This window comes from Calonectris borealis, chromosome 17 (assembly GCF_964195595.1).
Source record: "Calonectris borealis chromosome 17, bCalBor7.hap1.2, whole genome shotgun sequence".
NCBI lineage: Eukaryota > Metazoa > Chordata > Aves > Procellariiformes > Procellariidae > Calonectris > Calonectris borealis.
The window spans coordinates 15,221,175-15,293,263 of record NC_134328.1 but is presented as its reverse complement, the minus strand read 5'-3'; positions in this window follow the sequence as shown (position 1 = coordinate 15,293,263).

The window sequence follows — 72,089 nt, the reverse complement described above, 5'->3', positions numbered from 1 at the left end:
GACTGTCCGATGTGATGTGACTGCCTTGGTGGGAGCCCAGGGGGCAAAACTGGCCCAGTGGCGCTTCAAAACTGCGGTGTAATTAGTTCCACTTCCCTGCAGCAGAAAGGGGGGACTGCAGCCGCCTTTGAAACCTTCTTACCAGAAAGTGGGATGTGCAGTTTGCTGATGTGCTAATTTTCAGAGAAATCAGTCCCATGATGAGGGATTTTGTTTGGGGGCTTGGGAAAAAAAAAAAGTGCTGTTGGAGTTGAGGCGGGCTGAGACCAGAGATGCTCTGTAGCTGCTTGTGCTTGCTTTGGGTGGTCAGCAAACCTGCCTGTAGCTTTTAACCTTTTCACCTGGAGACACAAATGTTTTTCCTCCAGCCTCTGCATGGGAGTGACTTTGGGGGTTTTGCCCCTGCTCCCAAGGTGGTGCTGAATACAATTTGCAGCAGCCTGCAAGAAGCAGGGTGCCTTGGTGGATAGGTGTGAGCAGCATTGGTGCTGGCGGTCAACCCCCTGTTTATTACCTTGTATTAAAGCTAAGTGCGATTCAAGATGAAGAACCTAACATTGAAGGCATCTATCTGCTCACAGGATGTGTTTAAAAAGATGATGATTTTTAGCTAGTATTAATTACTATGGCACTACTAGAATAAATGAAGCTTTGGTGCTTTGCATCAGCCAGAGATTGTCCCTTTGGGGTGGTCACCCTTGAGTCTCGCTGTCTGCTGAAGGCAATGCTCCCTGTGCTTGGGTTGAAGTAGGTGGATAAGCCATGGTAGATTTTGAAGCAGGAACAGCACTTTAAATAATTTATCTGTTTGAGTTGTTCTGGGCAGTTCTGGCTGATGAGGGAGAAAAGACTGCAAATGAAAGGATTGTGGTGGCACAGGAGTTACAACCCAGATCGAAAGCATCACTGAGCCTACAGAAAAGCTACTGTTCCTTTGGAGGGACTTTGGATCAGGCTGACTCCTGTCTCCAAGACAATGTGGCCGCAATTGCATGCTGCTTTTCACTTTAAAGATGCTGGAGCGATGGTGGCCAGTGCACAAGCAGGTGCTCACCTGAGCAAGTACATGTTTTGGTATTTTTTTTTTGCAAGTGCTCTGAGCTGCCTGGACAAAGCCAGTTCTGGACCATCAGCTGCATTTGTACAGCTCGGTGCAGAAGCTGATGTGCTCAGCTGATACATCCTCTGCTGCAGCTCTCAGCAGGGTTCTTTGGCTCCAGCCCAGCACCATGCTAAGGTGGCCAGAGAGCTGCTGGAGGACAGCGGGCACCCATCCAGCCAGCCTGGCACGGGGCAGAGCACAGGTCCTGAATGGCTCTGCCCTTTGTCTTCAGCAGTGTGTGTTGTGGATGGGTGTCTGAGGGTGCAGGATTTTGCCCCACAATGCTTCTCTATCTGGAAGAAGAAATTGGGTAAGTTTGGAAGAGGTTGTTTCAGGGCGGGTAGAAGACCTAAAATGATGGTGCAACTATTCAGCAAGTGTGATGCTGTTCTGCCCCAGTCCTGGAAACCTAACAGTTACTGTTTTGGTACAAACGTGCAGGGTTTGTACTGATTTTCAATGCAGGGCTTGGGAATGACAGCTTGCGAGGGGTCTGGTCCCTGAAAGCAGGTTCTAGAGAAATAACCCAAACCCTCTCCATCGCACTCCAGCTGTGACCAGCTGAGTCCTGAGCCTGGTCCCAAGGGAGCAGCTAGTGAAAGGCATTTAAAACTATGAGGCTGATCAGCTTCCCTAGTGACACCTGGATGGAGTGCCCTCTGCAAGTGTTCATGAATCATGTTAATCATGAAGTGTGCCCCAAAGACCTCATGCTCAAAAAAAAAAAAAAAAAAAATCACGAAGACCCAAGGGGAAGGGAACCGAGTGTGCTGCTTTCTTTTGCCTTTTCCAGAGTTTGTTTTTAACCTTTGGAGAATTCCAGTTCACACTGCAAAATTTCTTGGGAACAGAGAGAAGAGCATCATGGAAACAAAACCAGATTATTAACTTCCCTCTGCAAACCCAAATCTGTCTTCCAGGAGGGGAAGGTGTTTTGGTGGAGTCTTGGTCCCTGGGAAATGGATTTACATCTTTCATCTCTGCTACCCCCATGGAGAAGAAGGAGGGTGGGGGGAAAAAAACCCACAACACAACTCTCAAATATTTTATCTTGTTCTGCAGGACCCTAGCAGATCTCTCCCCAGGGACCATAAATTCTTTCCTGACTGTCACCACTGCTCCCGAACTCTGGTGCAGCACATTGGGAGAGTGAGCTTTGTTCCTCCACAGAGCAGAGGACGTGCCACAAATAATTTAAGGGACCATTTTTCTTTTTATATGACGTTAAATATTCTTTACTTAAAAAAAAAAAAATCATCCACACCACTTGGCGTAAAGTAATATATCCAGAAGAAGGGCAGATGCTGTTTAATAAAAGACACAGCGCTTGCCTCTGCTCTGCGTCTAACCTCCTGAATCTTCTCCCCGGTGGCGGCAGAGAGCCAGCCCGCTCGCACCTCTGCTGCGAGGTGACGAGGCAGGACAAGAACGAGCTCAGTGCTGGGCCAAAACTCTTTAAGGACATCGTTTGTACCTGCAATTCGACTGCAGGAAAAAGGAAGTTGTGATTTCATTGAAGCTGGCTGGAATGATGATTTTTTTTTTTTTTTGCCTGACCTCTTCGAGCATCTTCCAGTCTTCAGTATAAATCATGAATTCAGATCTCGGGCTGGAGCTGGTGCTGCGGGAGGCTGGGCTGCACCCTTCGAAGGGTGCGTCCTCCGGGGCTTGCTCCAGTTTCTATTCGGAGGGTACGATTAAGTCTGGAGAGGGGTTTTTAATAGGAGTGGAGAGCTGGTGGCTGGGAGAAAACTCCTCTTGCTTTTAAAGTAAGCAGATTTGACCAAGAAAGCAGTAAAGGCGCACATGTAGAGAGCTGTGCTGGTATATTGTATTGGGTCTCTTTTCAGTGGAGAAATGTGTAATAAATTGTCCACAAATAGTGATCACAGCAGTGAAAAGCAGAACGTGTAAAGGGAAAAATCTGATTTCTGACTCTCTCACCTCTGATTTGGGGGGAATGGTGGGAGTTTGCTACCCACTCTATTTCTTCCCTTTGTTTTCCCTGCTACAGAAACAAAATTGGAAAAAATAATATATAGGGAAATGGCAACCAGCAAAATGTTATGGGAAGGAAAGGAGCGAGTCAGAAATGGAGTAACACCAATCCAATTGTTCCTCAAAAACCCTAAAAATATTGTTGTTATTCAAGCAACTGAAACTTGAGGACACCTTGGACCTGGAGAAAAGCAGGTTATTTTCCAGTCCCTCATACTGTCATACCCCAAGCAAACTCTCTTGAAAACCTATTTCTCTAACCTTTCTGTTTCTTTAATGGAAAGTTTGCCACCTGCTTGTCTCATTCCTTTTTTGAGCCTGTGAAAGGCACCTTCATATGTTTCTAAAACTTTCTTCCAGTGCTAAGATATTACATACGTTTTACCGTGTGAGTAGAGATTATTGGAAATGAGACTCAACTGGACAAACTTTGTGATTTCTAGGTAAAACAGGAAATATTTTCTTACAAATTTAACTACTGTGTTGAGACTTTTGATGTTTGGGGGTTTTTCCCCTTTGTAATATATTCTGATTTTCTTAATCTTTGTTTGTTTGTTTTTGCTAACAACTTATAATTTCCAAGCAATTCAATTTGGGTATCTGAACTCATGCATTTGTGATGCAGGACTGGATGAAGATGACTTGTAGATTCCAGGTTTTGTTTGGCAACTTCTTATTCCGTGTAACAATTTCACTTCAAACAGCCAGGAAGCCAATTTTAGAGCAGCACAGAAAGAATTTCATACGTAGCATGAACACAGTCAATGCAAAACCATCTATGCCCCTGTAATGCAAACACTGAAGCATGCCCATAAATTTAACTGACTATTCCAAAGAGGCGCTGGTGGTGTTAGCAGGGCTAGGGCCTCAAAATTGTCAAACTGCTGCTTTTTTCTCTTTTTTTCCCCATTTGCGTATGAATTTTCATGAATGACATAATATGTGTGTGTTTTTATACTTATGTCGTAGTGTGTTTGATCTGGGTATATTAGGCATCTGCCTTGCGTAGTTCCCGTCTATACCATGTTAATTATATTGCTCTGGTGACATAATAAACACTGAGTGAGTTGTGAATAGATTATTTACGATGCCACCTGAACTCTAAGTAATTATAGCTGTGTAATTTAGCTTCCCCCTATTTCATTTTATATATAATGCAATATATCAAAATATTCCAGTGCACATCTATCTTTAGCTCTGTGTTTGAATGAATAAATTGCGATTCTCTTTCAAAGGTAATATATCAGCAATGCCCTTAAGGGAGGGCGCTGTAGCTCTGTCAAGAACAATCCATAAACTAATTCGCACATAAACGGAGACAATGGATACTTATAACGAGCGCACACCTTCATTCACAGAAAATAATACTGTACTTACCTGTCTCGGTGTATTTAAGTCTAATGTTCTACTGTCACAGCACTAAAGGAAGGTATACAATACGTCTCTGCCTAATGGTTTTTAATACAGGACTTTTCCTGTAATTTAAGCTGTTGGGACAAAATTAGTATTGGGCAACAAATATCTTGCCGTAAATGGAATGAAAGTATTAATGTTTGCAGCTGGAGAAGTAAAATTACTTCCGTTGGAGTGTTGAGGCTGATCGTTGGTATTTGTTTATGGAATGCAAAGGTTCAACTTCAATACCTACTGCAGCAGCCTGGTACCTGGGAAACTGGACCTTTGCATTATTTAGCAGTTATTCGAGGAGGCAGAGTTAGTGCTGCTGGAGCGCGAGAGGCCCCAGCAAACCTGGTGTGAGCAGGGATGCTCGGCAGCTCTGGGCACATCGCGGGGGCAATTAGCAGTGCTTGGGCACTGCCAGCCGTACTGCGAGGGTGCTGGTCCCTTTTTACCACTCCTGGCTCTGACCGGTTGGTGCAGGCACGTGCTGGGGTGTCTCAGCTCCGTTCCTTGCTCTGGCACTCGACTTTTGAACAAATGGCCCCAACCTCCTTTTGCCTCAGTTGCCTCAGCTGTAGATCCTGCAAAATAACACTTGCTTTCTAAATTGGGGAGGTTACATTATTCAGTATTCGACCTGGGACAGGTTGCTTCTCTAAAAGGTGCTGAACAAGAAGTTACAGACTTAAATGATGCTTTCATGCTGAATTAGGAGTCAGAAAACTGGCCTTAAATGTTTGCATTTTTATTTTGCAAAGTGCTTTGAGATCCTTGTATCAAAGGCAATGTAAATGCCGTGTATTATCTTGTTACACCCTTGAAAACCCATCCAATATGATTTTGCCCTCTTTTTATTTCCTTAGAGCCTTGTGGGCTCATTCTTCTACTTCCTTAACACAAAGCCATGGTTAATGACGGTGGCCTTGAATGAGTGAGTAATGCCGCTGGCCTCCATTCTGCAAGAGTCATCGCACCCAGGGCTCCTGCAGTACCAAAGATGTGCACACATTTATGTCAATTAAAAGGTACTTAAGAGAGTCAGAATCTTTTTTTTTTTTAATTAAAAATGTCAGGATTCAAACTTTACATGGGATTTGTGATGGCTCCAATTCCCGGTTGGCATGTGTGAGGCAGCACCCAGGAGATTCGAGGTTTCCATGACATCATACGGTAACTGTGAGCCTATCAGTTAATTAAATACTATATCCATGTATTCTAGTTAATTGATGCTTCCTTTACATGGTTTATTGTGCTGCAAACTGGTATTGCTTCTGTCTCACTGAGCAAACACAGAGAGGGAGAGAGAGAAGGAGACGGTGGGATGCTCCAGCTCGCGGCTGGGGGAGAGGGAGCTGTTGGCATGCCGCACGGCGCCCGTGGGCATCCTCGCGGAGAGCCCAGCGTCACCTACGCACCAGGGGTTTGAGGTGGCTCTGCGGGTCGGATGGAGATCTTTTATGAATGAGCTGAGCCGGGCCTTGAGAATGAATTGCAGGCACAAGCAACCTGTGCCTTTTTGCAAGTCCAGCTTTGTCTCGAGCTTCTGTGGTCCTGTCTACACAGATGAGAGTGTGCAGAGGAGGGTGCTCCATTGTATTTATGCAGTGCACAAATGTTGGCATCACCTCTGCAGGAATGTAACTGCCCGAGCCAGGCGCTGGGATGTAGCTGGACCTCCTGCACACTGGCCTTAACAGAGGGGGAAAAACATCATCTTCGTATTTTTAGCATATAAAAATATTTTAAGTCAGGAAATCCAGCTCGATTGGGAGTTGGTAACATAATGTGATCTGGCAGCAGGGTCTGACCACTGACCTCCAGCAGCACACCTCAGCCTCCTGCAGCTTTCCTAAAGGGTGTTAAATCCCTCAAGTAAAGGCAAGCCCAGGTTGGCTGCAGAAAAGGGCAGGGCATGTCACCAGACTTGCCTAGAGAGATGAGCACGGTGTTAAATGATGTGCCCAGAGTGAGCGTGACCTTGTCCACTGACAACACAACCGTGTTAGAGTGGAAAGACGATAAAATCCATAGTCCCCACAAAAATGCTACCTGATATCTGCCCCTTTCCCCTGTCCCAGTCAGCTCATGGTGGCAAAAGTCCAGAGCTGCCTTATCCTGCTTGTGTACATCGGGGCACATTCACCTGCTTCTTCTCCTCAAGCTTGAGATTCAACTACTGCTGCAAGGAGGAAAGAAAATATTTTTGTTTAAAGGATTTCAATCCAGAATGTAATTTCAGCAGCTTTTTACTAGGAGTTCATTTGGCTTGTAGTCTAGGACTGACAGATTTTCTGGTCTCCTGTTCTGACCTTCTGCTGTACTGGGGTGCTTTGTGTGCCTGTGTGTGGGAAGGAAAAGGGGATTTGTTCAACACTGAAGCAGGACTGAGAGCACTTAATTTGCAGAAGATGAAGCAAAACCCAATTTTAGCTCAGACTCCAGATGTGAAACTCTAAGACACATCTGTACACTGCTGTGTCCATGCTGATACTAGAGATCCTAAAACGTGAGACACTGTCAAGCTGGCAGCAGGAGCACTTCTTCACTTAAACTCCCAAGGAAAAGCTATTCCAGAGGTTTCAAATGAGAACATTTAAAGAAAAAAGTGTCATACCCTATATGCAAACCAAACACTGGCTACCTTCTCTTCCTCCTTCTTTGTCCTCTTCCCTTCTCTTACCTCTTCTTTCTTGCCAAATGTATAATTTCTCCTCTTCTAAAAGAAGCTGAGATACTGCAAGTGTGATGAGAAACATTTCTAAGGATTACCTTGTAAAGTTTCCATGTTTACTTTCTCTTGGCAACTTCCAGGCTGAGTTTTTTCAAGCTTACTGTTCTTGTCCACTTGCAGCTCCATGCTTCTGGAGAGGGGAAGAAACACCACGAGAGCTGCCTTCCCCAAAATGTGTGCTTGCCGGTGGTGGCCTGGCCTCCTTCCAAAAGGCAAAGTGGCCCCAACCCTGTAAACAGACACTGTAGATGAAGCCAGGTTCAGATGGGGGTGAAATGCAACAAATTTACATACCATTTCAGTAATACCCCTCCAAATTACCACCTCTCTGATCCTACCACCATGCTAAGTGCTGCAATGGTGGTGCACTTTGGGAAATGGTGCTGTCTTCTATTAAAGGCAGGTATTTTTTTCTGTAATTCTCTTTAGTGTTGCCTTTAGAGGCCCCTCTATGTGGCTCCTTTCACTTCTAATTACTGCACTAGGAGATTACAGTGTGGTGCTGGCGACAGAGAGAGAGAGAGAGAGGAAGGGGGAGGAATGGGATGGTGGAGAGGGAAAGATTTCTGCGGTAATTTGCATTTAAAGCTGGCACTCAGCATTATATCTCCCTGTTCACCCATTGTCTATAAACATTTTAGCTCTTCCTTCTGCCTCATCAGAATGAATTAAGCATTTTCATTGCACCACCAGCCTAATTAGAGTCATTTACTATGTTGACACAAAGGGTTTTTTTATGAGCATCTCAGCTTTAATACACTACAGCAACATTGGAAACCTCCGATCAAAAGGTAAATGTTTGGGGGTCAGGGATATTTTTCAACATTCTCCCAAGAATACAAACAAGTTCCTGGAGAGGTGATGTGCGTGCTCGTGGCTCTGCTGGGGCCGCGGCGAGCTTGCACCGGTGCACTCGCGTGCTGCTTCTGCCTCCCAGTTGCACTTGTTGAAAGGGGTTGGCTCAGAGCAGGGGTGGCTTCATGTTCTGCAAGTGCCAAGCAGCACAAAGCATTTGTTGGATGAGTGGGTGAACTCAAAGAGCAGATACCTGGCATGGGTGGAGGGGGCACAGTGATGGGCTATTCTGATTCTGAAAAGTCTGTGCAAGTTGAGCATATTTGACTTACGGTGCATCTCAGGGCTTCCTTGGAGCTGGGGTCTCCACGTGGGCAACCTATGCACTGAGGCATGGAGGTTTTAGATGGGTCTTGGTGTCTTATTGGCTGCAGTACCGAGTGAGACAATGCACAGCCTCTTGCACCCACTGTCAAGACAAGATAGCAGGACATGAAGTCTTCTGGTTTTTGGGTGCCCACATGCACATCAGGAGCTAAAAAGAAGATTGTGTCCTTACTTAAAGCCGGAGGCACTGCTTTTGACTCTCCCTAGCCTGATTTTCAAATGTGTTTGTATTAGCACAGGAAAGTTGTGTCACTCACAACCGAACCAAAGGAGTAGGAATTGGTTTCAAGTTGATTTCAAAGAGTTCCTCTTTCTGTCCTTTCCCAGTACATGTTTTCCCAGTGTCACTTCTCTTATGCAGGAAAATTTTTTGGTTTTGCCTGTTTTAAGGGATTTGGAAACCCCTGCTCAGGATCTCCTGGAGTGGGGATTTTTCAGACAGGTTTGAGGAAAGTACTCTTCTCACTGTCTCTTGGCAGACTGCTCTTAGTACCTGACCGTGTGCATGCAGAAGTTGTACAGACTTGCAAGATAAAACTGATTCAGCAGTACAGTATATCATCATTTTGGAACGTAGTCATCAATCACAAGAACAGAGATGTGCGAGGGCATGATATATGCAGGACAACCAAGAAAATCCTTCCGTTCTTGCATTTTCGCTAGTCTCCAACTTGACAGCAACATGTCCAGCAGACTTCTGGAGTCAAAGCTGACCTCAGGTCTGCTCATGTATGAAGTTTCCATTCACCCTGTGTTAGAGAAATATCATCCACCACACAATCATAGATCCAGATGACTACAAAATTTATTGCTGAGAATCCTGTAGGGTGCAGATACCAGTAAAATGTTGTGGGACACTGACTATTTATTTCAAGTTAGAAGTGAAGACTTTGGTTGTCAGATTAACATGGACTTTGTGCTCCTGCAGGGGTGCAAAAGGTCTGAAACAACCAAATGGGATGTGCAAAGTATCAGGATTACCAAAGAGGTATGGTGAGGGTTTGGCTGGTGCAGCACCCTCCGTCCAACACTGGAGTGGCCTCCTGACAAATACAGCTATCCTTTTTCTGTATCTCAGAAAAAACCACTCCACTTTCTGTATCTCAGAAAAAACCACTGACATGGTTTTATTATTCTGTCATCAGGTATAGCAAGATCTTTTAGAACTAAGTAACAACTGTTTTTTTAGAAGGGATGGTTCTCAAATAACTGCTGCAGACTTTGTCATCCTGCTGTTTGTGACCTTTTCCAGGTCTCTTGAGCAAGATGAGCCCCAAGATGCTTGGAACAATCTACTGGTAACTTCACCCACTGTGAAAGCTTTTTCTCCCTGTCTTTGGCTTCCCATGTTGCAACCAGTTATGAATCTAGAAGGGGATGTTCCCTCTTATATCATGATAGTTCAGTTTCTTTAAGAGCTTTTGGAGAGGGAAGTGCCAGAAGTTTCTCAGAGATGCAAGTGTTGCATCACAACGGTGTCACCTTTGTGTTAGGTGAATTAGTCATACCTCACAAATCTACTACAGATCTTAGGAATTTGTGTGTGTATACATAATTGCAAATATATTTTGCTAGCTATGCAAGTCATATTTACAAGTCTGAAGTCCTTGGGTTCAGCTTTTAAAAATTGCTGTGACATTTCATGCCTTTATCATGGCTGATTTCTTCTTCAATTCCTTCTATAAAGATGTACTTGCCCAAGGCAAGGAGGCCATCCTGTTGGTAAAGAAGCCGGAAATCTTTGCTGTAGGCTTGATCCTCAAAGTTTTGAAAAGGAGATGTTCCCAGGTGATCAGGTTGTTCAGGTTTCTTGCAGTCATCAGAGCCACTATTGCGAGGAAATCTGAATAGCTGTCTTACCAGAAATTTTGCAGATTGAGAAAGCTGTTTGTTGCTTTTGTAATAAAGAAATGGTTTATAAAGCCATATTGGAAAAGTCTGCATCAAAATGTTTGTTTGAAATTTCATAATGGTGTTTTTTTTTTTTTTTTTTAAAAAAAAGCAAATTTCATAGAATAACAGAATGGCTGAGGTTTGAAGGCACCTCTGGAGGTAATGTGGTCCGACCACCCTGGTCAAGCAGGGCCACCTAGAACCAGTTGTCCGGGATCGTGTCCAGACATTTTTTTAGTATCTCCAAGGATGGAGACTCCACAACCTCTCTGGGCAACCTGTGCCAGTGCTTAGTCACCCTTGCAGTAAAAAAGCGTTTCCTGATGCTCAGACAGACCCTCCTGTGTTTCAGTTTGTGCCCATTGCCTCTTGTCCTGTCACTGGGCACCGCTGAAAAGAGCCTGGCTCTGTCTTCCTTGCACCCTCCCTTCAGGTATTTATGTACATTGATAAGATTCCCACAAGCCTGCTCTTCTCCAGGCTAGACAATCCCAGCTCTCTCAGCCTTTCCTCATATGTGAGATGCTCCAGTCCATTAATCATCCTTGTGCTCCTCCGTCGAACTCTCTCCAGTATGTCCATGTCTCTCTTGTACTGGGGAGCCTGATCTGCAGGTGCTGAAGTGATGTTCCAAGCGGGGGAACAGCCTTAATAGCTGAGGTTCCTCCAGTAATCATCGTCACAACCATGGTCCACACCAGGAAATTTCTGGATAACATCTCTTTTAGAGCAGCTCCTTGTTCTCTCGTGCGCAGGTCTGTCTCTGAAAGCTGCGAGTCCCTCCCTGACTCTTGCTGCGTAATACAGGCATCGTGTTGCAACGGTCCGTGATATCAGCTACCTGTGTTTTACTCTGTCTAAATGTAATGTAGCAGATGTGAATTTAGATTGGGGACAAGGACTTAACTCTCAGCTTTCTGGGCTTTTAAGGAGCTTTGGGGCTTTTCCCCTATTTAAAACTGTTCTTAAATGCAGTGTTTGCTTGTTCTGCGGGAATGGCATCAGTTTCTTACTGTTTTTAATGCTTTCTGTACATGGCAGTGTTTGTTTTCCTAGCTGTAGGTGCTTTTATCTTTTGGAAAGGGGAGCAGAACAACATAATCCTCTAGGATCCTCATGACACTAGATCCTAGATCAGTCCTTGCTCTGCATCTCCTCATTCCATGCAGGGACTCGATGCTGCTGCCATGCCCACCACTCCACAGAGTCAGTGCAGTTCTCGTCCCCATGAGCTGTTGTCCTGGTTTCGGCTGGGATAGAGTTAAATTTCTTCCTAGGCGCTGTGTTTTGGATTTAGTATGAGAAGAATGTTGATAACACACTGATGTTTTTAGTTGTTGCTAAGTACCCTGCTAGTCAAGGACTTTCAGCTTCCATGCTCTGCCTCATGCACAAGAGGCTGGGAGGGAGCATAGCCAGGACAGCTGCCCCAGCTGGCCAACAGGGTATTCCATACCATGTGACGTCATGCTCGGTATATGAATGGTAGGTGTGTTCCGGGAAGTAGTGATTGCTACTTGGTTATCAGTCAGCACGAGTGATGAGCAATGGCATTGTGCATCACTCATTTTGTATATTCTATCATTATTATTACTATTATTATTTTCCCTTCCTTTTCAGTTCTATTAAACTGTCTTTATCTCAACCCACGAGTTTTCTCACTCTTACTCTTCCGATTCTCTCCATGTCCCATTGAGGGGGGGGAGTGAGCAAGCAGCTGTGTGGTGTTTGGCTGCCTGCTGGGTTAAACCACGACAGCTGGGCAGGATGGCAGGAAGCAAGGGGCACCCACAAGATAGACCTATAAGTTGAGTGTGAATTTATATATCTTTCTCCTTTCTTCGTGAGAGCTGTTATTATCTTACACGCTGTGTAAAACCCATTTCTCCCCCTTCTTGAGTGCCGTGGTGGAGCTTTCGGTGTGTTCCCATGTGTGCATATATGTGTCCATGTGTAGGCACACACAAGCTGGCCGCAAGCTTGTTCTCATCTGGGAAATTAAATACTTATTTCCGTAATCCTGCCAGGCCTAGATAAAGCCTGATGCTTCCCCTGAACTCCTTAAACCGGTTGCTCCGCTTAGATGTGGTTGTGTCCTGCGCTTCCCAAGTTCGGGCCAAATTGCAGCTGGAGTGAATAGTTCTACAATGCAGAAGAGCAGCAGGATGGTCTGGAGGAAAAGCCAGATCTTATATCCCTGGGATCACCGAAGCCTCAGGCATCTCTAGCTACATCTGCATCTAGTAATTATTCTACAGACTACAAGGAACAGTGAAGTGTTGCTTCAATTTACGCATTTTCTGGCCTCTCTGCATTTGTTTCTTAGTCAGAGACTAATGGGTAGAGCACTGGACTGGAACCCAGGAGACCTAATTTATTTCAGGCTATGCTACCAGTCTGCTGGGGAGCTCTGACCGAGCCTTTTTCCTCCCTCAGCTGTTTCTTCCCCTCTGTAAAGCGGAGATAGCGATAGTGAACTTGTTTGTAAAGTTTCTGATAAAATAGCACCAAGTAAGATTGAGTATTAATAATGTAATCCATCACTATGAAAATTTGATTTTAGGCACCAAATTATTAGAGGAGCTAATTAGTTACCGCGTTATTTAAGTGCTAGTAGTAGGGGGAGAAATTTTTCCTATCCCTTTTTTTTTTTTTTTTTTAACCAGTCTCCTAACTGCTTTGAATGTCCACGGACCAGAAACTCGGTGCTGGGGCTAACGTGGCCGATAACAGAGCCTGGAGGAGGGGGGAGATGGAGGGAGCAAGGATGGGGGCTGAAGAGGAGGGGAAGGTGTTAGAGGGGGAATATTGGATGGGAAAATAGAGCAGAGTGGGCAGATTGGAGAGCGACAGATTGTGAAAGCGGGGGAGAGAGAGAGAGGGGAGAAGAGATCCTATTAGAAATACCATGTGTGTGCATGCATAGAGGGGTAGGCATGCAGGGAGGAAGGGATGCGGCGTCTACTGTAATATTATTCAAGCAATCACATGTATCGCGTATTAGATAACTCTTCTGGTTGGTTAGCATTGTGAGGTCTGTAAACGTGTTTTGCTTTAATCCCAGGCACATCACATTTTTAATCTCAAACGCATCAGGCTTTTCCTGAAGGGTTTTGAGGGTTTGTTTTCCAAGAGCAGATAGATGCAAAAGTTCAGGATCTCTGCAGCTTTGGGGTGCTCCTGCTTTTGGCGATTTGGAGGGGGTTGATCAGCCATCAGGTTGCTAGAAGTGAACAACAAGGAATTTATTCTGCCTGGGAAAATGGCTACTGCTTTGACACAACGTGCACAGGACGACTTGGGGGGGAGTTAGGTGGGAAATAGCCTCCTGGAAAATACAACATTTCAAAAGCGGATTAGAAAGCCCCGAGCCCTCCTCCTAAATTGTTGAAAAATCAAACTTAAAGGGTCTGAATTAAACAGACGAAATGTAAGAAATGTTGAAATAAGGCTCAAAACTCCGTATTGACACCATCAGCCTTAATTTACCCCAGAGTGCAGGAATAAAAATTCATAGAGACATGATGAAAGGCTGAGAGTATCAGACAGAAATCCAGAGACTTAACCCTGAATTTACTGCTCCTGCAATGGGTTTGCGGTCAGAATATTTTCCATTGTGCAGATGTAGATTCTGGGTTTGTATTTTTGTGATTTTTTTTTTTTAATAGTTTGTAGAATTTGCCTTGTATCTTATAACCAGGATAGATGCTGTTTACTGTCATTTATCTGCATGTGTGTGTATGCATGCGCACACATGCACATGTCTTTGAGCATTTTTTTTATCTCGGTATCATTCACAATATAAGCACAATAATGGTGTAGTTCTTACTCTTGTGTAGATTTTGAGATAAAATGCTTTTCACAGCTCAGGGATGCAAATTTTACCCAGAATAACATTATTTTTTAAAAAAATCCTCCTCCAAGTACAAAAGAGAATTTGATTCATATGGAAGGGAGATGAAGAGAATTGGCAAATTGTGGGCAGGTGCTGGGCAAGCTTCCTCCATATGAATTTGTTAATGCGTCTTAATCCTGACCTGCAACACCCTGCCTGGCTAATGCTGTGGCCTCTCATGGTCAGGAATTGCAGTCTGCTGAGTTGCATGGCACTGGGGTGGGTTTTTGTCTTTTTTTCTTTTTTTTTTCCCTGTGCTGTAGGTTGCTGACTGCGTTTCACTTGTGACCCAGTTAAAATTTGAATCCAATTCTCTACATTTTTTGTGAGAATGGAATTATTCTACTTTTCTTTGTGTGTGTACATCTATGTTTGCATAATGCTCCCTGTGAAGAGATCTCCAGTGCACATAGATGAAAATGTATTATTTTGAAAAAGAGCCCCCAATATATATTTCTTTTGATTGAACGTGGTAGCTTCCTTTTCCTTTGTTGTTCTTTTAATTTGTAAATAGGTAATTATTTGTTGCGGTTTACTTCAGATTTGGGTAAATGAAATGTGTTACCCCACGGAGCTCAGTGTTGCTATGCAGATTTCTGATTTTGATGGCAGAAACGTAAAGCCCTGAAAAGAAGGGCGGCATCTCTGCAATCCGGGAACGCGCACACCAAATCGTGCCTGCGATTTCATCCTTCCAGCAGTGTTAGCCCACGCAGGGTGAAACCCGAACGACTCAGAGAGTCCAAACAGGTGCTATATGTTTGGTTGCAAATGAAAGCATTAAAAGTTGGGATAACGGCCTTAATAGAGGGATGATGTACGCACAGCGAGTTTGCAGAGAAATTGCTTGTAGTGCTCCCAGAATACAACTTGCATAGGAAAGCTTTGCAATTCCCTGTTTTCCACATTTTAGTGGCATGCTGGAAAAGCAACTATCTGTTTTTATGACTATATATGTATAAAAACACATAAATATATGCATTATCCAGCAAAATAATAGAGAAACCTGTATGTACATGGAGTTTATATAAGGGAAATTAATTATTTTTTTAGTTTGCAGTTAAAAATAATGCAAACTTTCCCCATTCAGTTGTGTTCTGTCTCGCTTCATTCCTCTTCTACTGCTTTTTCCCTTTTTTTTTTGCTTGCAAGTAGCTGAATTGCACGTAAGTCAGTGTTGTCCCCGCTGTAGACTCTGCCTTTTTCTGCACCTTTTTACTTCAATTGCTGACAAAGGCACGAGCCCAAATACTGGGTGATTATGTTCGGGTTTTCCACTCTACCCATCAGATATATTACTTACAACTGTTAATAACTCCCCTCCAGGAGAGTCATAACTATCATGTAAATGCATCTTTCCCTGAAACAGTTCTGTATACATAATACAAGAACCTGAAAGAGAGTTTTCAAAACAAGCCAAAGAACATGATGAAAATGAATGTATTTTCCCAGGTTAGGTTGTAAGGGCTGAATTCACAAATGTGGATTTTTTTGGCCAACAATTTTTCATTTATTTTTAATTTAATCACATGTTTTAGTTTGCAGGCACATTCTGAAAAATGATCTTTATAAAATATGCAGTCCTCTTCGCAGTCTTATTACATCACTACTGCACTGGGAGAAAGACATCTCTCTAAATTGAAAACCATTTTTAATGAATTGTTGTTTTATTTTAGGATCCCTTTAGGTTTCCTAGAACATTCGGTCTGAGTCGCCCATCTGAAGGAATCCTGATCTTGCAAATCAGAATAAAAAAATATTCCACAGCCCTTGACCTGGCTCACAGCAACTCTCTGTGTTGTAAAACAAAGGGCTGTGGTGATGGGGGGGGAATCCCACTGTGAAATAGAAAATCAGCATTATTGCTTAGCCATGGATTTGGAATTAAATTGCATGTGAGATTTAAAAACTTGATGGAAATCTGTGACCTTCTGGCTTACCTACAACTGTAGGAAGACAGTGACCCTAGAAGAACATGATTTACTGGTGAAGTAAAGTGAGCCGTAAAATCTGAGTAGGATGGGTTATTGTCAGTAAAAAGCATAAAGACAAGAAAAAAAAAACCTAAACCCTAATTGCCAGTGTAAGGAAATATAGAGGAGGAAAGAGGGAGATGAAGGGGAGAACAAGAGCATCCCCAGTGGCAAAATGGTTAAAAGAGATTACTAAAATCCAGCAAAAAATCAAGCAGTCAAGTAGTTAATTGACTTTGCTTTAATCAGCCCAATGAATATTCATTAGTGTGCTGGTCCTAATCATGGGGGCCATGTTGTCCGCATTTAGCAAGCGCACGCTCAGCATCATGCATGCCTCAACAGCTTCCCTTCCTCTCCGCACTGACATTAAATTTAGAGGCTTTGCGCCTTCCCAGCTCGCAGGGAGCGGGGATTGGCCCAGCTGCTCGGCTCCAAGATGCCATAGCAACCCCTGGCTCGTTGCCTTGGCAACATTTTTTTTTTTTTTTTTTTTGTAAGGGCCTGAGCCAGTAATCCATAGGCTTAACGTAGAAAATATGCCTTTGTGGGGCATGTGTATATAGATATATAGATGTAAGGGAGAGATTGAATGGGCGGAAGGCGTGTGTGTCTTCTATTGTGCGACTTTAACAACGGGAGTGGGTTGCGGGATCTCCTCCTTGTCGTCTCGAGCTGTGTTTTGGGTTATGGGCTTTACATCTTTTTTTCTTTATCTTTTTTTTTTTTTGGAAAAAAAAAAATTGCAAAATGTGCCAGCTCTGGCTGTGCAGTTCATTTCCAGACCCATCCAAAGGGAGGAGAAACATTCCTCTTCGCCATAATTCTGCGCCTCCCTCACCCTGGAAAGAAGCAGCGACTGCTTTAAGAGATATAGGACCCTATTATTCACATCGAGTTGAAGTTCCTCCTCCTGAAGGAGGTGGGTCTGGAAATGAGCTGCCCCATAAATCAATGGAGAAGTGCAGGCATGAAACTGGAGTCACGCAGCGGTGAGTGCGTCTGCTGCTCCTCACGTTCGCGCCTGCTTTTCCCTTCTTGCGAGGTGGGGGAGGCTCCTGCCGGAGATTGGTTCAGCCAACGCAACTCCAATCCCGCTCCAGTCTGTTAATATTCCAGATGTTGCTGGGGAAAAGATGATGTCCCGATCCCAGTGTTTTAGGAGTAGCTTGCGTTTCTGCCTTCCTGAAAGCAAAATATGAAAAAGCAGCAAAGTCCCCAGCTGTGTCAGACCCAGCATTCCTTGCTTTAAAAATAGAATTTAAAAGAAAAAACCTAATATATTCAGAATGCCTGCAAGGAATTTTGGAGCTGGGAAATCCAAATGGTTAATGTTGTCTTGTAAATAAAGCTCATCCCTTAAACCAAAGAAAAAAAAAAGTCCTGACCTAGTGAGGCATCATCTCCAACGGAACAAAACAGCTGCAGGGGAAAATGCGCAAAACCAACCCATCCTCTCTGGAGTCGGGCTATGAGTGCGCGAGGTGTCCTGTAAAGCACTCAGGGTAAAGATGAAAGCTGCACAGGAATCCAGAAATAGTTCTGCAGAAGATTAAGCAATAGGTGCTTTCAAAAAAGCATTAGTAATTTCCTAATATTCCCTTCTATCATGCTTTTTTTTATAGCGCTTAAGATAGAGCAGAAGTGGCTACAAGTGAAAAACTAATTCAGAAGCCGCGAGAGGAATCGGGTTTGGTCTCTATGAGAGTTTTTTTAATGTTTCTATTATCGTTATCTTAAATTATTCAAAAGTGTCATTTTGAGCTCACGGTGCAGGCACATGGTTTAATAAAAGCACATGAAGAAGGATCTTCCTTATTTCAAAAAAGAAAAAGGGCAGAGTTGTCCTCACTCCCCTCTGTACCAGCAAAGGTCCTGCTGGCCCAGCATCACACCCCGGGGGGAGCGTGGCACGGGAGAGGGGGCTGATTTTTTGGCCCATCAGGAAAATGTTTTGCAACGATGCTAAAAATTTAGATCCCTAACTTCAGGGCTGGTTTCCAGAGCAGTTGTAGGGCAGCATAGGAGGGAGGAAACTTTATTTTCCCCTGATTCTCACGTACTGAATGGCACCAAAACCCCATTAGAGGGCTGTGCAGCATATGGAGGGTTTAGGGCTCAGGATGGCGTGTTGTACGTTGGCTAATGGTCCAAAGACCGGTTCTGACCAACGTGGGTGGGAAATTGTTTCTCAACATCTGCATCTGCACATAACAAGATAAGGTTAATCAGCCTCCGATTCTCCGTCAAACAGAACTACTGTGGTTTTCAACATTTTTAAGTGTGAAAGGAAGAAATCTGCCACCCACGACCAAATGTCAAAATTGAAGGCTGGTGGCTTGATCTCCGAGGTCTTCAGCAGCTCCCATCTGGCTCGGGCAGCCCCGCTGCCACCCTGAGCACAGATCACTGGGGTCATTTCTGGCAGGGAGAGATGGAGATTGTGGGGGGAGAGGGGTTTAGGATGCCTTTTAGGTTCTTTTGGTTTGTGGGGGGTTTTTTGCTTGGTTGTTTTTTGGGGTTTTTGGTTGTTTTTTCGTTTTTAATAAAATGAAATCCACCAGTAATTATAGCTGCAAGAGCAGAGAGGAGAGAGAGGAATTGTGAAATGCATGAAGCGAGAAAGACCGCTTTAAATCAGCTCTATTGGAGTCTCTGGTAAAGATCATTTTATCCCACGAAGCACCGAGGCAGAAGGAATCATAGGATCCGAGAGTGGCAGAGCACTGATGTGAGACAATGAGCTCCTGGGGAGGGAGCGAGGAAGAAAAGTAGGTTAAAAAAATATTTACAGTGAATTTCCAGGGGAAATTTTTAATCTTGATAAATCCATCTTTCTAAAAAAAGCTGGTTTGGGAAACCTCTCAAATGTATTTAAGAAGTCCAGATGAAAGTACTCTAGAGAAAATCATTTATGTAGCCCTACTGAGTAGTATTCCTTAAAAAAAAAAAAATCATAATGGGAATAATTTTATTTTTGTGATCATATTTTGTTGATTCAAATCTCTGAATGGAGTCTCTCTGCTTCCATGTGGTTAAACTTTGAGAGCTGTAGGTGGTCCATTGAAAAGACATGATCAATTAATTTTATATGGGGAATGTACAGTCGAACACTGAGCACTGTGACGCTGTCCCTTAGGCTGGCAGCACCACGGGCTCGATGTCCCCTCTCGGTGCTTTCCTTCAGTTTGAACATAGTTTGTGCTGGTACAAACGACTACAGGATGCGTGGAGGTGAAGGACAGGATCCTTCAGCTTGGAAATCAGCACGGAGGAGAAATAAAAGTCAGCGAGCACCCACTCACCAGGGAAAGCAGCACGTGCTGCTCAGAGGACCCCTCTGCTCCTTCACTCTGCGTTTGGAAATGGTCTGGTTTGCCATGGTGTTGGTGGAACTGGAGGAGATTGCCCTGATTTGTGTCCTGAAAGTTGTGCTGATGGTATCTGGAAATTCATCTCTTGTTAACCTTCTGTGGTTTTTATTGTCTAGTTGGGGAGCAGAAAAATATACTGAGTTTGATGATAAACTACCCAGGTGAATATAATGAGATGTCCCAGAGCCGTTCTGGGACCAGCCTCAGGTTCAAATGTGGCAAATGGCGAGGAAGGAAGGAAGGGCCTGGGAGGAGAGGAACAACACTTCAAGTGAATAAAGATCAGAGCACTAATGTCTTCCAACAAAAATGAGAATATTCTGATGATGAATATTTTTTTGCAAAGTTTAATCTGATCAGCTATAATACTAAGCAAAAATCAAAATGAACTGTAAAATGAGTAGAGCTTTTTAAAAATGGCATACTGATGTAATTTCTTCTTTTCATTTGTTCTTACAATATTTTTTCTTTTTTTTTCTTTAGCTACAAGAAGCCTGGTGAAGCAGTCCCTGTTGGGGAAAAAGAAACCCCCGAGCCGAACCAGCCAAAATCCAAGGTAAGCATCGATTAATTTTTTTTTTTTTTCATTCTTAAGTTGTCAGTAACTCAGGTTTCTTTAAATGGATTCTAACCTTGGAGTATGACAGCCACAGAGCTACTGTATGCACAGAAACATACTTTTTTATTAGTGATGCAAAACCAGGGAAATATTCCTCCCCAGGTACGCCTGTTAAAGGTAAGCACACCACGTAGGGTGCAGATTTGATACAACTACTCCTTCCGCACAAAGGCTGCTTAGAAAAGCGCAGAGCATCATCGCTGGTATCATTTCACGCCCGGTGCCTTCAATAAAGCTGAAGGCAGAGCAGGCAGGGAGCTGGAGGTCAAGGGGCAGGCTCGGCTCGATGCATCACACAGCCTCCCTCCAAATCTTACCTGCCTAACCTGCGATGCTTTTGCAGTGAGGCAGCGTGCAAACCAATCCCCCTCTGCGATTAAAGATGGAAAAATCCCTTTTTTTATGCAGTTGTGTCTTTTCTCATCTCTATTTTTGTCATTGGCTGACAGGGTGGGAAGAGAGAGAAAGAAAGGATGGGGAGGGAGGCACCAGGGAGAGGAAAATTGCCACCAGATCAGGCAATTGAAGTGAGAAGGGAGGGAGAAAGAAAAAACCAAGCTAATTCCTGAAGTGCAGGAGTTCAGGCTCCTTTACAGGTGCTTGAGCTTGGTGAGTCCATGTCAGGATCATAAACTTGAGCAGGTTTCTCTTCCAAGGAGGGCTCATCCCCTGACTTGATTCAGCAACGTCAAGAAATGTGCTTCTGAAAACGCAACACGGCCACAGTGGGGGGTGCGAGGCCATCGCACTGCTGGATGTTTTATCCTAAACTCCTCTGGGGGCACCAGCCAGATGGGCAGTGGCTACTGTGCCTCCCGGAGTGATGCTGGTATCAGTTGCAAACCGAGTTCAGACTGGGAATAAGGAATGGGTTAGCCTGTGCCCAGCAGCCTTCCCCCGGCCGTGGCGTGCTCCGAGCAGAGAGGCAAAACCAAGGGTGTTATCTTCTGCTTGCAAACCGTGGCAGTGCTGCAGATCTTGTTCGGTGGCTTCCTGCTGAAATTGGACGGAGGCCCAGTGCTTGTCTTAGATTTACTGATTTATGAAGTTCTCTAGAGGTTGAGATTTCAGAGAAGTTTGGGTTTTGGCTTGGAAGGGTTGGCTTTTTCAGTGAGTACGCAGCTAGCTGCAAAGTCTTGAATCAGGAAGAATAGGTTTTGTTAAATTGTTCTGCAGAACAATGATTTTGGAAAACAAAACGGCAGCAACCAGAAAGAAAACCCCAACAAACAAAATAATATTTATTTTTGCCATGGCAGCTCTGTGAACTGAAAATGGGATGTTTTGTTTTGCTGGGCTTGTATGCAGAACGTGATTGTATCCAGTTGCAGACAAAAAATATGTCTGGGCCTTGGAAGGGGGAAGAGGAGGGTGGGAAGATCTATGTCTGCAGAATCACTGATGCAGGAAGATGCAAGTGCTGTGTTGTGTCTAGTTGCATCATGTGTGAATCCATCAGCGACTTAAAGAAACAGCAAACTCGGTGCAACCTCTTACCGTGGCTTTTCCATCTGCTCCCTGATCCGCTGGTGATGAATGTTCAGCTTTGCCATCTCCTAGCCTCGAGAAGTCCTTTGTGGGAGCTCCTGGTGATTTTTCTTAGCTGAAAAAATACCCAGGAATCTCTGCAAACTTTTGTGAAAAAACCTTTGTCAAATTGTTACAGTGGCACGCTGCACTGTTATATCAATGAAAAGAAACATTTGTTGATGACTTTTAGTAGGGTGTCTTTTAAAAGTTTTGCTGTATCCTGACTTTACACAGTAAGATAAGAACTATGGGTGGAAAAGTAACTGCTTCAGCTTCTAGTTTGGACTTTGGGTGCAGGTGTGGGACTTGATCTGTAATGTGCTGATTGCGAAGTCAAAGCTACTCTGTGAAACTGCTGATTGAGGTTAGTCTTAGGAAGAACTGTCCTAAACTGTCTCCTAAACCCTTGTGCATGGCTTAGCGTTTTACTCTAAACCAAATCCTTCTCTTTTACATTGCTCATTGAATCTCGGGAGAGCTGTCTGCCTCCACGAGGAATCTGTCAGCCTGTTACCAACAAGCTCATATCCACGTCTTGACCTGCTCAGGGACTGACCGTTTTCATTTTTAGCCTAGTTTTTTCTCTGGAAAGCAGTTCTCTGACATCCCAAGCAGCGTGTAGGTGTCTCTGTCTATCAGTTTCCATAATATTTTTCAAGCCTGTTGGCTAATTTCTACCAGTTTTGACAGAGGCAGAAGTCTCAATGATATTTAATTCCTACGAGTTTTCCAGCCTGGGTGGTGGGGGAGAGGGGAGACCCCATCACTGCCCCCCCGAAGGGAAGGAAACTGCACATTTCCACCTCTCTTAGACATCAGAGACCCCACCTGGGGTTGTCTATCTCAGCAGTAGGTATTTTGAAAAATCAAACAGAAACACCACCGGTTCATTTATTTGCTATTTGAAGGATTTGGTTTTTTCAAATGAGCCATGGAGTGATGACCACCAACACGATGTTTCTGGGGAGCTTTGGCTCTGTTGTGTACTGGGCAGGTCTCAGCACGTGGGGGTTTGCGAGTGTGTGGTAGGAGCTGGGTCAGAAACTGGGTGCTTGTCTTTCTACCTGTCTCAGGACCTCTTTCCCAGGCAATACGACATCTTCATTTGTAATGATTACAAGCCTTTTTTAATTGATATCTGAAATACAGCCTTAATTACTGTGGGTGGTTTCGGTGTTAGTCGCGTTGGTACCACGTTGATTTTGGTCATTGTACAGGAACACCTATGATTTCACTGACCCGTAATGAGAGCATGGATAGTGCTTGACACAGCAGAACCCCCCAAAATGTTTTGCAATGACAACTGGGGCCGTCCTGCCTTTGCTCTGTAGCAATCGCAGGAATAGTACATTAACATAAGATGATGGGATTGCACTGGTGTTAGGCATGCTTTGCACCGCTGAACTTTACACTAATGCCTGCACGGAGAATGACTCGGGTAAGACAAAAAAGAAGCTGAAAAACAGAGATCCTATAGCAGTTAGACATCCACTCCATTGTGCTATCATTTGTGCACACGAGTATATTACTATAGAAGGACTGCTGTATTAGCAAAGGCTACCCTCAATGGTGGTAATTTGGTTTTGTCATGGTAATACAATGCCGATACACTGCAGACACAAAAGTGAGTTCTGCATGGCTTGGCAAAGAGATTTTCACATAGCTGCTGGGTGAGTCCATTGGTTTCTCAATGTTCCTAAACAGGAATGGGTCAATGGTAATTTTTAGGAAGGCAGATGCCCCTTGCTGAGCTTGTCTGGCTATAAAGTGCTACACAAGACATGCAACGTACATAGCATCCTCAGCCCCTCTGTGTAACTTGCAGACTGTTAAAACTGCACAGCAGGAATGAGGACTCTTTTAATCCACTGAATTTGCTGTTTAGCATGACCTGAATAATCCGGTAGGGCTAACGTGATCTTCAGCACTAGCACTCAACTGCCTGTTATCCTCCTTGAAGCTGCAGGGTATCAAAAATATCTGACTGGTTTGGACCGAAGAAAGTTGCTTGGCTAGTGTCTGTGTGTAATTTGTTTTTCAGTGACATTTTTCCAGGCTATGCTATTCTCGATGCCCATAAGTCTCTGTTTCTGTGTGAACCTTTAGATAGGAGCTCTCTCGATCATGCTACTTCTTCTGTTGACCACAGCTGCCTGTTCATCATTACTTCCTTTGTTTTCTCTTTGTTGGGAAATGAAAAGCAGAGGAGGGCAGAGCCAGTGTAGGAAAGTTAAAAATGTGTCAGTAACTGCCTAGCAGGAGGCAGATTCTTTCCTCCAGATTGCCGGATACATGAAGGGAGAGCCTTGATTGGTGTAAATTGCTGTAGATGAGAAACTATTCTTATTCATTCAAATTTATAGCAGCTATATGGATGTTTAAATTCGTCCCCCAGTTCAGCAGCACAGAACTGGTGGGATGATGGAAATGAAGAATAGGACCAAAACATCTTTTCCCACAGCTGGTGATCTTGGTGGTCAATGTTTGGTTACATCTTTCCGCACACAGCAACTGGCTGAGCATGTGTATTCTTCCTCTCCCATCTGCCTTAAAGAAATAATCACGTGGGAAGGGGAGGTATATTTTTGGAAAAGTCTCCTGTTACTCCAGAGCTCTACGGCTCTGTCTGACTTGTAATCTACCTAGTCCTTTCTATCACTAATGTTAAGAGCTTGTCTGGGGTTATGAGAAAAGGATGTTGGTAAGGCAAACTTTCAAACCTAGCATCCTTAAGAGGGCATCCAAATGCTGCACTGTACAAAGGAACTGAAATTAGCTCTAAATGCAGTTGGCTTCACCTGCTTTATGGAAGAGAAATATATTTTTAAAAGGATATATTTCGTGTAATCATGCTGGGTTTATCAAGTGCAGAAAGATGTCTCCTAACAATACCCAGGAAGATTACAATTGTCAATCAGAGCAGAGGTCCTGTTCTTGCCTCGTTGCCTCCCTCCCCTGCAGCTCTGCTTTTCCTGGGCATAGCAGCACTGAACAAGGCAAAGAGTGTAAAGAACTATTTAACCATCGAAAGACAGTGCCAGCCAAGCATGGCACCGACGTTCAGCTCCTGAACATGCCAATAATGAAGTTTTTAAAGGGAGAAACGTGCACAAAAGCAAGAGTGGAAGCCATCCTGTGTGGTCCCATGAATGGTACACGCTCTTCTTCTGGGGATTCTCAATAGCACAAGGGCTACTGCAAAGTGGGCAAAGCCCTTCTTGAAGCTTGAAGGGCTCCTGGAGCTGTTCACCTCATTGCAGGATCCTCAGAAACCCTCAGCATCCTCCTCCTCTTGGCACGGCAGGGTTGATAAAATCAGATCAAGGCTTAGCATTTCTAAACAAAAGGGAGTGGTTAAATGGGCTTTTAAACACTGGAACCTGTCCAGCTTGTTGGGAGGCAAAGCCTCGGAGAGGCGGGGGTGAGGAGAAAGCGCAAGGTGCCAAACTCGGAGTAGAGTGGCACTTGTGAGCAAAGTTGTTGGAAAGTCATTTCGTTGCTTGTGTTGTGCGGTGTGTGTGCGCAGAACAGATTGGCAGACGCCTGTGCCCACGAAGGCGGGCTGGGGGCCGGGGGGAGCTGCTTTGGAAAGGTGCCAGTTGTTCCATGGGCTTTCTGCCATCAGGATTCTTTTTTTCTTTTTTTTTTTTTTTCCTTCCCTTCCTCCCCATCCCAGCCCCCAAACGCACACGAACAGGCTGGCAGGAAGAGCATGCTGAAAAGGATCTGACAGTTTGAACAACACTCGATGACTTAGTTTGTTTTCCCTGACTTTGCGCCAGCAAGCAGGTCTGTGGATGAAAGACTTTATTAGGCTTTTAAAGCCACTGACGCAGGTCTTTCTTTGACCTGAGGTACTTGAGAAGAAATGAAAACAACGTGTAACTTTCATGGAGTTGAAAGACTGCCCAAATCGAAGAATACGGTTTACAAGGGATCCAAAGTATCACAAAACGCTTCCCAGGGTGAAGCGCGGCAGAGCGGAGCGGGGGGAGAGCCCGTCCTGGGCAGAGGGAGAAGATGTTCAGTCGCTGCTCATGATGAGCAGAAAAGCTGATCTGGCTAATTAGGATATTATGAGATGATCGCATCCAGCGGAAGGTGCCGTAACTAGTCATCAGCTTTCTGGGTGTCTGATGTAGGGAACTGATGGAAATTAGCACTTATTACCAGGAGCCTGTAACCACGCAGGCAGTCCCAGCGCTGCCCGGGTACCGGCACGGGGCTGTGTGCTCAGCACTGCAGCTTCTGCTCCACCTGGCTCTGCTTAGACCTGTCGGGAGAGCCGTGGAAGAAAAGCCATGCACTGTTAGCAGTGGTAGCATCCATAAGGAAAATGTAGGACAGTTGGATCCTCCTCCTCCCGCAGCGATGCCGGAGAGTCTTAAAAAGGTCAGAGCTGGTTCCGAATATTACCTAAATTATCCCCTCTTCAATCCTCAGGGGTAGAGAGAGAATTTCTCATTAACTTTCTGTATGCCTACTTTACTCCTCAAGGAGCTTGGTTGAGGGATTTTAACAAGAAAACCAAGAATTAGGCTTTGCTTATAAAAAAATAAAAATAAACAAAGCCTCTCGGTGAGGAAAGAGAAAGCATCAAAGAAACTGCAGGTGCCAAAGAAGGAATGGTGCAATGGATGCTAGAAGCAAGTAACTCTGTGAAGGAGCCCCCCACTTGGAAAAGTAATAAAAAAAAGGTGATTCATCCTTTTTTCTTTCTAAAGCCTCATAGAAGGAAAAAGATGGCAGGCCAGGTTTGTAGAACTGAAATAGTTTCTCAAAACTGGAGACCAGATGACTGCGAAACAAGTAATAAGGATGCTGGCTTATCAGTCTTGGAAAAGAATCACAGAAACTGAAACTGCATCTATTTAAGCCTCAGTAGGCTGGGGAAGGAGTTTTCATGGTTACAAGCCATGACTGAGAAATTTTTCTGGAGCTCACTACAGGCCTGATCCTTCCTCAGACTGAAAATAAAATGCTGCAGTCAGCAGAGACCGTGACTCCGTCAGCTCTGGGATGGGCCAGAGTTGTCACACGAGGACATCTTCTAGGAAGACTCCAGGGAACAGCCATGTTTTCCTTGCAGAGCTAATAACACCCTCTGCTCTCTTAAAACCTTGCTCTGTTGATAGCACAGAGGGATGAGGACTTTGACGAGGCCCTGCTCAGCTGTCACCGAGGTGGATGTGACAACAGCCACCTTTGCACAGAGCCACCGCTACCTTCAGTCACTTGAGCACAGTTTGCTCTCTCCAGCAGAATTGCTCTCCAGTTTGCTTATAGGCAGGATTTCCAACAGGCTGACATGGAGCTGCGGCTCTGTGAAGTGATAGGTGGTACCTACTGATCAGCAGTGCAGATCTGCAAAATGCACCCAGGAGACCGGGTTTGCACAACATCTCCGCTGCACCCACAAACGGGTCATCTGCGTGCCTCACCGGAGGGTCTCTGGGGCTTGCTGGGATCTGTGCCCTGTGTGGAAGCCACACGTGAACCGTCTCTCCGAAGGTTTGACGTTCACAGCGAACTTGTGAACAGGAAGCCCGGGGGAGGCTGACTCGAATGCCGAATTTGCTCCCGTCCCTTTTGCTTCAGGTCCCGGCTCCGCCTTTGTGTGTGCGTGTGCAGGAGCGCGCGGACGTGTCTGTGTTTCTTGTTTCCTTTCTATAGGACTGAATGTTCTGAGCTATCATGTTATTGTATGTGTCTGATGAGCCATATGGAAGCTGTGAGGCTTCAGGAGTGTTTTGGGAATATAATGCCAGGAACTGATAATCTCAGCAGCTCTTCTTTCTTATTATCGCACTGCTTTTGCTGCCATACCCACTTAGTCCCTTGAAGCTATTTACACCCCTTCCCAGAGAAGCTGGTATTTCCCCACCACAGTCTTCGTTCTCCACGGGGTAGAAAGGCTTTGGGAAGTGCCATCTGAGGCTCGTTGTGACTTGGTAATGCTTTGCAGAGCCCGTTCTGTTGTCAGGCTGCCTGCAAAGGGTTTGTAGCATGAAATAACTCAGCCTCTCTGATCGGAAAGATTTTTGCAGTACTATTAGGCAGACAAAAGGTGAATTAGCCCCACTCTGTGACACAGCCCTGACGTGGGGTGGTGCTGCTCTGTCACCAGCATTATTTCGCAAACTGGTTTTCTACGGTCTTTGACTCCAGCAAGGCAACTTGCAAAATACACAAAGGATCAGATTGTATCTCCTAGCGCTGGCCAGCATTCCCTTCCTGTGGGACATCGGCGGCTGCTGCTTTCTCTCTTTCCACACCTTTGCTTCTCCTGACCTCCTTCCAGAAAACCCACTGGGAGTTGTTTAACAGTTTCACTAGCGCGTCGGGCAGTGGGCACTTTTCCATACTGTGTGTTTTTCTCCTCCTGTGTTCGAAGAGCCTGTTCTTCCCCTGCACCTGTGGAGCTTGTTAATATCTGCAGAAGATTCAGTTCCTTGACTGCAGTCCAAGCCTGCACCATCTGAAGCAAACTGCATCCTCCTGCCCTTTGCATGATCCTGATCTTATCTTTCGGTCTGGCTCAGCCTGGCACAAGCAAGGATGGCTCACAAAACTGGGGTAAGAGGGGTGAACAGCTTGAAAAATTATAACCTTCCTCACCCTGAGACACGATGCTTGACTCGGGTGAAGCTGGGGCTCCATGCATCTCCTCTACATGGACATGACCTGTTAACATGGCTGTACTGGAGAGCCTCAAAGTACCAAAAATTATGATCCCACATGTGACTGATGAAGAACTACGCAACCGCAGGGATAATGGCACCGTCTCCTCCAAGGGTCCTTATCGACGTGGGGGTTTACAGCCCCGATGTTTGACCAGGATATCTCAATGATGCAGCTCTTCTCAAGGGATGGGTTGTTGAATGTCCACTGCAGCCTCAGTTCAGCCTGGAGCAGTTCAGGATAATTTCTGTTTATGAATTGACTTTTTTCATGCAAAGGGCAGGAACTGTGAGACCCATTCTCCCCTTGAACTGGTGAATGCAACTTAACTAACTGGAAAGACTTTAATTACCACCCATTTCTTGCAGCATTGGGGTGTGTCTAACCTGGCTTAAGTGCTCTTTGAATCCTTTTAGCCCCCTGAGTTTTCTTAACCCCTGTGATATATTTTGTGATCCCCATAGCCTCCCTGTGCTGTGCTGGGGATAAATGCCAGGCAGTTTTAGCATTATGCGTGTTGTGCACCCAGCTCATCCCTCTATGGGCTGTTCATTTCCATATGAAACATTTCTTTAAATAGCAACAATCTCAGGGGCTGATTTTATTGTCCTTGCTGTGGCTGATCTCAGTCATAGTGCCCTTTTGAATGTCCTGACTTACTGTTTATTTCTGGTGATCTTTGTGGCCCTGTAATTACTTCTTGCCCATCCATTTTTCATACCAGAAGTCTTGCTCTATGGTCTGGTCCCAGACCTCTGCCACGTTCCTGCCACTGACACGTGTCTCTGAGCAAGGAATCTCGCTCTAGCGAGAAAATCCTGGTCTTTATGATCTGTCTCAGCTTCCCCAAATCTCTCTCCAAAGGAGTAACGGGGCATCTGCATGACTTTTTGGCTGCGCTGGAGAAGAAAGGGAAGAGAAACCATGTCCCAGTGCACGAGGTGGTGGGGAGCCCCACGGGATGCCCGTGCACACCCGTGCAGTCCCCGAGCCAGCTTGTGTGTGAGGAAGACCTCGGCAGCGGTGCCTGGATATGGCCGGGGCAGCTTTGGCTTGCTGGAAACCAAACCCCGCTGATGAAGAGGACCAAGTGTAGCACTGGGGGGAGGAAAAAAAGAAAAAATTTCAAAAGCAACACATAGCACTTCCAAAGCAAGAAAGACAAGCCAGTGAAGTGGATATTTTATTTGAGTACTTCTTGGTGTTTCTAAGAGGATTGGTTTTAAATAAAAAGGTTTGTAAACAAACAGGTTTGCTTTTTCAGTAAGTCCCTTTGAACGTACATCTTTTTTGATAATGAAACTGCTTTGTGCATATCCCCCTGTTTCAATTCCCTTTCAAATTTAAATTTCCCTTATAGGAAATAAATGTGCCTGATTTTTTCCAAATGGCTTTTCTGTTAGTCCTTGCAAAGTTGTCCATATAGATGCATATATATTTTTTCTAGGTTTTTCTTCTTTTCCCCAAATACGTGCGGTGATCTTCTGTGTTCTTTTAATGTCTTCCAGGAGATTTCCATTCCCGACATCAAGTCTTCCTAAATTGTCTCTTTAATCCCCAGGTTCTTAGTGCTTGGCAATGCTACTTGTTCTGAAGTGCTGTGATGGGAAGGTGGAGGGTTTTTTTTTTTTTCTTCCCCCTCATTAGCTGCTTTTAACATTCACCTCCTTTGTTTGTGTATCTTCTTTAGATTCCCTTCCCTTTGTGGGCAGGGCTTTGCTCTTCTGAGGTGTTAATAAGCCTCTGGCAGAGACGACATCTGTGGCAGAGGACATTAAGTTCTGAAAAACATACTTCTTGTGTTATGAGGCCCGTTACTTCATCTGAGCAGCAACTACAGCTTTTAAAAAGCAAGGACAAAGGAAACACTGGCTTAGGGCTGCTTCATGGTGGGTGTTTTTTTTACATATAAAGACTCCAGCTCAAAGTGTTTGTATGGGAGAAGGGGGGAAGAGACTGCCGAGGGGAGGAACATAGAGGAAAACTTGTGAAGGGGAAAGGAAGAAGAGAAGAGGCTATTTAAAAATACTGTGCATTGCTTAAACCAACACCTAGTGAAGGATAAAGGCTTTACAGTGTATATACGTGATCCATCCATCTGTTCATCCCTTTTATCCAATCCTATAGTCATGGGTATCATAAGAAGGAATAAGAGTGGTTAAAGCCTCCCCATCACAGGCATGTCAGATGTTCCACACTGAACAAGATCAAACCGGGGATTTGCAGCCTGTGGGATGCAAAAAGATGTCACGGAGGGATAAGTGCTCTTCCCTTCCTGTATTGACAAATGGGAGGGGATCGTTTTTAGCAGGACGGAGAAGAGCGCTGGCATCACCTGCACAAGGAGATGTTAACGGCTGGATTACCACCTCGCTGCTACCAGGTGTAACCATCTAAGAAGTTGCAAACTGAGTGCATCAAGACCTTAGGCCTCCTCCTTAATCTTATATTCTGATATGACTTACCTGCTAAATGTTTTGGGGCAAGAAGAGGGCTGGTGCTAATTCAGACTTTAGGCAGTGTGGGAAGTGTGTGCACTCCAAAATAATTTTGAATGAGAATCAAAGAAATCAGTTTTCTCTCCTCCTCCCATTCCACCCTCCTTTACGTTTCCTGTGATTTACCTGGAACATTATTTTTGCAGTATTTTCATTAATTTCACATTGTTCCACAGGCTGTTGTAATGGAAACACGACAGTATGCTTTCTGGTCTGTGAAAGTCAGTCTGACGTATGACATACTAGGTGACATATTCCAGTCTGTTTTTAAATGAAGGTATCAACTACTTAGCTGCTAGCTGGGCACCTTGTTGGCTATCAGATGGTTCTGTTGTAGCATTTTTATGGTTGTTGGTATCTTGAAAGCTGAATAAAACAGAAAGGTTCATTGCACCAGGTGCAGATTTTGATCTTTCCACCTCCTGTTGTTGGTGCATGGAAGAGAAGTCCTTGCCACAACCTGGGGGACTGACTGATGGCAGTTACGTTGTTCTGCCCGAGCCATGTCGTGCCTGTGCCGTTACACAGCTCCCGGCAGCAGCGGGGGGCTTGGACTGTGCTGCCTCGATGCTGCTTCTTCACCTCATCAAAACCCCTCCCCTGCCCCGACCCACCGCATGGGACCAACCTGGCAGACCCCAATGCGCGTCCTTAAGCAGCAAAAGCCTTTGCCTGGGGGTTGCTATCGTCTCCCCAAGGACGCCTTTCCTGAAGTATCTATTCTCAACTCCTGAAAGGCATCCAAACCCCTGTGTGAAAACTGAAATGAAAAACTGGCTGGCACATGTTTTCACGGTGGAACTAGGTGACTTCTGTGCCTGCAGATTGACGGTATCGCTGCTGCTGGCATGACAAGTCTCTGCGTGTTGTAACCCTGGCACCAATCAGTGCCACGGATGCAAGCTAGCCTCCTCTTTCATTACTCTCAGTAGCTCCTTCCCTTTTCTGCTTAGGAGAAAGAGCTATTTATGGACCTGGACAAGGTGACCTCCATATGGCAGATTCTGCCACTCACTGTGGGGACTCGAGCTAGGCACATGCTCCTGGGCAAGGCAGAGAGACACTCTGAAGCGGTGGGCACATGCAAATGTATGTTGCTTTCAAAGCAGCAGAACTTTTTTTTTTTTTTGAAGGAAGAGGTAGTTAAAAAAAAAAAGACTCCGAAAGCAAAGACTTCTGACTTCCCCCATGCATTTAAGGAAAACAATGCATTTCAGCAGATTGCATGTTTGTAATATTCTGAACTCTTATCTGCAGTATTATGAAAAGAAATAATATAAATACTTGTCTATCTATTCCCCCCCACATACACCCAGAAGGAGAGAACTTAATTCCTGTGCAAGGATAGCTGTCTTTCCCCCTGTAGCATCAATCCCCACTTCATTCCTACCCTGGGAAACTGCAGAAAAGCAGTCTTCGTTGGGCAAAGCTGTGCTGGTGTAAGCAAGGTGACCCACATTTTTAACGAAAAGGAGAGGCTGAGGGAAAGGGTGAGGAAGGAAGAGGAGCAGGAGGAAAGATGCAGAATCCCCCTGGATGTGGAGAGGCACCGTGCCGGGGAGCGGCTGTGCCGCTCAGCCGGGCTCACGCGGGTCGCATGAGGCTGCGTTTCTGCATTCGATCAGTTTAATTTCATCAGGCATCGGTGGAGTTACACAGGGACCAAAGTTAGAGGAGAGGAGCTCTGTTCCCTGCAGTTTCAGACAAGTAAAAGTGCAGATTACCACCGTCCTTTGCGTACTATGTCCTAGAAAATGTAGGTGAGCCCAAGCGCCACCGTCTTCATGCCCAATTCTGCTATTCGACCTGCGTGGTGCAGCCCTGTTGGTATAAATAGATTTACACAGGTTTAGCCACCAGCCAGTATTTTTTTTTTCCAAGTGCATCTAAATAACTGTCAGTATTGCAGTAACAAAATTGCAATTTTAGTGAAGAATCACTCGTAATTATATCAGAGCACCGATTCCCTTGCAGCTCTACAGCCCTAATTTCTAGCTGTGGGACCCAGACTTCCCCCAGGCTGCAGTATTTTCTGTGAAACCCTCTGGGTGTAGTAGTAGGCTTTCAACAGAGGCATTATGTGCTGAAAGATCCTCGTTGCGCAAAATGGCTTTAAAACATATATATGCGATCTGTAAGACGAAGAAGAGCATATTCTGCCCTGTGTACCATTGCCTCCCATTGGATTTCCTCGAGGCAATGCAATTCTCCATACACAGCTTCCCAAGTGAAATGTGCTGTTCGGGTTGTTGCAGGATGTATGCAACACACAGAAAAGCAAGATCTCGTCTTGCTATTTGTGGCAATTTATATTTGGAGCTGCTTGAATAATTCATGGCAGATCTTAACTATTTTTTTTTATGTGATACTTATTCAAAGGTATTTTCTCTCATTATCTGACTATTTTTGCTTATACATTTTTGATACATGGTAATAGAGGTAAACTAGTAAGAATCATCTTTTAATGCTGAACAAGGAACTTTATTGCAATGGGCAAAACAGTAGCAGCTCAACAGTTTCTGTTTTATTGGACGTCTGAAGAGATGTGTTGTAACATCTTCTCTCTCTCTTTCTGCTCAGCTCCTCACTAGTATGCTCGTCAAAAGCAGGTATCCTGCTCATAAATCCCTTCTTCAGGCAGTGATGAACGCAAACACAATGGATATGTATTTTGCAGCCAGCAGCAATCCGTGGGTATAGATATGCACAGTTTCACGAGAGGCATACATTAAAAGTATTTAACAGTTTGTTTTAAAGGGTATGTTAAAATCTATCTTTCTGTTGATGCATAAGTTAATATTCTAAATGCGTTTACAAATCTGAATGCCTTATTTCAAATGTGAGGGGGTGTCTTAGGATGGTACTGCAGCTCTCTTTGTGCAGATGCATGTGAAAATCCACGTTTCACTAATCACAAGCATCATTCCGCTCTCTTCCCGATTATGTTCCTGCTAGTCAGGTCTCGTTTCCAGGAGTGCCCCCCCTGTGCTAGGTTCAGTAAAACAGCAAACGAGGCAGAGTCCCTACCTGGGGGGGCTGCAATCACTGTGATTTTTCAGCCTCCGAATGCAGATTCTAGATGCTTCATTAGAGCGGCCGCATTTGGAAACTGTTCTCTAGGGACACGATCCAATGTCTATTGAAAGGAGGAAAACAAAAACCTCCCATTGACATCAATTTTAGTAGGCTTTGGATCAGCCCTTAAATGTTTTTCTATTCAGCATGTTTTTGTTTTCCTCTTTTGATTTACCTTTTTCCCCCCGCTCTGTCTTTCCCTCATCCCTCCACTTTCAAAATCAAAGTCTCCAGGTCGGAATGTGATTCTGCTTTCCAGACTGGGCAGATTCGATCTGTAGTGGGAATTTCTCATGGAGTACAAATATATCTGGAGGACGTTAACTGTCCTACGTGACCTGCTGGCTGTTGCTTGCTTACGTAATTTATTTTAGGGTTGTTTGGTTGTTTTTTTTTTCACCAGGATTTATATCTAAAAGCACCGCTCCTAAGCTCTAGATGCTTGCTAACCCTTCCCGGCAGCCTGCCAGTTCCAACCAGCCAAAAATATTTCACCTTACTTGGCTTGTGGGCATTTTTGTATCTTTAAAAGTTAATCCAGCTCTAAGCTGGATTAATAATGGAACATCCCTTTAACCAAAGGCACATAAGGTCAAGGCAGAGCTATGTGGATATTCCAGGCTGGTAACCATAGAAGTAATTTTTTTTGTCCTATATAGGACCCAATATGATTTATTTCAGCAGTCTTTTTCCTGCTGGACTGCAGGAGGAGCAGAGGAGTGGGAACAGGGCTAGACTGAAGGAGGAACCGGCAATCTGAGAGGTCAACGGTGGTGTAGGGTATCGGATGAGCAGGTACCTAAAGGCAAGAAGACAGACCAGAAAAGCATCAGCCTTTCGATGGGGGAGAGTCGGAGGGCGAGATGAACTCATTGCGCAGATTAAAGAGGCAGGCTGGCACGAGGATGCCTTTTGAGATGCTGGAGCGACAGCAAGCGCACTCAAGCTGCGTTTGCGTGGTTCATGTCGTCACCGGGTACTTTGATGTGCTCGGTTCGCCTTGTAAATCCCGGCTGTCTGTCATTTATTCGGCAGCGTTATATAATGTGCTGTTAAGATCACTGACTGTGCACCCTCGGAGCAGCAAAACGCTTTTCCCTGTTACCCCTTGAATAAAGAAGACACGGAGATCTTCAGATACTTCCCTCCTCCCACTTTCAGTTCAGAGCCTTTAAAAATAAAATAAAAAGGAAACGGAGGGCCTGGTTTTTGCTTCCACATAGGGCTGTTTTTATCAGCAGGTGCTTGACTGGAGCCAGTCGAATCGCCCCGGGGTTGGAAGCGATGCGAGAGCAGTGTTGGGCCTTTTGATCCCCGAAAATGCGATGGCAGAAGGGTGGTGGGTTTGTGTCGGAGCGGTGTCCTCATGAAGCCCACATTGGGGTCGGATCCAGCGGTACAGGCGTTAAACCACAGCGAGCCTGGACTCCTGAAGGCAATAGGAAGTTTAGGCAGCTTGAAGTCTGTGGTTTGGGGGCTGTTATATTTCTCTTGAAACATTATTCTCTTCCTTTTCCTCTCTTGAAGCCCAGAAATCAATGCTTTTAAAAGATCCCCGATGGATAGGTTTCTGAAGTGTTCTCTTTATTGTCTCTTTTAGTTCTTTTTTCCCCCCGTTTCTCCTGCTCTCTGACAAGACTTGCTGGGGTGGCTGGAGCGGGGAGGACTCGCTGCGTCTCACCAGTGGGGGACACGGGGCAGACCATCACGGCTCCTTCCCCAGCGTGCTCGTCGGGTGGGCTGTTCGCACGCTCTGAGGTTAAGGGCTGCGTCTAGCCCCGAGACGGCGGGTGCTTTAGGGATCCGGATGGATGGAGGAATTCAACTCAATGGGCAGGTGTAAATCAGAACTTGGTTAGTCTTAGTCTTCAGTGAAAAAGACTGGTTTGGTCTTGCTTTCTCCACCCAAAGCCATTTCATTCATTCCCTTGGAGTCTTCGGGCAGAGCCTTCAGCCATTTGGTGCTTTAGTAAGGCTATAAAGAGCAAATAATATAACAGAAACAGGCTGTAAATTTCTTGTAGTGGCAGATTTGTCCTTTTCTTCCCGATGCTTCCAGGAGCCGGGGGTCCAGCTGGGCATCCCAACTCCGTCAACCCTCAGACCGTGTACTTTCATAGATCATGTTTTAAATTGTCAGAGTACAAAACTTGGATTTGAGTGTAAAATACCTTATAGCTTGGACTGTTCTGGGGGAATCGTGCTTGAAACACATGTAGGAGACGTATTAATCTATCTATATATACATATATAGTTGTTGTGTATATATATATACATACATATAGTTATTGCTGCTGGAGCATGTTTATTGAACATCTCAGCGTGTTTATCAATGATGGATGAGTCACTGATATTTTTAATACCAATTCCCCCAAATCCTAAACCCAAATGCATTAGGCAGCGAGATCACAAAGAGAGCCGCGCAGAGGTCTCCTAACCAGGCCAAATGCTTCTTTCTTACCTATAAAAACCCGTGTTATAAGATACATTAGCTGTAAATTCTTAACAGATGGGGCTATAACAAGCTGTTAGAGAGCATCTCCTCTGCTGTGGGGATGCACTGCTAAAATAATGCCACGCGGCTGTCTGAGCCCTAACGAAACTGAGACGAGCTGGAGGAGGAGGCTGTCATCTGTCTAGGTGTTGATGTCCTGCTCGTCACCGGGAGATCTAGTCAAGCAGCTGACCCCCTGTTAAACTCACTCAGCTCCTCTGCATATTTACAGAGGCACGAACGCCGTGACGAGAGTTTCCTCTTGTTAAACACACGCCTTTGCTGTCCCGAACATTTCACAAGTGATTTGGAGATGGCCTAGGGAGCACAGCGCGGGAGAGGTTTTCGGGCAGGCCACGTGCATCCGTGGTACATTCAAGAGTCTGTTCTGGGGAGGGTTTTTTCCTCTCTCCCACCTTTTCAGATGATGGAGTCCTGTGGAGAGTGAATGAGACTTTATAGGAGCCATGACTGGGACTGTTTAAGTTATCATATGTTTTGCATGCGTATACAGACCTGTGGCATAGGGTGTGCACAGTTATGGGAATGTATATAAGCAGCAAAATGTACACAAACATATATATAGATGCATTCGCATACTTGTATAATGAGCAAACCTGTTTAACTGCAGGAAGAATTGAGGCTCATTTTCCCAGAAAAGAAGGTTGATCTACAACATTTCCACATGATAAAATAATTAAAATAAAAAACATTAGAACTGTTTTTATACAGAGGTGACATATTTCATTAACCCTGTGTAACCCTTGAAACAACTCCACTATTCCTTATGAATGAAGAATGCACTCCCACCTACGTTGCATTTGAGAAGACGATAAATGTTTTTTCCTGTTTTTACAAAATACTTTGGCCTTAATCTTGTGTCATCCCCCCCCGCCCCAAAACACTGAAGGTCTCCTGAAGCCTTGTAAATCATTGCTCCATAATCCCATAATGAAAAGCAGGATTACCTCCCGTGTAACACGTGCAGGACACGTCTTTGCGTGATGCTCATGTTGGGCTCGTTCCCTGGACGGAGGCTTCAGTTGTCCCACGCAGGAGGACACAGAGGCTTACCTGGTTCCCTGCAGGGAACATGAGCTCCCCTGTCCTCTGCCGTGGCAGTCTGAAGGATTTCGGTCTACCCTTTTGTCAGGCAGTTTGCCCTCAAACTGAAAAAGGCTCCGGAGAAAATTGAAATGCTCACTAGAATCAGTTAACAAAAAAAATTTTTTTCCTTCTGTTTTTTTTTTCCCCAAAATCTGAGAGAATACCATCCATTTGAAAGGATACATCATTCTTTAAAAGTGAGGATTTAATGTTTAAAACTCAGCCCCAACTGTTGGATTTGGCCTCCGTTGTAATAATCAGATTGAACTTGCTCTTAGCTGCATTCAGCGCGCCGGTGCAGAAGTGGCAGAACTGGGAAATGGCCCCCTGTGAGACTTGTGAATAATTCAGGTGCCTCAAAATCACACAAGGGAATATCTATTTTTTTTTTTTTTTAAATAACACCTAATCAGCCCTTGGCACACAATGCCACAAGAGTTTAATGAGATTCCAAAAAGAGCCATCTCTAAACAGCTGCAGATTGAGCTTGTGTGTGTAAAATACACAAATACACAATAATTTTGTGTATGGGTGTGTTTATGTGTATATACAAACACGCAAATGTAATAAAATAGTTGGGGAAAGTATTCTCATGAACTCTTTAAGAAAAAGGGGATTCAAATGAATTCAATATGACCTAGCTGATACACTTTTTTTTAAATTGATCTTCTGAATCTTCAAGATGTCCTTGTTTATTTTCTTTGATTGTGCTTTGATTTAAAATTCTAGGCTCATTAAATGCCATAAAAAGAAACATTTACATAATTTACAAGCTCTTTATATGAACATTTTAATAAAAGAACACACCTTTAAATCAAATCACAAAGGCATATGACATCTTTGAAGGAGAAACTTATATTCCCAAACACAATAAACATTCTTCTATTACTATGTTAATTTGGAAAACAGGTCATGGGAAATTAAATTGCTTAAAATAGGTCACCAATTATAACTCTGCATTCTATTAAAGCAAATGCATCTCTGAAATCTTTATTAGTTTATTTTAATTAAAGGCAGAAAAATATTCAGTGTTAAATTATTGCCATTTGTATGTTTTACATTGATATGGACACATATTTATTATGCAGTGTAAAATGCTGCACATCTTTTTCATTATGATGCCTGTATTGTTCTTAGCTACTTTACCCATAAAGTAAGTCTATAATAATGTTGTGTTTCAAACCTAAAAGGAGGGGAGCCCAAATGAAGTAACGGTGAAAATTTAATTTGATCATTTATAAAAGGAAACGTAAAAGCAAATGTTATCTGTATTTGAAAACAGTTATTGACCTCCTCAAAATTGTTATAGTGTAGGAAAGGCCTGAATTCCATTTGTGTCAGGTGTTTGTATGCAGCATTGCAGTTCATGTTATGTTTCTAAATTAAATACATTGCTTATATTCCCCACTGATGTTCTCTCATAAATTCATTAATACGAATGGTAATTATTGTACGAGCCTATGGTGAGAGCTGGAATCTACCCCGCATGCCCGCGTTTGCAAACACCATTCCCAGATTATGGTTGCAGCCTTCAACAGAGATTGAAATGAATATGAGTTGAGTGTCTAAATCCCCTGGGCCACACTGAAACCCCAGAGTTAGCATCCGTGCACACACACACTCGTCCCTGCACAGATCTAGCTAAGGTGCATATAGATATAATTTGTAATAGATATAATCTATTCCTTTAGGCTGAAAGAGGGTCCTAAAGTGGCTTTAGCATCAATAAATACCAGAACTGTGTAAAGAGAATTTCACCAGACCAGTAGGCACCATGAAGCATGAATGTGCACAGCCGTGGTGGGATATTGCCTTTGCGCCGGTGCCGGCTCTACCCTGCCTCTTGTGCTATCGAAAATAGGGAATGTTAGCTTTTTATGCATATCAGAAATGAAAATGTTGAATGTGTGTGAACCGATAGGATGTCAGTACTGGTTTTTGTGGAACAGCAGGAGCACCTGTGTGGAGTTTTTAGGATTGTGTTAAGGAACCGTACATGAACATACGGTTGCTTGAACTCACTTCATGTTCTCCTGTCAAACGTGGTTGCCCAGCCCAGCTGGAGAAGATCACCACGGCTTCACAGAGCTGTTTAGAAATGGTTTGCCCAGACACAACAGAGGAATTTTATGCTGTAATCTTTCCAAACCAGGATGGCGAGAGGCTTGGATGCTCCTAAGAATTAGCAAAGAAACTTAAACACCCTTTTACCTTTAAGCTGTTAGTTCAAATTCAGCTTCCTTTCGTGCTCGCTGGTCTCTGGACCCCAAGAGTCCTCTCCCTGCTTGGGCTGTTTGTAAGCCCTTCTGCAAGCTCCCAGCTAGCTCGTGGGAAGGCAGCAGCTGGACAGGGTCCTCCTCAAGGTAAAGTCAGCACCTTCATCCTTAACTCAAATTCTTGTCTTCTGCAAGAGGAAAAGCAGACAGTTTTGTTGTTCAGTCGTCTTCAGTGAAGACCTGCCAGGGCAAAGCAGAACAGGATAGTAGTTTTGACTTCTTGCCAATGGAATCACCTATAGATTTCTTTTTCTCCTTATAGATTTTTTTTCTTCTCTTAGTTGCTCAAAGCACATCCTTAAAAAGAGGCTCAAGAGGTCTTTAAGTCTAAACAATAAAAGACCTATTACTTACCCAGGAGACCAACAGCAGCTCTCAAGGGTAAACCTGCATTAATTATGTATTTGAGCATTTGTATGTTATGCATTTAGACAGCATACGTGTTATTTACTGAATAGCTGGTAATGGCTGTGAAGCGGTTGTGATGATCTAGGGTAAATACGAACGTCTGAGGATTTGAGGTGAAGCGGGCGGACACAGAAGCTGGTGATGGAGCACCAGGCATCTCACCACCCTCGCCTGCTTAATTGTGCCTGCTGCTGCTATTTTGTCAGCCTCAGGATGATGTAAACATGAATGGTGGTAACAGAAAGCCACGTACCTTTGCTGTTAAGGTCCTCAGATTGTTTTGTAGCCAGAATCTACCCTTTCAAACCCAATGAACTGTATTTAGTTTGGTGATTGCAAAAGAAAGGGATTCTTCTTTGCGTGTGAGTCCCTGGAAGATGCGAGCTCTTTAAAATTCAGACTTTTTCTTCCTTGTAACCACAAATATAAATTCCTTTTAAAAGAAAACCAAGCCAAAATATGTACGGTACTCCTGTCTGAATGCAGTGCTTCCCCTCTGTAGAAACAACAGAATTTCATAGAGGATTGCTATCAAATATTGCTATCTCCTTCAACAGAGGAAGGAAAAGCAACCAGTGTGCCACCAGTCTGACGTGCAGGTTGGTGGCAGAACCAGAAATCAAACCCAAACCCCAGCCCGGTGCCGTCGGCTGTGTTGTGCTGTCACAAATCTGGATTCAGCAGAGACTTTTACAGAGAAACCAGCCCTCTGCAAATCCACCTCTTTCTCAGGGGACCAGCTGGGGGGAAGAGAGGTGTATTTTGCCCAGTCCTTCCTCCCTTCATTTTGCACTAAAAGGTGTTTCCAAAAGAGATGCTTTCTTCCTGCATGACTCTCTTTTTCTAATATTTATTCAAACGCAGTGTTGTAAATATGAACTAGATGGTTTTATGTGGATAACTTTTATTAGTGACTGTGTAGCTGTTATATCAGGTAGCATTACAATAGAACAAGCAAATCTAAAAAAATTAAGATCCATCAAGCACTTTCATTGATTCTCTTCTGGAATCAAATTTGCCGAAGTTACATAAAAGTGGATTATTACTTCTCTCGAATAGTGTGTATGTATTTCTTCCTACCTTTCTTACAGCTGGAAGCAGTTTCTTGTTTTCAATAAAGCTATAACTTAACAAGTTACAGTCATTATTGATCGCATCTATCATCTCTATTTTTCTCTGTGGACCTGATGCTCTTCCCATTAGAGCCAGTGAGCATTTACACTTTTGTTTGCCGTTTTGACTCTGATTCTCGAGGAATTTGTACAGATGTAAGGGGTCTCGTATCACAAGGGTCGCTTGTATGAGTTAAGAGTAATGGGTTGCAGGATTGGGTCCGAAGATAAGATGTGTTCTCTGAAGTCCTGAATCAAGAAAATGTTTCCTTCAGAGAGGCACTGAAACATATGTCAGCATGTCACTGCAATCAGTGGGATTTAAAAGTGCTTAAAATTAAGAATCATCTCAAATATGGATGGGTTTCAGTCTGTTCTTTAATGCTTTCTTGAACTGCGGTTTGGATCTGCTAAGTTTTACACTGAACTCATAAAAATAATTTTGATTTGCTTAACACAAAATACAGTCAGCTGAATGTGTTCACCAAGTCTGCAGCTTCAATTCCATAGTTCTGTAGGAAGAGCATTTGGTTTGTTTTAACTTGCAGGGTATTGGGTTTGGTTTTGTTTTTAAATCTTAGTCTAGGCGCTTCAAAATGAAAAAGTTCAAATTATACAACTGTGCAAACAGCATTACTATAATCTGCATAAAGATGGGTCCGGAAGAGCCATGGTATTAGCAATTCATTAATATGCAATGAAAAGCTTATTTGCACTTTGTCTAAAAGTAACAGTAACTTCGGTTTTTTTCTCATTTGCATAAATGATACAACACAAGACTAAACCACTCCAATAATAGTCCTTAATAGGATAATCATTTAAAGATTTTATGTATAGGCTACTGAACTGTCCATTTAGGCACATTTAAGTTAACATACAATATACAGCTAGGAGGATCATGTTAAGGAATGTGCTAATTTACTGAATCTAGTTTCCCAGGCAGCGTTTACAAGGGTCATTTTTCATGAACTACTGTAGTCACTTAAATCATAATATTTCATAATAAACATCAAAGGCTGCTGTACGGTGGGGATCATAAAAAGGCAACAAAGCTGCCCCGTGCTCATATTTGCCTTCAGCTTGGACCACTGCCTGGCTGGGGGAGCATCGTCTCTGATTTTCAATCATGAGAATTTTAAACGTATTTACAGCTTCATACCAGCAAAGCTCGACATATAATGCTGCTTGCTAAACCTGCATTAATGACCAAAATAGTCTTCCCTAGAGGTGCACTTGCCCTCTAGAAAATAAATCCTTGCCTCTGGTAGATAAACAGCCACGTCTTTGCTCACAACAATCCTGCTGCTGAGAGTTGCGGCGCGGTTCTGGGAAAAGCAGCCTCCGAAAGCTGCTCCCCCTGTGCTTCTCCAAAAAGATATTTATTTTTACTTGTGCTTATAATCCTTCAGTGCTTTTTGGGATCGGACCCACTGGGCTGCTAGCGCTGCCAGAATTGATCCCCTTCACCCAAACATTTAATCATTAAGCGTTTAAGCAAAATGTGCTTAATTTTCATTTTGAACCTGTCCTTAAGCCCAGCCGGCTTCACTGGGGCTGCTCGTTTGCTGAAAGCAGAGCCCATCCCTGCTCCTTGCTGGATGGGGAGAAGATGCTCAGGGTTGAAATGGGCTTAGACAAGACAGGCAGTGGCCGTAGGGGCATGGATCGAGGACCTTCCTTTTTTCCTTTCTTTTTTAGCAGAAATACCATCGTATTTCAAGGCATACACCGACTGCTCCCCGCTGGGTTTAGGCAGCTTAACCTGTGAATTGCCTGCTGGAAAGATCCTTGCCTTTTCCTCTGGTACTGGCCCCTGTGGCGGATGCACCACGGGATCACAGCCCTTCTGCGCTTGCTCTGTTAGCCTGAAAACAAAGATCCTTTTAAATGAGACATCAGTAACAAAAGGAATCACACCGATCTTTCTCAGTGCCATTTCCCACGTGCATTTAAATGGTGAAACTTGAAGGAACTGAGCTGAAGGTGTTGCCTGTTGCAGATGCGGAGACAGTTGTGAAAAGCCTGTTCCAAAAGCATAGCAGCTCCATCTTCCCTCCTCTCCTTCCCTTCCCTTGGTCCAGCAATATTTCAGCTTCAGAGCTTGATCCTGAGCAGTGCTGGCCACCCATTAATGTCAGAGGCTTCAGAGCTGCTGATGGGTACGGTTATGTCCTTTTGAGCAAAGTTTTCCTCTCAGAGGGGATTTTTACTGATACAAATCCATTGATTTTTGTGTGTTTGGCTGCTGAGTTGCATGCGAGAGCCTGATCAAGCCTAAATGTCTCTAACTTTTGTAATGCTAGCAACCTCTCCGAAGATGAACTCTGATCTGAAATATTCATTTTGGTGGCACATCTTAATTGCATTGCAATTATTTCTGAAGTTACTCTGAGTGCTTTCCCTTGTGCTGCCTCTACATTTTCCATAGACTCTTACAGCATTCTTTAAATCAAATGGTGCTCAGATACCATGGTGATGGTTGACCTTATTATTATGGGTGACCTCTTTCTTTTGGCCTCGGACAGCAATGGCTGACAATAGAGAAGAGCATTTGCTGCTTCTGTGTCAGGATATGTGGGTGTTTTACAGTCCGCATGCGAGATGGTGGGTGCTGATTAAACTGTGGATTTTAAATCATAAAGCCTGAAGAATAAAAAAGTCAAATGTGCAAATGCCATTATCAGAGGCTCAGCTGATTTCTTGACACTGCCATCAGCATCCCTGACATCACGAATTCCAGTTACAGGGAAAACAGATTACACCATTTTTGCAGGGGTGGAATATGTATCTGCTGAGGCAGCAATGTGATTTTCTGCCTTGGCTTTGTGTGTGTGCAAGCACATACTGGGTGGGGAAGGGTTAGATATTCAAATCTTTTGCCTCCGTAGCATAAACGTCTTGATTTAGTCTTGTAGAAAAAAATAGAGTAGGAAATGCAGCCTGCAAACATGATCTCATAGGGGTGTCTGTCAATTCATTTTTCAAAATAATATATGTATGTGTACACACACACGCAAACGCAGAGAGATGTTTCCCTTTGGACTCCAAGATTTTCATTACTTTATGCACAACAGCCCTGGTCAAGCTCAGGAGAATAAATTGTAAAATGCTACTGTGTGGATCGATCTATAAACCAAAAAATCCTTATTAAAAACAAAGCAAAACAAAAAAATAATCTGAGTCAAATTTCTGATTATTTTATTTGACCACGAGTAGGGTTTGGAATTTGCAGCCTGAACCTTAGAGACTCTGAGCTGGAGAGCAACCGCTAAGCTGGCTACCCAGCAGCCAGTTACACTCCTGCTTTGAATGTTTAAACATCCTCAAAACAGAATGAATTTTTCATCTATCACTTCGGCAAACAATCTGGCTCCTGTGTGCTGAGGGGATGAATAGCCACGCGTGTGGGATCTTAATGGAAAAAGACAAGAAAGCATGAAGTGATGCTTTTTAAAGAGTGCGAGAGGAGCCCACCTCACTTGTGTTTCAGCAGTTAGATGTCAAGAATTGCTGCAACAGCATGACTTAATAAATTTTCCCTTTGCCTTCTTCTGTGATGTTGTCTCCTGCGCCGACAAAGGGCTTTTCGCTCGGCGTAGTTTTAGGTTGCGGGGTTTTTCTTTGGGTTTTGGAAGCTCACACCTGATTCAAAGAGGCTGTGACAACGCCTATGGAGCTACCGCTTCCCTGGCTCGGCTTTCATGCGATGCAGGAGGCTTTGATAGAGCCCGTCAGCACCTATCTTCCCGTCTGCAAGGCTGCAATGAAGGTGTCCAAAAGATGGGCCATCTCGCAACTCCCTTCTGTTGCAGAAAGACAGGCAAGAGAGGATATTTATAGAAAAGAAAGCTCTTTACAGTCCCCACCACATTTCTCGCTTCTTTTTAATCTTTGTTCTCCATATTGGTGACTAAGTATCAGCTTGGCTTACTATTTGTATATATTTGTAGCACTCTGATTGCTTGTAAAAATAGCAGATTTCCTATTTTATTTATTTTATTTTTCTATTTCTGTTTTATCTTTATGCTGTCAAGGTTTTAAAATGAATTCCTCTTCCTAGTATACTAAGTATTCAAAGAAAAATTGCTAGATCAGTGTGACTCTTCAAATCTCATCTGTTTGTGGTCCTGATTCAGAAGTCCTACACACACACACTGGTCCTTAGCCTGTAGTCAGCCTCTTTAATATGATTTCAGGAGTCACGTTGTGAGATCAGTTATTGAGACTAAAAGTAATGAAGCTCCTGATCGCTGATAACGCATTTAGAGGTAGGACAAATGTGCCATTCAAATAAGAAGAAGAAGAAGAAGAAGAAGTTATCAAGGGAAAAAACATGTGAGCTAGAATTAACTGAAAATGAGTTATTTGTACATTAAATTTTAGGAAAAAAAAACTTTTAAAAAATTTATGCAAAAATATTTCAGCTTTGCTTCCCTCCCCTCCCCCCTTTGCTCTTCAGGCAAAAAGGGCTCCAGAGAAAAATGAGAATTCGGGGTGAAAAATTTAGAAACTGAAATATTGTGAAAATTTTTCAGTCAAAACTGACTTTTGGAAAAGACTATTCCTTTAGAAAAGGCCATACAGGAGACATTTTAACACCTTAATTTACGTGTCACGCCCCGTGGAAGCAGACATGGGGCTAATTAAGCCCTGGTCAGCAGTGCCAGATCTGACAGTGTTGAAGTGCTGAATCTCCCACTGATGTGGTCAAAGACAACAGCAGTTTTCAGGGTTTTATTCTTTAAAACAGTTCAAAATATATAACTTCTAAATATTTTTTTACTGAGTACAAGGATGAGGAAGCAGACACAGCCACCTGTGAGCCTTATGGGTGTTTCACTTGGAAATTATGATGGCAGCGTCGCATACCCCCCTGTAGTCAAAATCCTGAGTGAAGCTGCAACTCAGGCCACTGGTTCCAAAAAAAGAAGTCTTAGACTCCAACCTGAAAAATTCCGGATGTTTTGAGTTTCTTTTGTTTGGTTTGAGCCATGGGGTCACTTTTTGGAATAGTTTGTAAGGTCTAGGGAGCAACTTACCCTTTTTTAATAAAGCTGGAAAGCTGAGATTCTCCCATAACACCTGATGATATTTTGCAAGAAAATCTTGACCATCTTCATCAACAAATTGGTCCTAACGGTTCTGTTGGAGTCATATATACACACATGCAGGATGGTCACTCATCATATTATAGCTGATTGCAAACTTGACCATGGAGAGGGCAAATAAAAGCATTTTGCGGTGGAGTTAACATCGCCACTGTCCTCCTTGTATGTAGTGTGGGTGCACTCAGTGGAGACACCTTGTGCTGAAGTCACCACTGTGGATGAAGTTATCTAGGGACAGGTTTCCCCCACCAGCAAGACCAGACGTGCTGGGAGACAAGAGAAAGAGGGGAAGTAGCAAGCCTTCAGCTCTACCTCCCCAAAACCCCCCAAATATTTAACAATATCTCGATACCCGGGACAACCTTAGACATTGTTATGTCACCATGAAGCTTCCAAAGGTAGCAAGACAGGATAGCTCAGAAACAACTGCTGTATGTATTTGCTGCTATTTCCCTGAGAGTTTTGCTTTGGCAAGGAAGGCATGGCAAGCTCATCATCATGAAGATGATGGAGATGTAGTCTCTGGCTTGCCCAGTCTAGAGAAGGTGCTTGGGTGCAGTGCATGGGGGTTAAACGCCAACTGATGTAGGCAAGGGTTTGGTCCAGTGAGGCCCCAGGGCTGACAAAGCCCTGTGAAGAATGTGCCCATTACAGAAATAGTGTAGAACCATAGTTTCATGCCAACCTCCAGACTAAAAACAAGTGAGAGATGGGGCTGGAAGAAACGTGTTGGTAAAGAGGGGAGGTAAGCCCCAGAGCATGCTGTGACTGACGTGTTGGTGGATACCAGAGCAGGGATAGTGATTCATTTAATTAACAGCCGTCTCTCTGGCTGCTCTGGCTTCTGCTGGTGGCTACAAAGAGCTCCTTGGGGCAGTAAAAGTTGATGGTACACGTGGCTGTGCAGGATGGGGCTTCTGGAGCAGCTTTTCTTGGGAAAGCTCTCTTTTATGCATGTGTTTCTGCCCTCACCATTAGTCTCAATGCTTGGAAAACAATTTGTATATTAAAAGCGCGGGCTGCAAAAATACACCCCAAAAAAACAAGCGTGAGGCATTAGTATCCCCTTGTAATTTCGTTTTTATGGTTTCACAAATATACGCTGCCAGTCTTTAATTGCAGACAACGCACTGCAAAGCAAGGAGGGATATCCTTGGTATGTAATAGCTGGCCAGAATTAGGCAATAGCTTTGCCCCACCCGCAGCACCCTCGGTGATTTCCTACAGTACTCAGTACAGTCGTCGGTATGTGTGGTGCATTAGTTAAGTTAATTACAACAGCACAGAGATTCATTGCAAATTGTTCCTAGTTAAAACTGAAAATTCACTGGAACAAGGAGTGCTAATTATATTCCACTTGTTACTGCTGTGTCTAGTTAATATTCCAACAGCTGCTTTGGCAAGATAATGATGGCTCCAGCAGAAATTACTGAACAAATAGATTTTTAAATCAGTAACAACATATTTACCAGGATTTTTTTTTCCCTCTTCATACACAAAGTTAAGCCCTGCCAGAGTTGAGCATTCATATTCACTGAAAAGTAGAGATAAAAAAAAATCAACATTGTCATTATTGTGTTAATTTGGCACACTTCAAAAAAAAAACAAACCCCGCTAAGGAAGAAAATATTATTGATAAGTAAATGTTTCTACCCTCTTATAGTACTCTTCTCAGGTTCACAAAACCCAGTGTAGCTTTTTGGTTGACCATACTCAGTTAATTGCCCAGCATTGTAAAAGACGGCATCGAGAACGGCGCGAGTGCTGGAACCACGCGCTGGACCGTTGCAGTGCGGCACGGTGGGGATTTGGCTGCCGCTCGCCCAGGGCTGCTTCCCAGTTTGTCACTGCTGAAATGTGCAAATGGGTTTTTAAATTGCAATAGTGGCAGCGTGGCTCTCTCTTACTGCCCTTATTAATGGAGTTTAGGCATTCAACGGGGACTTGGGAGAGACGGTTTCCAATGCCTGCTTCTTGCGCAGTTTCTTGAGTAACCTAGAGCAAAATCTTTCTTTTCCCGTGGACCTTTACAAAGCATGCAGACTCGCTGCGCAAACTGTCGTGCAGATCTTGCTGTTCCTCCACAGTCTGAGTGATGAAGGTAACTGCTTGTGAGACCATGTGAGGCAGAGCAATTCTTCCATTAAGGCTGCAGAACCATGACATGGTGAAGGCAGGAGCCCCCTTCTCTACTGGGGAGGGGCAGTGGAGCTTGCCTGGGCTTTGCTTTGCCCACAGCCGCCTTAACCCCCAGCGCACGCGGTGCGGGGAGACTCTTTCAGGCAGAAGTTTTGGGTTGCATCTAACACACCAGCACTTGTGACCTGAAACAAATCATTTCTGTGTCCGAGACAGCGGGTAGAGTTTCAGGACTTCTGAGTGTCGAGATCTCTGCCTGTACAGGAGCTCAGAGCCTCCTGCAACCGGACTCAGAGACTGTCCATGTGCTGCAGCTCGGACTGGTGCTGCATCCAAGTAGTGATGCACAGCTGCATTTCAGCAGGACACATGCACACGATCAGCCAGCTTCTGTGCCTGGTTATACCCAAGACAACTCATCTCTAAAGTTTCCAGATTTTTATCAGTAGAAAAGCACCTGCCTTACAGCGGTGTTGAAGACACCAGCACCTCCATCCTGCCCTCTGAGCAGCTGAGGCACGTCAGGATGGAGAGAACCACCTAACCTCACGCTAAGGCAGTCACCTAACCGAGGGGGGAGCTCGGGTGTTGTCACTCCTCCCATCTTGTGCATTTATCTCTGGGTACACACAGTAGCCTGTGTGTATGAAAAGATGCAGGACATTTTTAATGAGTCGTGAACAAGAAGTTCAGCTGGTGCTGAATGTTTAAAATCAGAGGCAAAACAAACATGCTAGAGTGTCTGGGGTTCTTTTTAATGGATAGCACAGCTTCTGGTTTATTATTACTGCTATTACAGTTTGCAGCTGCAAAATGATCTGAAATTTCAATAGCAGCATGCCTCTTCATGCTGCTACAGGAACGTATATGCTCAGTTGTATAAATCGACATGCACCTCTCATCCAACCAGGCTGGAGCTCTGGATCACACCATTTTATAATTCATCTCCCGAAAAGGGGAAGAGATATGCTTTAACACCTCAGCTAACGAGGGGGAATGTTTAGCAACGCTACCACTGAGCGAGCCTCTACTTCTCGAAGGAGAGCATGCAGCAGGGCTGTCCTGCTGGAATTACTTACATTTTCAATTAGATTTCTTTGGCGAGAGGATTTTCTTCCCACTTAGTCATAACACCAAGATGTGTTAAATAAATTCGCTCTGGGTTGTTCCTTGTCTGGCAAAATAATTTGTGAATCAAGGTGGGGGGAAAAAATCTAGTTAGCAGCAATTGAACATACAAAGTGGGGTGACCAGTAACTCTCTGCTGCTGAGCCAACATTGATGTATGTCCTATGGTGGCTTATGGGAGGTTTCTAATTGCAATATGAGTTTTGTGTAGTAACCTACTGGGAGAAGGGGAGAATGCAATTGCTTATCAGTTTATCATTACAACCTTTTATTAAGGTTTTTTTTAATTAAAATGGAGCGACAAATGTACACTCTTATCCCTATAAGCAATCTTATCTAGTGTGACTGCTGCTATATTAGTGAACTAAATCCTCTTGATTACATTGGATGTGATCTTATGAAGTATGACAGCTTTACATATTAATAATAGGAACTGTCTGAATAGGCTGTCGCATGACCCTCTTCTCTGTGGCTCTCCATCAGCACAGTTTTAATCTATTTATCTCAGTCGCTTTCCAAGATAAGCTGTCATACTCTCAGGAAAGTGCAGTTGTCCCCATTTCACAGATGGGGAGCAGAAGCACAGAGTCCAGGAAAGAGCTAGGACCAAATCCCCAACTCCAGCGCTTTGACCACAACCCCTTTCTCCCAGGAGCTCCAGCTCCATCCCTCCCTTTTTTACCGGTGCAGGGCAGGAGGGACCTTTTTTATTCTCCTGGTCTCAGACTGAATCTCCTGGTGTTCCCAGCTTGCAAATTTTGCAAGCAAATTTCTGCTTGCATGAGATGAGCAACTGCTTTTGGGTGGTCACTTCTGCAGCGCCAGGAGTGAGGGGGCTATTCTTCTGGGTGACTCGCCTGTGCAGAGGTGCACCTAAAATGGGTGTGCAAGTGAGTTTGTGGGCCCAGGTAGGTACTTGCATACAACTGAGTTGACAAAATGAGAAAGGGTACCTAAATAATGGGACTGAAAGGGTACACTATATATCCACCTTTACCGTCGCTAACAGGGGTTTTGTATTATGTAGCTACAGGCTCTTTACTGAAATATTTTTGACTAGCATTGCTCTGACTGAGAAGAAAATGAAGCTCTGTGGTATGATGAGAGTGATGAAGGATGAAGAGGGCTCTTGTTTGTGGGCTCATTTGCTTGCCTGCTTTCCCAAACTCTGAATTAGGATCCCCTTTAGGCCAAGGGAAACCAGAGTCGCTCCGCAGCCACTCAGCTGTTGTAAATCCACGGAACTCCACAGAGGTGCGGTAGGAGCCATTCACTTCCAGCTTAGCTTTACAGCAAAAAAACACATACTGTCCTAGCGTTTCCAGTCAGGGGCCCAAATTCTGCTCCCTGCAGTATCGGTGCAGCGTGCTGAAGTCAGTGGAGTTGTTCCAGGTTCGCAGCGGCGCGGGATGGAGCCGCGTGCTCCCGCGGAGCCGGCTCTGCCGCTCACGGGAAGCTCTTAACATCTGCGCCTTTCATCACAAGCCAGCACAATCCCTCCAGAGCCGGTGGGTTTTTACAGCAGACAAAAAATCAAAGCGCACTCTGTGGGTTAAAATTTAGAAAATCTGGAGATATAAATGAATGAAAAGGAGGCATGGGATGTGCAATGCAGTTTAACTATCGTAGTGCCATCAAATCATAAATGCTGCTAGAAGCGATCTCTGAAATCCTGTAGACCAACATCAAGCCAAGAGAGAGTCCCAGGCACTTACAGCTTCTGTGATTGTGTCTAAATTGGAGTCTGAATGTCTCTTCCCACTCACAACTCCGCATTGCAGTACTGTTCCATTAATGCTCCATTTCCGTTTCATAGAAGGTTTGGGGGAGGTTGGGTTCTGTTTTACCCTTGCAGGTAGTGCTACCTTGCTTTATAACTTCCATTCACTTCTCTTCATTGCATTTTAGAAGGACAGTTAATTACTATTTCTACATTAATTCTGTTTTGTTATTTCAAACTTCACCTCCTTAACAGGAGGCACCTGCTTTAATAATGATGTTTCATTAACTACAAGCAACTAAAAGAAATAGCCTTATTTCCCTAGAAATTCCCTAGCCATTACAATGGTACTCCACACATGTTTATATGACTTTTGTGATTCCTTTCAACTGGGATAGTTCAGAGGACCTGTGGAGTACCTGGAGGATCAGCACTGGTCTTTGTAGGCTAAAACACATGAGCAGTGAGGTCTGCTTTCTGTGCAAGGAAAAAGATGCACAAGGAAATGTCCCAGACAGTCCAGAGGAGAAAAAATAAATCCGTTCCCCAGGAAAACCTGAAACATTGATGCCCAATGGCTCATCCAGGTCTTGGTGTGGAGTTTCAGTTGGTGCAGCTTGACCATGGTATTTGTTACCTACTCGCACCAACGATGCATCTTAGGAGCTGCTGAATGTTTGGACACCTGGGAAGTGTAGCTGCTTAGATAGTGGTCTAATAGTGGTTTTAGAAAGAATCCAATTACTGGAAAAGCGGGTGTTAAGTAAATCTAACAATAAATCTTCTGTACTCAGATTTGAAAATATGTCTCTACCTGTGATAAAAAGCATCAAAATATGAAGATCATTATAAATAATCAAGTTCAAATAAATGTTTTTAATACTTGGCATAAAGTTGATTCAGAACGGAGGCTACTTCCTTCCATGATACCTCCTCTGCTTTAACAAATAACCGTCGAACGATGAATCTAAAGGGCCTCAGATGCCCCAGCCAAACAGTTGACGTGAATAATGGTTATGGCCCCACGTAATACACAAGGATCATAAACAGTTAATCTTCACCAAAAGGGAGTGTGAAATATTGTTTGATATCATTTTTAATAAAGAGAATAAATTAGGCTTTAAATATCATAGCACATCTTTAAACGCTGGTTACAGCTCCTGCACGCAGAGCGAATTAGCAACTGAATAAGTGTGTCAGGGGTTATCGGCTGAATTATTACCTCCCGGTCCACTTTGCATTATACTGGCCGTTGTGTCCATGGTAGCTAGCAAGCTGGCCACCTGCTTACGATGGCTGTGCAGATAACCAGCTTTGTCTGATGAATTAAAATGGTGGCTTTAATCTTGTAGTTAATTCCTAATTCCACTAGTAACATCAGTCACGTGAGAGAAGAGCGCATTGTTCTCCTCTGTTTACTCATTGATATTTTAGGTTTTGATGATGTCCAATCTCCCTGCAATGGCAAATTTAACTCTTCAGGTCTGGCCTGGAAATGCAATAGCTGTGGTGGTTTATTATTCACCGTAAATCCAATGTTGGCAAACAAAAAAGGAGGGGGTTAAAATGAAATTCGGTGCACACGTCCCTTCCCTCTGGCTGTGCATCAGATTGAATTCTAAGAAAGATTGATGGCGGGCTTTAAAATTAATTGCAAGTACAATTGTTATTATTAATACACATGCATATAGATCTAATAACACTACGCAAGTCTTAGGAATAACCCTGCTATGAGAAGGTAAATCAGATGTAAATGCATAGTTTGGTTCTATTTATCAAATAATGCCCACTTTTTTTATAATGCCACCTTCAAAAGCAAGAAATAGTCATTAGAGCAGTTGATGCAATGAGGCCGATTATGTTGGTCTTTACGGCAATCCATGAGAAACAACGATGAGCAGTCCCCACAACAGCAGTTGTGGGAAGCAATGTTGTTGCTCCTTGCACAGGATTGTGCTTTTTTGTACTCTGATCTATCCTCCTGCTTTAGGATCTCCACAGACCCAGTGAGCAACCTCTGTCAGCACTGCTAGAGACTTGCAGTGCCTTGGTTTCCCTCTTCATAAAACAGAGTACTTCATGATTTCACCTTGCAAACAGTGGCCAACAAGCCATTTGCGAACTAATATATAACTCAAACTAATGTTAAAACTATAAAGATATTTTTCCCCTTCTTTTCTAAACAGAGGGACAAACACTGCTGGTATAAACCCAGATATGCTGATATAAACCTAGAATGTCCCTGTGGAGGCCACTGTTTTGGGCCCCTCATGACAAGAAGGACATTGAGGTGCTGGAGTGTGTCCAGAGAAGGGCAACGAAGCTGGTGAAGGGCCTGGAGCACAAGTCTGATGGGGAGCGGCTGAGGGAACTGGGACTGTTTAGTCTGGAGAAGAGGAGGCTGAGGGGAGACCTCATCGCACTCCACAACTACCTGGAAGGAGGTTGTAGCGAGGTGGGGGTTGGTCTCTTCTCCCAAGTAACAAGCGATAGGACGAGAGGAAACGGCCTCAAGTTGCGCCAAGAGAGGTTTAGATTGGATGTTAGGAAAAATTTCTTCACCAAAAGGGTTGTCAAGCCCTGGAACAGGCTGCCCAGGGAAGTGGTGGAGTCACCATCCCTGGAGGTATTTCAAAGATGTGTAGATGAGGCGCTTAGGGACATGGTTTAGTGGTGGACTTGGCAGTGCTACGTTAATGGTCGGACTCGATGATCTTAAAGGTCTTTCCCAACCTGAACGATTCTGTGATTCTGCGGTAGCGTGATTCATTGCTATGACCAAGTATAAAACACAGTGTGGTGCCAGAGCCCCCGGTGTGGCTGAGCCGCCTCTGGATTCGGGAGCATTGCCCTCGTGCCCAAGTAGCATCATAGCTCGAGCATCTCGCACTGTGAACACAACGCTGCTGCTACTGGGACTCAGGCTCGCGATTCTGCACGGCATTTCTCTGCGTGGTTCAGGTGCAGCCGCTTGGCACTAGGACAGGGATCCCTGCACCGTGCCCGTGACCTGCTCCGAACCCAGAATCCTCCCTGCCTTGTCCTCTGGGAAAAAGCCCATGAGTGAGGAGTGACTCCACCATCATCCCGGTTGTACTGGCACTGAAGGCAAATCAGTTCCTATATTTCTAATTCCTGCTGTTCACATGCCTTATTAATTATACCACCTAAAGCATATTTCCAGAAATATACACATTTCTCTTTTGAAAAGAATCCTACATTTTGCTCTGCGTGGTTAAAAAAGGGGAAGAACTTGAGAATATCAGGAAAAAATAGAACCGGAATGGTTTTCTTTGTCAAGAATTATTTGATCTTTTTATTTTTGAGGGGGAGGGGGGAAATCCTAAACTTTGCATTTCAATTGATTTTTTTATTATTATAAATCCATCTGTGCACACACACAAAAAAAAGTCTTTTCTGTTCTGTACAAGGCACAATTTAAGGCAGCTTTCAGAAATAAAAAGCAGAACAAATGTTATTGTTATTCCCAATATACAGATGTTTATTCTTATCTCCCCCCCCTTCCTTCCTTTATTTCTACTACTGTCTTTTCGGTGACATCATAAGTAGGACTTGTCTCTTTATCGTCTTGCAAAGACTTTTGTTTTCTGGGACAGGAGCCTATTATGTCGTCACACGCTGGAACACTAATAATCTCCCCCCTCACTTGGAAGTCTTAATAGAAGACAATGAAAGAAACCATATTGTTTTCTGCTGGCACTAAATAAAGGAAGCAAGGGAATGTGAAGAGGGAAAAAATTACCCGAGAGAGGCAGTCACTCTGGCATTTTGCTTTTTAAATTAATGTTTGGGGTAAAGAGGGAGAGGGTTTCCACACTTAATAGACAAGGAAGGACATCTTAATTACTAGGTCAGACACCAGGCTGAATGGCATGTCAGGTGAGAGGGCCTGATCCTGGAAGGAGCTGGGCACCTTTGGGGAAACAATCTCGGCTCCTTACCTTGCGGTATCCAGCCGCTACGGTTTGCCTTCAGCCCAAGGTGACATTTTGTAGACGGAGTTCATGCAGTCCCAGCTATCCAGATGCTGAAGCACTTGAACTGCTCCAGTGCTGGCCCGTCCTCTCCAGCTGTGCTCCACCCCCTTGCAGCTGGATGAGTGGCCTTTCAGAAACGTGGAGGCTCTTCTTGTTGCTTGCAGGTCCTTTCCTGAAGCAAGAGAGCTGACACAGCTTTGCTCCTTGCTTTTCTCTCAATAGCCGGTGTCCAAGGGAACATCTGAAAAACTTGGAAATATTTTGCCTGTACCATTCTCACGGTCACAGACACATACCCTCATCTGAATCTAACGTTATTCCTACTACAGGACCTAAACCTTCTCTGCAGTTTCTGGGATGCTCTCCTCTCTGACTTCCCTTGAAGCAATAAGGGAGGGCTCAAACCCTCAGGGTAAGAACAAGCCCTGGAAGATGCACCAGCTCCAAAGGGCAATGTCCATCTAAAGGCTTATTACCCTACAAAGGAAACGCTTGTGCAAGTTATGATGATGAACGTCTGGGTCATCTCCTAGCTTGCTCTACCTTCTCCTTTCTCCCGTTGGTTAAACAGAGATGCTTTCTTGAGAAAAGAGGGTGATGCTGCAGGGAGAGTGAATAGGCAGGATTTTGTCTTCCTGTGTGCAAATAGACTAGAACTACTGAAACAAAAGAAATTTTTTTTTTTTCTTTTTTTTTCTGTTCCTTGTCTATATATTGGGAGACAAGCAGATAATCCCCTTCCTTACTGCAACACTGTGCAGCAAAGAAGGCAATATAATAATATCATATGGGAATTCAATGTTCTTCACACCACGGCTGCCTCTTTGGGAGTTACTGTGTCTAATGTGTTATCTCTTTCCATCTCTGGTTTTCAGACATATTGAAGTGCTTGAAAGGAAAGATAATGTATACAAAATAAATGTACATTAAACTAATACTGTGACACAAAAGTAAGTCTTCAATCCGCTTTGTGAAATAAAAGCCATAGGAAGAAAGTTAGCATGTATGGGGCCAAATTTTCTAGGATAGGCTTTGCTCCAGCTGGAGAGACCTTGTTGTGAGTAGGGCACCAGCTGGGAAGGAGAGGGATCTGTTCTCTATTTCTGTTCCTGCCATCGACCTGCTCTATGACCTTACCTCGCTTCTTTGTTTCCTCTCTCTAGCCAAAAATATCAGCTCACCTAAAAAGCAGCTTTTGCTTCTTGTTCTTTTGGAGCATGGCTGGGCCGTTGGCCCTCAGAGCTCTCTGCTCCCATATAAACCCCTGAGCAATAATGAAATTCCCTGGTTTCACCAAGTCTGGGGTTTTTGCATGGGACAAACTAGACAGTGTTTGTGTTCTCCTCAGTCATAGACTGCAAGGGTTGGAAAACAGCAGCACAGAGTAGTGTCAACACCCTCACTGGCAATCCTGGTTCAAAAGGGAAACCTGTCCATGACCTGCAACTCCCAAAGCATTATTTTTTTTTTTTTAAATCTAATGAATCACTCATATCTATAGATTGCATTGAAAATATCCTCCTAGGCAGCCTCATCAACACTGAAACTCATCCCTTTAAGAAAAGCGATCCCAGAGGAATTTTTAAGATGCCATCTAAAGTCACGTAGCACACTGGTACATGAGCAGAGTAACATTTTCCATTGAGGTAAATGTTTTCCAGTAAGTTTGCTGTGTATATTCCTGTATCAAATACTGTTTTCATGCAAAGCTCTTGGAGAAAGCAAGGTCTTTTATCTTAGAAAGGTAATTCCTACTAAACTGGCCTTAGCTCTGCTAAGACTGTGAACAATAACAGATGCAAACCTTATGACTCGGAGCATGTTGTGTGGGTTGGATAGAGTCACAGTGCACATTTCTGGCTGGGAGAAGATGGTCACGGATGCTTTTCCAGAGGCAAAGCTTCATGGAATGAGGCCTCTCTCTTTATTCACAAATTGCATTCCTCCCCTCTCTCCCCTTCACCCCAACAAGTGACATTTTTCATCCTCTTCGTGCCTCCAGCCTGAATTCTGAACACTTTTCTCAAGGGATTGGCTTCCACTTGCAGTGCTGGGCAGCTTTCTCGCTCCTGTGGTGCCATTGCTTCAGCCTGTTCCTACCCCAGCACTCAGAAATTCTGCTTCTCCTGGTAATGATATGGGAAAGGCACTGTTCCTTTGAATCCAGAAAAGGTAGAAATCCTTGTGACATTCAGTAAAGCCCTCCCTGAGAAGGCATGCTAAAGCAAGATCATCCAGCTCTGCTGTCTCAGAAGATGAGAAGTTGTCAAATAAGTGGTAAATTCCACACAGGGAGAAAAAGGCATTCTGAGATTCAGAGAATTTGGTCACAAAGTCCAGTGATATAAAAGCATGGATGCATTTAGTAATCTGTGTGTGGCGTGTTCATCGGACATCTCCAGAACCACATGTCACAGGCTTGTCCCGTTTGCAGGTAAAGCCCACTCATTACTTCGTGCATGCACACACATTGCAAGCAGTGACAGCAGAAGTGACCTGAATCACTCTTAAAACAAGTCCTCTATAATTGGTGGCACAAACACACAAGTCGTTCATTGACTTTTGGACATTTTTTCTCATAAAAGAAGACTGCATACCCTGTATGAACACTGCGCCATCTTACTCACTCTCTGCAACATCCATACAGGATTGCAGTTTCAAGCACTTGTGATCTAGGTCAGACCTGCAAAAAAGTCCAGCTCCAGGTCTGATGCATTCATAATAATCTGATTTTTCCAGGTGACTTTCTGGTATCTATCGCAATCCTCGTGAAGTGCCCACTGTGTAACCGGCACCCAGCCTGTTACACACAGGATCTGCTGATACACACCACATTTATTTGAACACCTGTGGCGGTCTGTGACTCTTAATTTTTATAAAGACTCTGGCACTCCATCAGTGTCCTCATTCGTTTTGTCTTTTCAGTTTACTGGCCATGCATCTGTTTCTCCATCCTCTTTTCATCTCTAAAACCTGCCCCTCAGAGAGAGGTTCTTATAGACAAGAAGGTCCTGGGTCACAACACCCTGAAATTATATACGTTGGCCAGACAGAAAGTTAAAAGGCATTTTGGATTCAGAAGCGATAGAAGGTGCTTTACTGGACCTTTGCAGAAAGCGTCGTATTTAGCCTGACTGAGTTTGAGATATATTTGCCTTTTCTGAAGTGGTTCAGTCGCTCATTTCTGTCAACTACCAACTGTGTCCTTAATTCCACTGTAGCAGAAAAGATGTTGCTAAGATCAGCTTTTGGTCTGTAACATTAAAGCTTTTTTAAAAGCAATTAAATTGCATACTATTGTGAGAAAAGGTGTAAAGCAGAAATCACCCCGTAGTGTTGTGGTGGCAGAATGATTAATGAGTACCGTTTTCTTCCCTCTGCCTCTTTAAAGTGATGCTGACTTTTGAAAGGGTGGGTTTGAGGCTGAGAAAAAAATCTTGTCGAAGGTCTTAGGGCTGGCAGTGGCATTAGCGTCTTGTTAAATTGCCAATAACGTTTCCACCAGGCTCTTCTTTTGATTTGCTTCTGGTCAGCAGAGAAATGAGTGCGAGGTGCAAGGTTGAGGCGCTGCTGCCTGTTGGGTGGGGGAGGCGTGGGGAGGTGCGGTCAGTGTGCCTGGAAATCCCACCTCGGTGCGTCCGAGTGCTGGCTGTCACCTCACACCCCTGAAATCGGATATTGCCCAGATCACACGGATGTCACCAGAAAGTTGAACGAGGGTAAGACCAGAATCGCTGCTTCGTAGATCTTGTGCCTCTTTTCTCCTCAGATATACAATTTCTTAGTTAAATTTAGCTAATATGAGCAAGCTACGCATGTTAAAATATTGGTGAAGACAAATTAAATCATAGATCAGGGAGACCATGATCTCCCAACCTCATTTAAAAGTTGCTGCCTTGACTTCTCTAGTTTTACCTTAGAAACCACAAACTCACTTTTCTTGCACGCTCCGTATTCCAACTTCACGTTGAGATCCATGGCTAACCCCAGATCTGAGCTCAAATAAATCATCTCTGTTCTCGTAGATTTGATCCAGTGGAGACTGTGACATTTAACTTTTCCTTATGGTAACTAAGGAAACTCCCACAAGCTGATGTCCTACCAACTGCCTTTTGTGCTCGCGCAGCGACAGCCTTGGCTCTGGGATAAGAACATTCCACCCTCGTCTTCAACTTCAGAGCCAGCTTGGGTGGCTTTCAGGGCAACGCGTCGTTTCCAGATGCGTCTGTTCTAATCCGAACAACTAGCAGGGACTGACATTTGATTTTAAATTGGGCGTTCATGGAAACAAAGAGCAGAAAAATCGCTGTCCAGATCTAGCTCCGGAGTAGAGTTGCAACCTTCTTATATCTCAGCTCAATCTGCCTGGAAACAGTGGTGTTTTTCTACGCCTGCCTCTTTCCAGAAAGCCAATTTGTGGATAAGTTATGCACCGGGATCAGGACATAACCCTTGGCTACTGTGTCAGACATTTATCCTCTCCCAGATCAAGTGATGCTACTTGAAGACATTAACTTTCCCCAGCTGTCTATTACCAGCCCTGCGGGTAGGAGTGATGGTATGTGCACTCCCTAATCCACTTCGGGCAAAATCAGCCAGGTTAGTTTAAACTGCCAGTGACGGCAGGTAGGAGATGGATGACCGCGTGGAACTGATTAGGGAGCGCTCGCATGCTCCCGGCTGTTGGCAGGAAGGAAAGAAAAGCTGGAGGCTGGTAATATCTTCAATCAGTTCTGCAGTTTGCAAAGAAATATCTTTTTATGCTTTTAACTTGCACTCTCAGCTACTTTGGAAACCTTCTTCCATGAGGACAAGGTGGTGCGCGGAGCCCAATGTAACTGCACAAACACAGCCTTGCGGTAGCCAGCGCCCGTAAATAAGTGAATGGGGCTTTCCAGGAAAACTCCCTGCAGTGAGCGCTTCTCAGAATCGTTTTACCTTCTCTCTCTTTTGATTTTGTTCTTGAAATTAGAGAGGATATCTCAAGGACAGTCTCTGAAATGAGAATGAGGAGGAATTTTTTTGTATGGGGAGTATGGAAGGAACTATCAGGAGAATGATATCAGGGTTTAAAGTGGGGTTAATGACAGGTATTTTGCTGTGGATGGTGGCAGCCAAGAAAAGCTATTCATGGAAGAGCAAGGACACACAAAATATCTAACTATTAGTGAAAGATCAAAGGAAAACAAAAAGCTTGGAGAGGAAAATCTTTGTCTGGAAATTATATGTGGGCCTGTGGATGAAGGCTGGCATCCAGAGGTAAATGTGCAGGGGGCTGATGGGAATTATCAAAAACTGGGGAAAGATATCAAAAAAGATGGAGAAAAGCATTGCCAGCTAATGGTAGAGATTTATGCATCTGTTATGAATCACATTGACCTTATGAACCACCTTTCTCTCTCCCCAGCACCTCCTTCGCCCTTCCTCTCGATGTCCCTTCATTATTAAAAATGCATGTTTCCATCCGCAATTTCATACATGGGAACACAGTGACGATCAGTCCCATTCGTCTTTGGAGTTCCAAAGACATCGGCTGAAGGTTTGAACAATGAGCGGAGGATGCCAGAGTCCTTCCTTTGTCCAGATTACAGCCATGACTGCAATCCTAGAAACATGGTCCTCGAGCAGCAGCTCTCCCATGGATTTCCTTGGGCTCTTGCTTAGTTCCTGGCCCTAAGGAAGGTAAAAACCCAGCCTGAAATACAGCCCAGTCTGGGAGAGCAGGCATTTATGTGACTGTGGAGGGATGCAAGCCCCGGAGTTGTTATGCCCTGCCCATCCCTCCATTTGCAGATGCTTTTCCCAAATGTCAGGTTGGTTGACAGTCCTGGAGAACAGGGACAGAGGAGGTGTTTCCTGTTGGAAAAAGGGAAAACAGAAAATGTGAGTTCAAGTTCATAGTGGCAAGAAGTAGGAGGAAGGCAGGAATAAGGAAATGCCTGGGATCTCCCAGAGACGTAGGGAAGTACAGCAGAAAACTGTCCTCCAGCTGCTTTCCTTCAGGCAGGTAAAATGTGGGGAATCTCCTATTCCAACACATGTTTTTGAATTGCCTGTTGAGTAAATTGTTGTTTTCCATCCCCATTTCTCTACTGGTAGCTATCACTCATAACACAAATATACAAAATAAATTAATTTAAAAAAAACTTGTAATGATTTTTCCCTGCTTAAGTTTTCAATTACATCAGCTATCTCATACTCATTAGAAAGACATGAGCCCATATTCATTAAATGCAAAACTAACTTTCCAACAGCAAAAAGGCTTGGGTGAAGAGGGTAATGATTTAATTTTCTTCATTTCAGAGAATTACATCTCTTATCCTGGGGCAATACGTCTGTAAATGCAGACAAAGTGCTGTTTCAGACTCGGTTTAAATTCCTAATTTGGTGGAGCTATTTGGTAGGAAAGCCTGAGTAAGGTCCAGGCCCCCATTTTGTCCTTTACACTCAACCAAAGCAAACTAAATGTTAAAATTATTGAGGATTCCAGATAAGCGACCATCTTCAGAAGAGTATTTGTCTACATTCTTCTATATTCTTCCCATGTTTGTAAAGACTCTTCTCTGCCTGAAAATTCATATAGATGTCTAGTGCAATGTTCAAAACTTGTGGCATTTATTTGCTGTTATCTGAAGATATTCAAGAGCTTTCAAAAATCACAGTGTGCCCATATGCACCTTCAGGTGCCCAGATATTTTTAAAATTGCAGTAAAAATTCATCTCTGAGTGTGTAGATGTGATTAGTCCCTCTCTGTTGGAGAGGAAAGGACTTCAGCTGCAAGTAAAACTTTTAAAATAGTAATAAAGATTTCTTGAACCCACCTGAGTACATCAGGTATTTAATTCTCTTTGGTTTTTAGTGTAAACTGCATCTAGATCTGTCAGACTTTAAAAAAAAAAAATCTCAGTACTAGGGGACAAAAAAACCCAGCTATTTTTTCTTCTAAAGAGCTGCATAATCACATACTAGCTTCTGCGTGTAAATAACTGAAATGGAAAGTTTGCAACTGGTGGAATTTTGCCCATGAGAATAAAGAAAAGCACAAATCAGACGGCGTGGTTGTGCATCCCCTGAAGGCTCCCAGTCCTGGCGGTTTCATGAACACAGACTGTGTGATAAGACACAGTTGCATTTCACATGCAAAGTTGCCTGTGAAACTGAATTTCATTAAAACAGAAATATCAAAATATAACAACAAATTTCAGGTATGTATCTACCTTTATGGAAAGATACTATCTTAAACCAAAAAATCATTAGCTGTGTACTTAGTCTTTTACATAGTATACGTGAGCAAATGTGAGCTGCTTCCTCCCTGCATCTCATTTTGAACCATCTTGAATGGAGTGGTTTTGCAGTGACCGTTAGTATTGCTCATTAAGAGGTAGAAGTGGTCATACAGTGCACCAAGGAGAAATGTCAAAAAAATCTACTCATTTTGCATTTGATAAATCTTGCCCTGAGTCTTGAGCATGAATCTCTGTCTTCTGGATGTCAGTAGAGCAAAGTCCCTTGGACTTGATGTGGGAAATGATTTGGAAAAAAAAAAAAAAAACACCACAAAAAAATCCTAGAAATACACATCTCTAGTACGTCTAATGTGTTAGAAAACTAATTTGTTGATTGACTAAAAAAAAAAAGTTAATAGCTAACAAGTGCACTTGATTGTGTACATCACTTTTTATCATCATGGATATTCAAGGTATAGAAAAATCCTTCTGGGACCATTGCCCTCGCCTGCTCCCCTCATACATTATGGTCGCATAGGAGGACTGAACAATTGCATTCCTGGAAAATATGTTTTTATCAGTAACCTCTGATAAAACGGATGCAGGAAACACTGATTAAGTGTGGGCCATGCCTCAGAGCCCCAAAGAGCCCCTTATAACCTACACAAAGTATACGTCTCTTCTGTATTTAGTCATGAGATATCTTTGATAACTCGAGACCGGAGGAGACAGATTTGTTGTTTACTAGGTAACCCTCTTTTCTAACACCACTTACACCAATATACATCTTTGGCACAATTGTTGCTCCATTTTATAGAAACTGTGGTGAAAAAGTTTATGAGTTTATAAAAGGCCTCTGAACCAGTTCTGGACAAGCCTATGTGCCTTGGCTCAGCTGTGCTGCAGCGTGCAGTCCTTCATAACCCCTCTCAGCTAACATCGTCCCTGTTTGCGGGTTCAGAGATACAACTGTGACGTTCCTGTTTGCCTATTGCTTACTAGAGCTGGGAAAACCCAGAATTTCCAAAATCCTTACTGGTTTTAAATATTTTTTCATGTATTTCTTCAAAGATGTGCATGACTTTTATGAGATACATTGGAATGTTTGCTGATTTTTTATGGACTGAATCAAATCATGAGTTGAAATGAAAAGTTTAAATGGAAATGTCACAATTGTTTCGACAAGAAAAATGTGGCCAATGCCAAAATTCCATGCTGAAAAGCCATTTGTGTTCAAACAAAGAATCTTTCCTTAGAGCCATTCTGGGCCGCCCCTCAGATCAGGTTCTTCCCACCTGACTTCCCCTGTAGCTCTCCAATTTTTTTCCATTCCCTGTCCAAACTAATGAAACAGCTGCATTTTTATCAACTGCTCTCTCCACCCCAGAGACAGCTGCATTTCACTGGAGGGAGAAGCAATTTCTATATACGGTGCCACTTACAGACCCTTGCTATAGCGTGTGATGTGGGGGCACCACCTAAATGCAAGCTCAGGACAGCAGCAGAAGCTGTATTTTGACAAGCCTCTATATTGCAGTAACTTGCCGAACAACATCTAAGTGCAGATATTGCTTTCAAGCTAGGTTTTTCTCTCTTGAAGTTTCCCACTCTGTTTAATAAAGGAACAGCGTTGGGTTTCTCGTTTCTCTTTTGCTGGTGGTGGCTACAGGGCTCTGCAGGCAGAGCAATCGAGAGAGCAAAATGTTCTGAGCAGCAGCTCAAAAGAGATGAGTTTTCTTCTAAAATCTCGGTCCACGTTAATGCATAAAGATCAGCTCTAGTTCCAAAATAGCTACACGGGGCTTTGTGAAAGACGGCGAGCTCCGGCTGTGAAGTCAGCCGCCCAGCATGGACCGAGATAGAGAGGGGTACGTGGAGCATTTGATCATTTGGCCTTTTTCTTATGTAGCCATAAAGATAAAATACCCTCATACCGCTCTAAGCCTATCACAGGGCAAACTAAGCTGGGCAGCCAGGGCAGGATTTGCTTTGGTTTGCAGAAACCTTTGCAAACAAGAGAATTAAAACATTGTCCGCATCCCAAGTGCATGGCCCGGGCTTCACCCGTTCAATGTCGTTAAACCTGCAACTTGCGGTTTAAACGAGGCGGTTTCTGTGCCGAGATGACTTCTTCAAAGCAGACCAGGACACTCCTCAAGGAGCACCGCTTTGATATGATTTCCTAAATTAATTTTTTGAGGTTGTTTTTGGGCAGGATCATGTTCAAATTTAGAGGTTAGATTCTTAGTTTCAACAAACTGCCCAGGTTTGGTTCTCTGGGGGGGATTTGCTCAGTGGAGGATGTTGTCCCATGTGGGGATGAGGATGAAGGATGTCCTGAGGGGCAGAGAAATAGCTCGAGAGACCTCAGGGCTCAAGTCCTTGCTCTGTCATAGCCTCCCCAATGGCCTCAGCTGCCCCGTGGAGATCCAGATCGCAGCTCTCCCTTGGTGTGCTAGAAAACACCTCCCTGAAAGGCTTTGTGAGAGGAACCACAACTGAATTTTTGGGCTGTCCGTTGTTCCCAGCAAAATGAAAATAGTGAGGGTTGCAGAGTAGAGTCCATCTAAAAGTCTGCCAAAGAGCCACCTCCAAAAATGGTGGAGTTCAGGGAAGCAGGTTTTGTGGGAATTGTGCAACGAGTGAGTCACCTCTGTCCTCCCCAAGAGAAGAGACTCGTGCAGGTCTGGATGAAGGCAGCAATCGCAGCCCAGACCACCTGCCCCCAGCTCACGGCGATGAACATCAGGCCGTTTCGTGCCCTCCTTTCTAACAAGAATGACAACCGCCGCCTTCCTTTCCCAAACACAAGCCGTTCTCCCAAACCAGTTTGCAAACCTCCTCCTTTCACTCATGCGGCTTTATCTGGCACTGCGTGTGGAAGTTTTGCAGCTCCTCCAAGTATCTCCTGATTTCTGCGGGAGAGGGCAAGGGCGCAGCGGGGCAGGAGGGATGGAGGGAGGACCAGCCGCAATTCGTATCTCATTTCCAGCCTCTTGCTGGCAGTATCCCGTGACTTCCACATCATGGCAATCTTGACATAACCTTGGAGGAGAGTCAAGCGAGAAATCCCAAGGCAGCCCGTAAACACCGGGGGAGAAGGAAGGGGTGGAGGGGAGGACAGGGGACGCAGCCTTGCAGCTCCGTGCTCTGCCTCTCTGCGTTGGAGACGTTCGTCCTGGGTTTGAGGGCTGGGAAGGGGGGAAGCAGCAGTTGTAATGTCTTTAAAAGTTATTTCGTATGATTCAGGGTTGTTGGTTGTCATTTATTGTCATGCCTAAAGAATGAAATGAATTTTGGCATACATGACTAGAGGATGGGCTATTTCTCCTTGTTAGAAACGTATCCTTATCTCTGCAGTAACGTTTTTTTCTCTGAATGTCCGTGTGCTGGTTGTAAATCTCAGCAGAAGTCGTGCAAGTCGGGAAAGAGCAGTAGTGAGTCCATTTTTTTGCTGCATTTTGGAATTAAGATCGAATTTCTGTTGTGCTTATTTTGGGTTATTACGGTGCAATAGAGCCAGGGGGAGGCAGGATTTCCAGGGAAGTCCTGCAGGAGCAGAGCACGCATCCAAATGACTGCCAAAGTCTCAATTGTGCTATTTAATTCCAGATAACTTCATTTCCTTCACCAGACTGACTCCTGAGTTAACTTCTAAATAACACCTGAGGTATTTAAGAATATTAATTGTTAAGTCCTGGATCTTGTAACTGATAGCAAACAGGAAAGCTGCCATCTGACTCTGGAACCCCAAAGGGTATCCCCAGATGTCAGCTGGACCCCACAGTGCTGCGTTTGCCAGCAGCCGCAGGGTATCCCAAATTAATACTGTAAGACGAGCACAGGAGCTACGTGAAGATGTTGCATTGTCACGTTGGGCTAGTTTTGCAGAAACATCTTTCTTTCAGACTCATCCGAAGTCTCAACACTCTACGTGATTTTAAGTACAATGATTTTTCTGTCAAAAATAAACTTTGCTCTCGAAATAATTAGCACATCATCAGTTGGAAATAAGCCTTATCTTGAGTGAAGGAATGGAGTTATGTGGGTTATTTTTAAATAGCACAACAATATATGCTAGAGAAAAAAAATCACTTAAATTATTTACATTATTGACACTATTCTCCTGAACAGCATCTTCAAAAACATGTTTTAAAAAAAAAATGGCATTATTAATTGAGGGGTTTTTTTGAAGAGTATTTTTTGAAGTTTTTGGAGAGCTGGTTAAATACTGAAAATGACCTCAAAACATATCGCGGAATTATTTGTCATTTTACTGGGTTTTTAGATCATGTGTAGAGTTTGGACCAGTGTGAGCGCCTTCCCGGGGTGGGCGAACGTCTCCTCACGAGCGCGGATCCAGGGCAGTCAGACTTCAATAATGTGGGGAATCAACCATCTGGCCCCAAACAAATCGACTTACAGCCTGATCCCCCAGCCCTCCGTGGGTGCTGTTTTACTCCTGCGAGTAGCCCAAACGCACCTACTCGTGCGCGTAGGAAGATGCCCTGCGGCTAAGGAGGTCACGCTGGAAACCATTGCGCTTGGAGAGGGAAACTGGGTGAGGGACAGCGTTAAAGCAGTCGGTGTTCCACGCCGTGGCTTATACCTGTCAGCAGGGTCTGGAGGCTTCGGCACGAGGTTCGCTGGCAAAAACAATAATTTCAACACTCAAAACTTGTCCCCTCCGTTTATAAACCGAAACTCCCACGTGTATCCCCGGGTCGGACGCGAGGCTTTGGGGGGCACCTCCGTCTGCGCCAGCCCGCTTCGCGGCGAAGGACGAGCAAGACGGGGTAAGATCAGGCCCGAGCTCTGCGCCGAAGCCTGACCCTTTGTTTCGGCGGTGTCTCTGTTGGTGACAGATGGTGATGCTGTCCTGGTGAATTTGTTACCTTCTCGATGACATGCAATATGTCTGCATCCTGACAGTGAGAGGAGAGACTCCAGCTGTCCCTCCAGTAATTGACAGCAAGGAGCTGTTTTCACTTTTGACAGAGCTAAGAAGCATTAGCATCATATTGGCTACTAGGAGGGGTTTTATTATTATGTTTATCATCTGAGAAAAGTCATTGTGATGTGGGACTGGGTGGGTTTTTTTTACAACTTTGCTCCTGCAGCCGCCCGGTCCTCCCATTGCAAACTGTCGCATGCTCCAGCGGAAAAGAAAGGGAAGGAAATGTGGGCTCCAGCCACCTCGTCCCCAAACGAGCCCTGCTCCTCTCACGCTGATGGGAATGACAAAATCCCACCTCCTTTCTTCAGAAGCAGTGGGGGAGGCAGGAGAGGAAGGATTATTTTAGGGTAATGAAAGTGCAGAAAGTAGGTTGCCGAGGTTAGTCGGGAGGAGGTCCTGTACAGTCTCTTGCACGCCTGATGCTTGCTGAAGTTGCTACTCGCTGTCAGAGTCTGGGTGAGATCCTCTGGTCTTTGGAAAAGATAAAGAAAATAATCTTGCTTTTCCGTGGGTTTTAGGCTCTGCTGGCTGGCATTGTGGATGATTTATGTCTGGTTTGCTTCCCTTTCGCTCTTCCTATCTCGCACAGGTACCCCTCACTAGAATAAAGGGCACCTCTCCCATACCCTCATGGACTCGGCAGCAGTCTTCACTCTATAATAAGTCCTTAATAAGATTGGGGGAGTAAAATCAACTCTGAGCACATAAGTCACAAAGACATCCATACAGCAAAGATTCCTCCCCAAATTAGATTCGAGCTGACCTAAAACAAAGGCTGGGTCTCATTGCAGATCTAGCAACAGCAAAGCTACCGAGACACGCAGTCGCTTCAGAAAGAGCTGCGTGTTTCCTGTTGGTCCTACCAGTTGTAATTCCCTGCGTGAAACCACGCACCGTTACACTGCTGAATGATATCGGAGGAAATAAGCCATTGCCATGAAATTTATTCAAGGTGTTCACACGATCGTATCTATTGTCCTTTCGGTGTCTTCCAGAAAGAGAGGAAAGGGTCACCCATGCTTTTGGGCCACTCTTATGTCTTCTGTGTTTGTCTAGCACCTATAGCCAGGGGATACTGGTCCTGTACCGGAGGGTGCTGATATCAGAGACTGGTGTTTCATGCTGGATTAATGAAAATCTAAGCATGAGAAAGCAAATGCAGCCCAGCAAAGCTGGGAAGGTTTCATCTGGCATGGTAACTGGCCCAGTGCTGCTTCTGTATTTTCTGGTCCGTGGAGCGGGGTGTTAGCACGGACGGTGCACTCACGCAGGCACCTGTAACAAGGAAGGCAGGAGTCATGAATGCTAGATGCTGCAAATTTACCTCTGCAGGAGGAACGTGAACTTCAGCTATTTCTGGCCACAGAGCGTTTGTTCAGTTCTCATTTCAAACTATTTCAAGACTGGACATGATATTTGAATATTATAATCCCACTATTTTCACTGCATATGTGACTTTGGAAATTCCCAGGGCATTTTTAAAATCTCCAAAGTGACTTCTGTGGATTTCTGAAGAAAAAATAGTACGAACAAATAAAATACATGGGTTCTGCCAGGTTTCGAAAAAGTCCTTCAAAGTTTATTGAATTGTAATTCTGAATCTTTATTTAAAGAAACATGTCTTCAACTCTCGTGTCCACAACCAGGTCCTCTGTGAAAACAAATCCACAAAGTAAAAAATGCAAAAAGTATTTGTCAACTCTGATTTGTTATTAATCCAGGCATTTTAACAATGGCTGCTACAATACTTTGCCAGTTTCTTCAAACGAGGATTGATTTTTAAGTCTCATTGAATACGTTTGTTGAAAGGTCCTCTTCCCAGATAGCTTTAAATATGCAAGGATAGCACTCTGCTGCGAGGCTGTGCTGACTAAATTCTGAACTTATCGATCTGAAAGCATGGCACTGACCTCAGAAATTAGCTGGCTTGGGAGCAGCATCAAGCTCCTAAACTCATATTGGTGTTGATATGAGTGCATGACAAAAAACCAAGTCAAGTTAGTGCTACACAGAAAGCCCGGTTGCTGGTCCTGATCTGGGGCCAAAGGGCTTGACTCATACCTTGGACCAGAGTTTGGAGGAGGGTAAATTTTACTTTCCAGCATTTTCATTCAGTAATTCCTGAGATCCAAAGCTTGATGCAAAAGAAACGCCCATATCCTTATCTGTGCATGCATGAATAATGACTGCTGCTGTGCATTTGGGTATAGGGGCCAGGACCAGGATCCACCCAGGGATGCGGAGCCCCTGGAAAGCCGGCTGCCTTGTCTAAGAGTGAAGTGGATGCCATGGAAGCCCTATGCTATCTGTTGCGTATGAGCTGGTATTAAATTATTCCTATTCCTTTCAATACTGTGATATGCACTGCACCTTCCTGGTTCCAGTTGTGAAAGAGAGCGAGGGAGAGGGCACGGGACGAAGAGCAAGGGGGGAATCCGCGGCGTAACCAGTATTTGTCAGAAACGGGAGTAATTGCTGCTCTTTGCTGTGATTTATTGAGGTAACAAAGGTTAATAACAATGCCATTCAGTCAGTTTATTCTATTCATTTTCACGTCATTACAAGTATCAGGCGCGGTGCACGTTGCAGCTGGGGTAAGGACTGTCTCTCTCCCGGAGAGATGCTCCTTTCTTCCTCCTGTCCACCAAAGACCCTCGCCGGGGTGGGCTGGGGGCTCGGAGCCGAGCTGGAGCATGCCCGCACAGGGTGGTCATCGCAGGTGTCAAAGGACTGTCTCACTCCTTGCATCTCAGAGGCCTGAAATTTTAAACAAATTATGGAAAGAGCTAGCATGAGTAGAAGTTAACGAAGGGCCAACGTATCAGCGCGATGCTTTGCTGGAAGCACGTAGGAGTGAGGGCAAAGGCGGGCAGCGAGGGAGTGGAAAGCAGCCTGCGACAGCAGATATCCCCACGGGATGCCCGAGGGATGGACGGGGCTTCTGTGGGAAGAGGTGGATAATGCAAAGGAGCCGTCTGTCATGCAAATGTGGTAGCGAGAGGAGTATTCCTGGGTGAGCTCCCCGGTCTGCTGCGAGGGAGCGGGAGAGGCTTTATAGTGGGATGCTGCTGCTCCGGCCCCTGGGGCTCTGCTGGGGAAGCTTCTTGCAAGGGCAGAAGAAGGAGGGGCAGGAAGGGGAGTAGGGCAGGTTGGGGTTACTTTGTTGTTTTGTTTAGGATTTGGCAAAAGCCAAAAACCACAACTGAGAAGTCTGGAAGCGAAGGAGGCTGGCACTTCAAACTAAAGAGATTCTTTGTCTGTTGATGAGGCTGCCATGACCCAAACCCTCACCCTGGCTGCCCCCACCTACGCGAATTTGTATTTATGATGTAGGGATTTAAAACACACTCCAAGCTGAGCCTTCATTTATCAGCAGCTTTCATTGAAAACTTCTTGTTCCTACCACAATCTTTTATTGCAAAGAGCTATTTTAGGTGATCACAGTATCTTCTCTGGGCTTGCAGAAAGAAGTCATCAAGGCTTGGGAACTTAATGGCAGCGTGATTCCCTGCTTTTCAGGAGTCGGGGGTGGCTGCTGAATTGTGTGCAAAGTACTGCAGGAGATGCAATGAGCCTGAGTTTCCAGAGTTGTTCAACAACCACAGCTCCCAGCAAACTCAAACATTTCCACAAATCAAGTCCGTGCTGTAAGAAATCCATCAGACCTTTTTTCCCCCAGCACTGAGTACCAGTGTCCACGTATGGTTCGGCTGCTACAGATCCCCTTCTGTGGGCTTAGCCCAGATCCATCCTTCAGTTAACCTGCACTCAAACGTTTGCAGTCTTTAAATCTCCACGTCTCAACCCCAGACAAACGGGTGCATGGGCTGCTCTTTGTGTGAGAGAGGGTTAAAGAAAACCCAACATCTTGCTACAGATCATCCCTCCCTTCCACCCACTTCGACGCTGGCAATCTCACTCTGTTCTTTCATCCAAGTGGGCATCAGCACCAGCCCCATATTCATAAGTGTCAAGAGGTGTTGATGCACACTGCATACGGCAGTCGGCTGCTTTTGCCCACCCCGGAGACTAAATGCCTCGCACCTCCACTCGGCTGCTGGGACTTGGCTGGCTTTCAGATTTTAATTTTTAGAAGGACTTTGAAATTTTTCCAGCTCGCTCTCTGCTGTTTTTCACTGCTTGCTCAGTGAGGTACCTGGGCTGCTTTGTTCTCGGAAATGCATTGATAAATTAGCAGTCGCAAGCTATGGCAAACGCTGCTTTTCTACATTGTTGTTACCAATCTCAGCTCCTGTTTTAAGGGATGAGATGGACAGCAAAGGATAGCAATGCCTCAAAGTGCTACAGAAGTGTCCATCTAATTGCTCCTGCTGCAGTTTAGGGGAGAGGATGTGGATAGAGAGAACTGGAAAATAGCAAAGAGAAAGACAAACCTTCACCCACAGTGGTCAAAGTCCTGATGCCGATGGTGGAGCATCCAGGTCATGTCAGCTCAGCCCCCA